Consider the following 69,745-nt stretch of genomic DNA (forward strand, 5'->3'; position numbering starts at 1 on the left):
TATCTGAGTAATAGTTTGGGGGCAAGAGAGCAAGCAGTGACTGGCCCTCTTGAGCTATGAGACAGGGTGTGCAAGGATTGGGGTGCCTAGAGTGATGGAATGGGGAAGGCAAGGCAGAGAATGTCTCAGGAAATGAAGCAGAAAAGAGTTTTGGGCTATAAAGACTAAATGTCATGTTAAGAAGTTGGATTTTGTGTCCATACTACCCAAAGCAATCTACAGAGTCAATGCAATCCCTATCAAAACACCAATGACACAAATAATCCTAAAATTTATACAGAACCACAAAAGACCCTTAGAAGCCACAACAATTTTGAGGAAGAAGAACACAGTTGAACGTTTCACAATACCTGATCTCAAACTACACTGTAAGGCTTTGTAATCAAAACAGCTTGGTATTGCCATAAAACAGACACAGAGATCGACAAAGCAGAAGAGAGAGCCCAGAAATAAACCTATACCTATATGGTCAAGTAACCTATGAGAAAGGAGGCAAGAATATACCATGGGGTAAAGGCAGTCTCTTCAATAAATGGTGTTGAAAAAACTGGACAGATACAGGCAAAAAAAAAAAAATGAAACGACAGCATCTCCTTATACCATATGCAAGAATAGACTCAAAATGGATTAAAGACTTAAATGTAAGACCTGAAACCATAAGATTCCTAGAAGAAAACAGAGGCAGTAAACTCTTGGACACCACTCTTAGTGATCTTTTTTTTTGGATATATATTCTTGGGCAAGAGAAACCGACAAACAAAAAACAAATGGGACCACATCAAAAGTTTTGCACAGCAAAAGAAACCAGCAACAAAACAAAAAGGCAACCTACTGAATTGAAGAAGTTATTTGCCAATGACACATCTTATAAGGAGTTAATAACAAAATATGTAAGAAACTTATACAGCTTAACCCCAAAAATTCCAATTAAAAAGTAGGCAGAAGCCCTGAATAGACACTTCTCCAAAGAAGACATACAGATGGTTAATAGATGAGTTTCCTCAGAAAATTCAAAAATAGAACTACCATATGACCCAGCAATCCAATTTCTGGGTACTTATTTGGAGAAATACAAAGCAGTAATTCAAAAAGATGTATGCATCCCTATGTTCACTTCCGTATTATTTACAATAGCCAAGATATGGAAGCAACCTAAGAGTCCATTGATAGGAGATTGGCTAAAGAAGATGTGGTACATATACATGATGAAATATTACTTAGCCATAAAAAAGAATGAAATGTTACCATATACAACAGTATGGATGGACCTAGAAGGAAGTAAGTCAGACAGAGTAAGCCAAATAAACTGTAATTTCACTTATATGTGGAATCTAAAAAACAAAATAAGTGGGCAGATAAAGCAGAAACACACTCATAGCTACAGAGAATAATGCAATAGTTGCCAGATGAGAGGGGAATTTGGGAAATGGGCAAAAAAGGGGAAGGAATTGAGTAGTAAAAATTGGCAGTTACAGAATAGTCACAGGGATGTAAAGTACAGCATAGGGAATATAGTCAATAATATTGTAATAACTATGCATGGTGTCAGATGGTCACTAGTTTTATTGAGGGGATCACCTTGTAATTTACACAAATGTCTAACTTCTATGCTGTGCTCTTGAAACTAATATCGCATTGAATGTCAACTAGTTGTAAAAATAAAAAAAATAAAGAAAACTTAAGCTTTAATGTCTCGGGCCAACTCAAGAATCCTCATATAGACAGAAATTATAAAGGATAATTCAATGTAACCCATGATTTTGAAAGAACAATTTATACCTGAAGAGTTCTATGATATAAACAATTTTGTATTTTAATTTTTTAAAAGTTGGATTTTAACTACTAGAAACTAGGGAGCCATGGAAGGTTTAAACCATACCTGTGTTTTGGAAAATAATTCCACCAACAAGAGTTAATAGCCTGGGGGTGGGGAGACAGTCAGAGTCAACAGGAGGAGGCCGGTCCCACAGAGGCCTGACCTAGAACAGAAGCAGTCGGGGGAGAGGAACGAGGAAGACTAAGTGGGTTGGGGCAGTCCCGTTTATGAATTGAGGAAGACGTCACAGGTCGAAAGATGAATTCGGTGGGAGCAGCTCTGATTCCCCCCAGGGGCTTATTTAGCTGGGTGTCTGAGGTGAGGGGTCACCAGCCTTCAGTGGGTAGTAGAACTGTGGTTGTGGATAGGATTGTTCAGGAGTCATGTAAATCAGAGCAATAAGAGCCTGACACAGCTACTTTGTTTTCTTTTTTTATTTTATTTTTCAATTACAGTTAACACTCAACACAATTTTATATTAGTTTCAGGAGCACAGAACAGTGGCCAGACAACCATATGACTTAGAGTGACCCCTCACCCCAATAATACAAGCACCCACCTGGCATCATACAGAGTTATTAGAGTGTTCCCTACACTGTACTTTACATTCTTATAACTATTTTGTAACCTCCAATTTGTACTTAGTAATCCCTTCATTTTTTTCGCTCCCCCTCCACCCCCTCCTCTTCTCTCTGGCAACCATCAGTCTGTTCTCTGTATCTATGAGTGTGTTTTTGTATTACCTGTTCATTTATTTTGTTCTTTAGATTCCTTATAGAAGTGAAATCATATGGTACTTGTCTTTTTCTGCCTGACTTATTTCACTCAGCATAATATCCTTTAGGTCCACCCATGTTGTCACAAACAGTAAGACTTCATTTTTATGGCTGAGTAGTATTCCATTTTGTAAATGTACCCACAGCTTTTTTATCCACTTGTCTATTGATGGGCACTTGGGCCGTTTCCGTATCTTGGTTATTGTAAATGATGCTGCAATGAACATAGGGATGCATATATCCTTTCAAATTAGTGTTCTGGATTTCTTTGGATACATACCCAGAAGTAGAAGCACTGGGTCATAACATAAGGCAGTTTCGTTATTAATTTCTGAGGTATCTCCACCCTGCTTTCGACCGTGGCTGCACCAGTCTGCATTCCCACCAACAGTGCACAAGGGTTCCCTTTTCTTCACATTCTTGCCAGAACTTGTTGTTGATTTATTGATGATAGCTGTTCTGGCAGGTATGTGGCTTTAATTTACATTTCTCTGATGATTAGAGACATTGAATATCTTTTCATATGTCTGTTGGCCCTCTGTGTTCTCTTTGGAGAAGTGTCTATTCAGGTTTTCTGACCATTTTTTTAACTGGATTTTTGTGTGTGTTGAATTGTATGAGTTCCTTATAAATTTTGTATACTGACTGGTGTATCATTGGAAAATATCTTTTCCCATTGAATAGGTTATATCTTTGTTTTGCTGATGATTTCCTTTGCTTTGCAAAAACTTTTTAGTTTAATAGTCTTATTTGTTTATTTATTTATTTTTGTTTCCCTTGCCTGAAAAGATACATCAGAAAAAAATACTACTAAGAGAAATGTCAGTGTTTACTGCCTATGTTTTCTTTTAGTTTTATGGTTTTGAGTCTTTCATTTAAGTCTTTCATCCATTTTGAGTTTATATGGTGTAAGAAGGTGGTCAGTTCATTTTTGTGCATGTATCTGTCCAATTTTCCCAACACTATTGATTGAATATGCTGTCTTTACCCCACTGTGTGTTCTCTGGCACAGATAGTCTAGGGAGAAGCCAGAGAGCGTGGGAGGGTACTGTTAGGGAGGGAGGAAGGGATCCAGATCAGGGAGTGGTTTGGAAGTGAGCCAGCTCTTCTTGCCAAGGAGTCAGGAAATAGTTTTGACCCAGGGGCTGGGGGCTTAGCATTTGGCTGAGGAGTGGGATGGGGAGAATTCCTACATCCCTTTTTTAGTTCTTATGGTTGGACAAGAAATACAATAGTAAAGTTGACACAAGTCTAGAATTCACAGAAAAAAACAATTTAACATGTACTTATGGGAGAATCACAGTATGATGGTCAGATTGTAAAATGAGGCTCAAATAAATGACTGAACCAGACACCTCTTTATACTTTTTAGACAAAGAGATGGATAAATTGAGAGAAATTTACAGGACAAAGAAAGTTAGTGCCTATTGGAAAGGAATCTAAGTAAGGTTTGGATATTCCTCAGTGAGGAATATGAACAAGGTTTAGGCTTGGGTAGTAAACTAGTAAAGGCATCACTAGGCTTGTTTATACAAGATTTCCACTCTGGATTTGTCTAACTCTTGTGATAACTTTCAGCCCTCAGTAGCAGGGAGGGCACCTACTATATGCGATATGCCTCTACTGCTTTTAACAGAACAGAGAAGTCAGTGTTCTTCTTGCACTGCAGTTTCTCAAGTAACTTGAATTCCAAATAATTAATATGCCATTGTGGGGTATCTTGGAGCAGCCTGCCCTGAGCCTCAAGAGTGTCTTTCCTTTCAGCATTGTACTCCAGAGCTTTACCCAGGGCTCAGTGAAGAGTAGCTCCTTATATCAATACATGTGTAGAGCAAAAGGAGCAGTTGGCTACCTTTTTTGTACCCATGCCCACATGATGCATAGGGTAGAGACTAGATGTGTTTCTCCTCCCACTAGAAGAGACATGACTCCCTCTGGAACAAGCTTGTGTGTGACTTCGCAGCTATGTCGTCCTAAACTCCTCTCAGCAGTGAGGGATGGACTGGAAAAAACACTATTTGAGAGGCAAACCATTGCCCTTCCTCATGTGAAGGTAGTGTCTGGCATCCCTCTGCCACCTGTTGTTGCTCAGCAGTGTCAGGCAGGCACGCCTGGGAAATGATGTGGCCAAACACCTTGAAATTTTCTGGTAGGAAAGTGACTGGTACTTAAAGGTGGCTTGGTCTGAGAGTTCTGACCCTGGTCTTTCCTTTCTCTAACAGGCTTGCACAGCCCTGGTTTGATGTGTCCTTCACGTTTGAAGTTTCCAGCCAGTAGAAACTTCAAAAGGCAACACAGAGAGTTGGTTTTTAGCCAACAGGTCAAGGCAGCATTCAGTGGCATCTGGAAGAGATTAATCTACTTGCCCAAGGACACGGGCTTAGCAAGTGGCGTGGTTAGATCTCTCTCATCTAGAGTGAATTGTAACCAAGTCCTCGGTTTATGGAGGAAATGACAGGAACACAAATATTACTCAGTCTACATAAAGTGACATGGATCAGAGCTGTCCTCCCCACGGCCTCATGGTCTCAGTAGCCATTCACAGCTTCCAAATATGTGCAAAGGTTTCTTGGATTTATGTAAATTTCCTGCCTTGAGGTTTTAAGACCTGAACATTTATTAAAACAACTAAATCACCTAGGGTTCCAGCTGGAGGGGGCCTCAGCATTATGTATTCCATCTCCTTTACTGCACAAATGAGAAACTGGAGGCCCAGGACAGAGGTGTTAGAAGTAGGGCTGGGACTCTTTCTAGCAGTACCCATCCTCCCAGGGTTTGGGGTCTGTAATGAAGTCCCTGGGGCCCTGCCCAGGCTTGGACACAGCAGCCTCTCTCAGGAGCCACCCCTCACCCTGCTGCCACATCTTGGCTGAGGCTGGGCAGCCTCATGGCAAGCAGCATGGCCTGCTGGCTCCCAGTTAAATGGCCAGCCCTTGCTCTGTTTCTGTGGTTTCTGCCAGTGCCTGGCCTCTTCCCTTCCTACAAGCCTGCTCTTCCCCCTGACAGCTGCTTCACTGAGCACTCACTCTGAGGGCTAGGCTAAGCATCCTAGGAGGTCAGTCACTCTGAGGGCTAGGCTAAGCATCCTAGGAGGTCAGTGGTCTCAGAGCCATTTTCACATGGACTCTAGATTAAGGCACAGCTTGAGTCGTGTAGCACTAGGATTTATATCTTCAAATGCTGTTCTCCGTCTTGAATTTGGACCCCGAGGAGTGGGCTAGGGAGAGGAGAGTACTGTGATGGGGGCAGGAGGATCTTGAAAAGGAGGTTCTGGGCAGCAATCTGTGGTTGGGGTTGAGCACCTCATCCCCAGCACCACACCTGTCTCTAGCTGAAATGACAGCTGCAACTACAACCGGAGCCGACTCACGCAGCCAGGACACAGCCATTCTTCAGGTGCACATGAATGGTGCACATTTGGTGCACCATTCCCCTTAACTGTCAAGGCTCCAGTTAACGTGGGTTGCAGTGTCTGATTCTGCCTTATTTTATATTTTTTTGTTCCGGTCCCCTCAGCTTTCTATTTCAGAGTGACCCTAGCTCTGGCATAGTGTTTGTCCCGCTCTCTTCCCACCTTCACTAGAGTAAAATCAAAAGGCGCCTTCCTGACAAACCCAAGCTGGCTCTGGCCCGCCCCTCGACTGCAGGCTCCTGTTGCTTCTCGGAAGTGGCCGCCCTGGGAAAGCATCCCTTACTGCCCGAGGGCGAGGGGGCGAACCCGGAGCGGGAGCCTGGGCCCGGGCCAGGGCGACGGGGGTCCCGGGGAACGCAACCCGGAAGCCAGCGGCTGGCGACAAGGCTGCTGGGGTCTCCCAAGAAGCCCGCGGGGCCCCGCCCACTGCTCCCACCCCGCAGGGAGACGCGCGTCTCCCCCGCCCACCCTCGGCGGAGAGGAGGCGGGAAAACAGAGAAAGCCTCTCCCGCCGTCCTGCCCCAGGCCCGCCACTCCCAGCTCTTCCGCACTCTTCGCGTCCTCCCGGGATCGTCTCGGAGTGGACCGCGCTGTGCAGGTAAGCTGCTGAGGAGGTGATAAAGTTGGGTTCTTCTTCCAGGAGGGAGAAGCTCGGGTGGGGATGGATCGCAGACTCTGGGGAGCTGCCGGGTTTGTTTGTTTCGTGGGCGTGAGCCGTCTTCACGGACACCTGCCACTTGGGCAGCGGAAATCGGGTTGGGATGTAAAAAAAGGAGGTAGGCGTCGGAAGGGGAGACGGGCCTCGCACCGGAGGTAGGGTGAAGCTGGTGGCTGGAAGAGCGCTTGCTGCTGCCTGGAGCTTGAGGCTCTGGTTTTTAGAAGAAGGGGAAAGGGCTGCACCACCCTACGCCCAGGGGGAATCTTCCCTTTGCTACTTGGAAGCTGTGGACACCGGAGCAGAGCGTAGGAAGGTGGCTGATGTGAGTGTGGACACGAGCAATACAAAATGGAACTTGCTGGTTTGGGGAGTGGCAGGCCTGTGGGGGAGGTAAAGAAAGGTTGGGATTCCAGGACCTGGGGATTCATGAGAACGCCTGCATCAATTTTTTTCTCCTTGTTTATCCAGAACCGATTTTTTCTAGGGGGCCCTGACCCCCTCCCTGCCCCATTCCCTCATTTCCTCCTGCCCAGCCCCTTTCCCGGCAGGGCTGACCCTGGCAGAGCCTCCCACATTGTGTCTCACTGAGCTTCGTGGAGAGTTGGAAGAGCAGCCGGCAGCCTCTGACGCTTGCTTCTGGCTCTTACAAGTGGTGGCTGGTAGAGAACACACCCAAGGGTGGGGCAGGGAGCAGCTGTGCTGGAGAAATGGTCCTGCCCAGACTCCTGCTGCCAACCTCCAGATGTGAGAGACTGAGGCAGCCAAGGCTTCTCCCCACCCATGGGGCCTCTGTCTTCATTTCCTTTGTCTCCTCGGCATGGTGCTCTGAGGCTGGGCTGGATTTCCAGGTTTGGAGATGGATTAGTGGGCAATCGGTTCTGGTGAAAGGACCCCTACTCTGGGGGCCTGGTGCTCTCATATTGTGTATGTGGGTGTGTATATCTGTTTCTGCAACTTAGCCTTTTGCCTGTGACGTGCCTGGTAGTTGCCATGGAAACTCCCTTTTAATTCTCAGCCTCCCTCCTTTTTCTGCCCATTCCTCACTTCCAGATCTCCTCCCCTCCCCCCAACATGGCTGCCTAGATACTGGTTATCCAGCTTCTCTGGGAGGGGCCCCTGCATAGCTAGCTCCCACCCAAACTTACATGGCCTCTTACCCACTTCACTCGTCCCCCCTACACGGCATATCACAAACACACCCAAACACATATATGTACATATACCATACTACACACACACCACTACTCACACGTATATCACATTGCATGCACACCAAATGCACCATACATATAACTCACTACAACACACCACTCACAATGCTACCCATATACCCTGCCATCACATTGTGCGTGCTCACACACACACAAACTGTAACCCATACCATCGCCTCCCCAACACACACACGGTACTTCTATATAGATATCAGCTGGAATACCGACATTTCCTGCCTTATCAGCTCTATACCAAAGCATATAGGGGAAGGCTGAGAAGGCTCAGAAGGAAACATTTCCCCAGGAACCCTGACAGAAAGATAGAAATGCACTTCCAGATCCCCAAGGGGAGCCCCTCTTCTCGGTGCTAGACTCAAGAGGTGGGTCCCAGACCAGAATTTAAATCTCTCCACTGTTTGCTTTATCCATGTCCTGCCCCCGAGTAAAGCCTGAGGCTCCTGGACTCGTCCTAGGAATCTTTGCTTAGAGCCAGCCTACTTACATCCCCCATAAATCAGAGCACACGCTTCCCTGCCCCACAGCCCTGTTGTATTTAGGTGGCTGCCATCTGGATGGCAGGCAGCCTGTGCCAGGCAGCCCCCAGGACTCACTGTCTAACAAATCACTCACCAGCTTCTGCCTGAATGCTCTGGAGGAAATAAATCAGTTATGGCAGCCCCAGCCCCAGGAGGTAGAGAGCCTATAGCTACAGGCTACGTGCCTGGAGCCAAAGACCCAGGCCCCAAAGGGAAGTGCATTTATTCCACAGATACTCCTGGATGCAAACTGGGTTTTGGTGAAAGCCAGAAATGGCTTAGACTGAGCTGAAGCAAACTGAAAGCCCCCAAGATTTTAAACCTCTATTTCCACATCTGTGTATTTCCATGTCTGTCAATATTGCCTTGCTTTGGGGGGGGGGAGGGGTTAGATTCCACGATTTCAAAGGCATTTCTTCTTTTAAAATTTTGTAGATTATATGATCTGAAAGAGATCCCCTTTCTCCCTAGGTGCTGAAATGTAATCATTTCATAAAACAGGGTTGCAGCTGAGCTGAGCAAGAAAGGAGCTGTTCTCTGTTTACTCCAGAGAAAGCCTCCCCTTACATTTGGCAGAACAGGAGGCACCTAAGAAACTGAGACCAAGTTTTCTTCTCTTGGGACATGGGAGCCAGCCCCTCCTAGACACTGGTCTACCTGGTGTTTCCTGCCATGATGAAACCTGGGACTGGGCAGTCTTGAAGGAAGTGTCCTCTGGAGAGGATGAGATTCAGGGCCATCCTTTGGTGGGTCTATGAAATCCTCTGGAGGGAGAGCCTTTGGCCAGCTAGGGAGTGGGACAGGGAGAGTTGGTCAGTTCTCTCTGCACCTGATGAGAAGCAGTATATTTTCAGCTCAGGCGAAAGCTTGGGGCCAATTTGGCAGCATCTTTGCTTTGAAATAGGAGGTAGGAGGGGAGAACCTGACCTGAGAAAGTATGAAGTCAGCTTGGAGTCTGCTAGAAAGATATTCGAGGGAGCACAGGGCCGAGGAAGAGGGCTGGGGCTCTGGGAGTGTGACCACTCCAGCTCAGAATATCTGGGGTGGAGGGGACTGGGGATGAGGAAGGGTCTAGTTGGAATGACAGTGACACCCCCACCTCCAACACACACATACACTGCTGACGGCTAAAGTCAGGCCTCAGAAGAGACCTGAGGCCAAGATCTTAGATGCATTCTTACATTATTTTAACAAATGTTAATTGAGTTCCTCTGATGTGCCAGGCTCTTTGCGCTTCTGGGGGCTCACAGAGCTGTGAAATGATGGTTTCTCATTCACTAGAGCCCTCTTCTTTAGATAGACCAATTGGTTTGTCATGTCTCTTCTTGTTTCCTGCCGCTTACCTGACCCCGCCTCCCACCAGGAAGGCTCTGCAAACTTTTTCCTCAACAGAAAGGCCCTGCACACTCACATGCACACACACAGTTCACACACTTTCCCTTTCAAACACGTACATGATCTAGCAGACGTAACTCACAGATGGGCATGTGCTCACAGGTTCGCACATACCCTCTCACCTCACCCAGCTGCACTCTGTCACCCAGACCATTGTGATGGACTCTTCATTTCCATTTGCTCCATTCCGGTCCATTTCCCACTGATTTGCTAATCAGGTCCAGTTACATCAGGCCTTCTGTGGCTCTCCATTGCCTCTTAGTAAGGACAGGTGCCTGGCACTGGCACTCCAGGCTCTCTGGAACCTGGCTGCAGCTACTCTCTAGGCACCTTCTCTGATGGTCATCCCATGTCTGTATTTCCTCCCTTCTGCCTGTGCTTGGGTCCTGTCTGGAATAAGCTCTGTCACTCCAGCCTGCTGACTTTGGGGTTGACAGCCTTCAGAGACACACACACTTGGGCTCTAATCTGGGTTCTTATGCTTGCTGGTTTTCTTAATACTTCTAAACCTCAATTTTCTTATTTGTCAAATGAGGGCTGAGAAGGGTAAGCTATGTAAAGTGCTTTATGTGGTGCCTAGCACATAGCAAACATTCAGTAGCTATTAGCTGCTATGATAGTAATGATAACAGTGACATTATAATCAGAATGACATCTTGTTGTTATTATATCATCCTTTAAGGCGCCTCTCAACTGCTCATCCTTTCAAATAGCTTTTCGTAATTCTTGGGAAACAGGCATGCTTTCCTATTCCCTGTACCACTGAATGCTCTGTGGCCCAGTGTACTTTCGTTTTAGCTACTTATGTCCACACCGTTACCCCTCCATCCCCACTTAACCTCTTCAGTGGCAAAGTCAGCTTAACCCCTAGACAGTGCCTGGCTTGGTGTCAGACATATGGAGAAAGCCCAATGAGCACATGTGAGCTGGACATAGGCGGGAAAAAGTCCTCACTCACCAGGAGGTGTTGAAAGCCCACTTGTCCTTCAAAGCTGTCCTCTGGCAGTCACCCATACCCAGGCACAAACCATATATTGCCAAGGTGTAGATTCCTTCATTCCTATACCCAGTTCCTTTGGTAGAGTCTAAAACTAAGAATTTGACTCCATCTTAGGTCTGGGATGCTTAAGGGGTGAAGTCAATGGAGGTAGCTGATTTATCATAGTATTTTTGGTGATTGGGGTTTGACCGAGACCTAGAGAGCAGACATGAGGAAGTGGCGGGTGGAGAGGGCACTGAGAAAGTTTTACAACTCCTTCGAAATTTTATACAGATCCTTAGGTTGTTCTGAGTTTAGACAGGATTATGACATAAAGGGATAATGATATTAAAGGCAGTCATCAACATTTATTGAGCAGCTACTATGCTAAGTTCTGGAGATTCAGAGATGCCTAGAATGTGGCTGTGCACCCAGGAAGTTCAGAGCCCGATGGGGGAGACACACACCCTAGTGGTGGCAGTATGTGGAAAGAGGTGTGGGCCTTGGTTCTGTGGGAATAGTGGAAATGAAGGCATCTGTCAGGAAGGAGGGGACAATGTGTTTCCTGAAGTAGAGATAAACAAGGTCAGGTAAATCCTCCATGCACACATACACCTACTCTCACCACCCAGAGGTAGGACAGACCCTAGATATGCAGGTCAGGACTTATCTCCATGTTACAGCAACTGCCACACAAGGCAATGGGAATATATTGCAAAGTATTTGGCAGGCTCAAACACAGAGGTCTGAGCTGTGATTTCAAGGAGGTAGACTGTTGGGCAGAGGTTGTAGAAGAGGCTGGCCAAGTTGCCAGGTTACTGTGGTATAGCTGTGGGTAGGGTAGGTGGGCCTGGCCCGTGGGCCTGGCCCCTAGGCCTCTGGCCTGGCAGTGGCTCCGATTTTCTGTTTCTGCCACTGGGATTGCTTGTCTGGCCTCTCTTGAATGGTCTTTTGTTAGCAGATGTATGGAGGAGGCGATCCCATTGCTGGCCTGACTTGCTCACACCTGCCCGACCTGTGGGCCCTGGCCTGGGGCTTCTGTGGAGTGCTGCCTGCCAGCCAGATTCTCTAGAACTGAACTGAATTCCCCTTGGGGGCAGGACCTGGGCTGCTGTGTCTGTTCCCTGACTCATTCTGGACAACTCGTGTTACTGGCCTGTGCTGGAGTTGGCCACACAGTATTGCTCTTGCTCCTGCCTCTGGGGGCTATTATGAGAAGCCCACAGGATAATGGCTGAGATGTCGGCAGTGATGGTGGGGTGGCAGAAACCAGGCCTGGGTTTGTGACTTGTAAGTTCTGTTGTTTCCTGTCTGCGGAAGGGGACTTATTTTTTATGGTCAGTTATTTTCTTCCTCTGTTTCTCTTCCTGAGAAGTCATTTCATATTAAAGGTAAAGGTGGCACCTGGTTAAAATAAAAGTCTACTACTATGTAACAAAGGAGTTTTGTCCCTCCCACTCCCCCTGGACAGCCAGGCTGGGTAGATTCTGGGCTCCAGAGAAACAGCTGTGAGTCACGGGGACCTGTGGGCCCAGAATGCCCCGCCTCAGGAAGGAAGGGTAGTAGGGCAGGCACAGCAGTGGGATGGGACCCAGTGGGAAGCGGCCACTGTGGGAGGTGTCAGACAGAGAAGATCTGGGCCAGAGGCACCTGCCCTGCTTCCGTGCTGCCTAGCAGCTATTGGGGAAGTGTGGGGAATTCAGTCAAGGGTCCAGCTGCTGTTCGTCCCTTAGCCCACTAGACTGTCACTGCCCTCTGCTCTCTCCTCAGTCTCAGGCTTTGAGTCCTGCTGGCTCATTAGCCTCTCTAGAATTTTGTAAACAGGCCAGTTATTTTAGATGAGGCTATTAAGCAGAATAATTGAGATTCAATTGTTTATTGATGGACATTTAAAATGGAAATCTAGGGAACAGGTTGCTTGCATTTTCTCTGGAGGGTAAAGATTCATCTGTGACCTGTGTTTGGACCCAAAGCACTTGTTTTCAGAGGCAGCTTTAAAAGCGTTTGCTGGCTTTGGCCTGTGTTTCTGAACCACAGAAGCATCAGGAGATGTGAACAGGGCACAGGGCTTCATACAGCTTTCCAGGAAGGTGATGGGATGAGGTTGGGGGATTGTTTTTGTTTTTAACTGAATTTAAAAATGTTAATAGCCCTTTAGAAAACAATGTTAGATTTACAAAAAACTGAACAGATGAGTAAGAGGTCCATTGTACTGCACCCCCCCTCAGTTTCCCCTATTATTAATATCTTACATAAACCTGGTACATTTGTTATGAATATTGACCTAAAAAATAAAAGGGCAAGCTTTTATTCAAGATCCAAAAGAATAACTATTTGGGAAGCACCGATTCAGGTAGAAACCCAGTGTTCCAATTAGGGGGTGAAGGCAAGGGTTTTTTTTATAAGAATGGAGGGGGAGTAACTACATGGAATAGAAGGAAGGACTTCCTTTTTTAAAGGTTTTATTTATTTATTTTTAGACGAAGAGGAAGAGAGGGAGGAGAGGGAGAGAAACATCAGTGTGTGGTTGCCTCTCACACGCCCCCTATGAGGGACCTGGCCCGCAACCCAGGCATGTGCTGTGACTGGGAATCGAACTGGTGACCCTTTGGTTCACAGGCCTGTGCTCAATCCACTGAACCACACCAGCCAGGGCAGAAGGAAGAACTTTCTATAGGTGCAGATAAGGTGGTTATTTGTTAGGCTATACCTGGTGGTGCTAATCCTAAAGAATGAGTTTAATTTTCAGTCTGGTAGTCAGGATGTCTACTTTCCTGTTTGCAAAGCTAACAGGAAAGTTAGCTTTGCAAACAGGAAAGTAGACTTTTTGGCAGACTGGGCCAATGCTACACTGGCCCGGGGGAAGGGTTGCTTTGCCCAGTCTAAACATTCTAAAGATTTGAGGAGGAATCCATGCTGGGCAGCTCATCTGGGGTGGCAGCTCCAACTCCATTTGGAAGTGTCTTTGTTTATATATTATCTTTCACACAAATAATGAACCAATATTGACATATTATTAATAACTATATGAAGTTTATTCTCATTTCCTTAGTTTTTACCTAATATCCCTTTTCTTTTTTTTAAGATTTTACTTATTTACCTTTAGAGGGGAAGGGAAGGAGAGAGGGAGAGAAATACCAATGTATGGTTGCCTCTTGTGCATCCCCTGTTGGGAACTGGCCTGCAACCCATGCATGTGCCCTGACTGGGAATTGAACCTCAGTTGTTTGGTTCGCAGGCCCGCACTCAATCCACTGAGCTCCACCAGCCAGGGCTAATATCCCTTTTCTAGTCCAGCATCCCATCTAGGCTACCACATTATACTTAGTTGTGATGTCCCCTTAAGTTCCTCTTGGCTGGGACAGTTTCTCAGACTGGCTTTAAAAAATATATATATATTTTTAATTTTACCACCATGCAGTTTTGGCTGGTCAGGTATATTGTAAGGTCCTTTAGTTGGAATTTGTCCGATGTGTTCCTCATGATTAGACTGGACTTATGGGTTTAGGGGCAAAGATCTCAAAAGTAAAGTGCAATTTTCATCACATCACATCAAGAAAACTGTTAGTGTGATTCATCACTGTGGTGTTGACAGGCCTGAGTCTTCAGTCCCTTTCAGTGTCCCTTCAGCACAATTCCAGGGCCTCGTGATGGGAGCTGTGCTCTTTCCAGTCCTTGAGACAAGCATATCGGTCTGTTAGCTCACGCTCCTCGGTTAGACCATAAACTCCGTGAGGCCGGGACTGTGCTGCTGGAGCATCCTCAGTGATGAGCCAAGTTCCTGGACAACAGTAGAACCATTAATAAATGTTGTTAATTTGGTTACTGGAAAGATGATGGTGTCGTTTTTTCCAAAATTACACCCTGTTCCAAAATGTCCCTCTTTTTTCCCACCAATTTCTCCACCTAAGTGCAGGCAGATCTCAGCTCTTTGGAAAGCAATCTGATTAAAATAACTTGGGCCAAGACATAAATGACTGTTAGGATTGGAAGTATTTACCTTTTAAAGGAAGCATTTTGTGAAATCTCTCCTTGGGAGAATATTATGAGTGTGGATATCTTTTTTGAGTGGGGGTGGTCTTTATTGCAGTTCTATACCCTGCTCTAATTCTGAGCCATACCAGCAAAAGAGGGATCTGCTTCTTGCTGCCCATTCAGAAAGGCTGCCAGCTGCCAGGCACGTGGTTCTGTTGGCATCCCCTGTAGGCCAAGTTCCAGTGGACAGGGTCGCCTACCGCAGGTCTGGAACATTGTCCGGTTCCTAGCGTAAGTGCACTGACATTCTGCTGGGCAGAGAGCAGAGGGAAGCCCAGCAGCTGCTGTAAGGTGGGCAGAGTCTGAGGAGGCAGACGAATGTGCTTGCTGGTGCTGATGCTCAGCTGGGAGGGATAGGGCAGAATTTTGAGCTGCTGGGGTCCAGCAATGGCTGATGGACAGGCTAAGCCTCCTCCCTCCTCCAGAGGGGCTCCAGGGTCCCAGTCTTACCCTAACATCAGTCATAGCAACACAGCAGAGTTGTGCAAGAAACTGAGAAAGGAAAAAAACATCATAATGCATGCTAAAGTTTAGGAAAGCTATTTAACTTTATTTGGGTTATTCTCACCCTGGTTCCTCTTCCCTGGCCTGGGTGAGAACACTCCGGTCCAAAGCGGCTAGCTGGGTCTTGAGTGAGGTCAGCATTTTCATTTCCCTTAATTCCCACGCATTGCCACACTTGCCAGGGAAGCAGCAAGAAAGAGTGGCAAAGGCATACATAGCATTTGATATCCATAGAATTAGAAGCTGATGTCAGCCATGCCATGGTTAGCTGTGGGACCTTGGGCAAGTGACATAAAACTCTGAGCTTTACCTTTTCTAATCTGTGAAATGGCAGTGACACCCCTCATCACCTGTCCTTGTGGTGTTCCTTTGAGTTCATGCTCATGATATTGTCTGGTAAGTAAAGTGTCTTCCACATATATGGTAGATGTCATCTTCACTGCCATCATCATCCCCTTCAGAGAAGAGGAACAAGGTGGGGTGTGGAACATACAGAACCCAGTTGCTCCCCCTTCCTCTTATGACAGCCACAGGTACACATGAGGATCCAGGGCTGAAGGACAAGTCCCTGTCCTGATAATATCCTGCCCTGACCTCCCCAAAATCTAAGGAGGTGGGAGGGCCAGGGCTGCCCTTGGCATAGCATCCTACTTTTGCAAAAGTCTACTTGGCCCTGCTGGTGCTTCTCTGGGCCCAGCCCTCCTAGAGAGTCACACTGAAGGGACCCCTTGTGGGAATCTCTGGATTCTCCTGCAAGGACTTTGGGTTAGGAGAAAGACTGGGCAGCATGTTGACCAGAGGGGTGGGGTGCCCAGAGCCCTCCAGGGCTGGGTCTTGGGTTTCTGCCCCTGTCCAGCAGGGTGCCTGGACAGCAGAAAATTTTCATCTTTCACTGGACAACTGCCCTGCAGGCAGGAAGGGCGGGAAATGCTGCTCCCAGGAATGGCAGCTGTCTGGTGACTTTCTTTTCTACCCTCTTCCCTAGTGCATTTCCGCCTCTCTGCTCGTTCTTGGGAGCATCACTGACCAGGGCTCCCAGGGGCATGGCGGAGGCAACCAAGACAGCCAAGGGTATAGGCCCAGCTAGGGTCTTGAGGGGAGGTCGATAGCATGGAGGCTGTTTGATGTTTTTGCCAGAGCACATTTTCTCTTCTCTCAGCAGCTCCGCCTCTCCTGGCTTTACCACCTGTGTCCCTCCCTTTCCCCTTTTCTCAGTTCCTGTTGGGGGTGCTGCCTGTCAGCCAGCCTTTGTTCCATCTCGCAGCCTCTTATGCTTGTTTTGGGGTACCTCCCTGTTCAGTTTACCTTCTTCTGGGATTTTTTCCTCTCCTGCTGTCTCCTGCCATCTCTGTTTATCTTGCTTCTGTGTCTTGGGCGGGGCGGGGGGGGGGTGCACCCTCAGTATTGGCCAGGAGCATGTGTCACCAGTCTCTGGCTGACTCAGTAAGATGAGGTTTTCTATGCCACCTGTCTGTGGCCCTGGATGATGCAGGCTGTTTGTCTTGAGGCTGGAGAAGGCCGTGGCGTGGAAGCCTTTTGAGTCTGTCAGGCCCTCTTTGTCTGTCGAGGGCCCAGGTCCTCTCAGCCCACGTCAGGAAAACGGGCCTTCCCGGGGTTAGACAACAACTAAAGGAGGAAGGAAGGGAGTCAGAGGAGGGGACTAGGGCCCTTTTCTTGCTCAGCTCTTTGTTTCTTTTTCCCATTTCCCAGCAGAAGGTAGAAATTGAAGAAGGAAGCTGAGGAAAGAGGGGGTGATGTCATTAACAATATTAACAGTTGATACTCAAAGAGCATTGCTGCTTGCTGGGCACAGTGCTCAGCAGCCCTGACATGCTGTCCCTTTTCACTGCAAATTACAGAAACAGAACTCTACCCTGTTTAGGCAAGGAAGGGATTCTCTGTTCACAGAGACAAGCAGCAGAATGGACAGAGCGGCGCTGGTTTGGGACGATGGGCAAGGAGGACACTCAGCCAGGACTTTGTTCCTGTTCCTTCTCCCAGTCCCCTCCTGTCGGCTCTTCCCTTGTCTGCTGCTGGACGACTTCTCCCCTTCCCCACATTTCACAGCTGGGCTGCTTTCAACCCTTCTCCTTGGTTCCAACTTGACAGCCCCTGGGAAACACTAAGTCACACCCACTCCTTTTAGCTGCAAGGGAGGGGCTGCGATTGGCAGCCTCTAGTAGACCTACAGGATTGGAATGTGGAAGAGCCATCTCCCCCACCAAAGGAGATAGCCCTATTAGAAGGGTTGGTTGTGGGCAGACAAAGGACAATTGTCCATGAACAAAGGCTATTTTATCTAATCCTCACAGCTCCTGAAGTGCATATTATTATTCCTATCTTGCTGTTTCAGAAAGAAAGGCTCTGAGAGGCAGAGTAACTTGCTCAAGTACACAAAGGCACCTAGCGTAGAGGCAGGGTGCAGAGTGGTTCAGAGGAAGGGCTCTGGAGCTACACTGCTTGGGCCCTAATCTAGGCCCTACCACGTTCTGGCTTTGTGACTTTAGACAAATTTCTTAACTTTCCTGGCCTCAGTTTCTCCATCTGTATAATAAGAACGATCATAAGCATAGCCGCGTCCTAGAACTGCTGTGAGGATTAAATGTACTTGACATGAATGCCTATAAATGTTAAGTATTGTTACTGTAGAGCTTTACAGTTTATGAAGAACCTTCCTGTATATGATTTCATTTGACTTTTATAATAACCTTTATAGCAGGAGCACAGACGGGGAATGGGTTAGCTAGTCTCCCATCACACCCACCCCATACTCCCACTAACTAGCCTCCCACTCCCCACCATCAGCTGCACAATTCTGTAATCACTTAAACCAAACAAACAAATTGCCTTTCTAAGTAAACAGCTCTCTATTCAACAAGGGAATATAAATTCTCTCTCCGGCTGAGCTGGCAGTCACTGTGTATTCTACTGTTTTTCTTTTGTGAATGTGTGTGAAGTTAGAGGTGTTGGGGAGCTTGTGTAAGTGTTCGCCCCGAGGCGCCCCTTCATCATGGCCCTCTTCGCAGGGCTGATTTGACTTTCTTAGGTGTCTGAGGCCTGCAGCTTCAGCCTGCTGGACCAGGGTTGGAGCAAGAAACAGAGTGGCAGTGGCTGGGTGGTAAGTCTCCTGGGGACCCTCAGTGCAGGTGGCCCTCCTGAGGGATGAGGGGCCCAGGGCATGGAACTAGGAGCTCACAGCAGGAAGACTACCCTTCCTTTACCAGCAGAGAGGCAGACTGAGCTGGGTTGAAGTTTGGAATTCATCTTTTACTCACCAGGTGACCTCTGTGTGCCTCAGTTTCTTTCTCTGTAAAATGGGTTTGATGGTAACACATACTCCATAGGCTATTTTTAAGGATCAGATGAGCATAAACATTTATTTATTTATTTATTTATTTATTTATTTAAAAATATTTTTTATTTATTTATCTTTAGAGGGGAAGGGAAGGAGAGAAGGAGAGAAATATCAATGTATGGTTGCCTCTAGTGAGTCCCCTGCTGGGAACTGGCCTGCAACCCAGGCATGTGCCCTGACTGTGAATCGAACTGTGATCGTCTGGTTCGCAGGCCCACGCTCAATCCACTGAGCTACACTAGCCAGGGCAGCATAAACATTTAAAGTACTAAAAATACTGCCTGACCTGTGTTATTTGTCATGATGATTACTGTTACCTCAAATATCCAATTCAGACTCCTAGACTGGGCCTCGTAGACTGGGCTTTCCATCTTAGAATTTTTACTTCCTCTCATTTCTTTCCATGGAGTCCATAGAAGGACTCCTATGTTTCAGGCCGACCTCTGCTCTCCATCCACACCCTCAAACTCCCAATCTCCAGCAGCTGGCTTATTCCCACTGCCAAACTCACTGTTATATGCCCTCTAGAAGACTCACCAGTCTTCCCTGCACCTTCCCTTCCACACTCCAGTCAAGGCTGATGCCCCGGAAAGTATGCAGTGTGAGTGGGACTGGGGTTTGTGTCACTGTGAGGAGCTCCAGCCCTGACCTCTTTGGGAAGTTGATGTTCTCCAGCCGTTGGATCCAGAGCCCCCACCTCGTGTGCATGGACCTGGGGTTGCACGCACACTGGCCTGCCTTGCAGCTCGATGAAGAAAGGGAGTTCCGAGCGACCTTCCACGAGGGGCCAAAGAGGAAGAATAATCCACCCTTCATTTTATAAAAATGGATGAAACTTGGTCATGGCTCTGGGTCACTGTGGCTGGGGAACATCAAGGTCAAATTGTTTAAGGGCACAAATTAGGGGGTGTGAAACCACACTGTGGTCTTTAACTATTTCCAGGCCACTGGTCATGTGGAACACGAGGTGAAGGGAGAACACACCCCATCCCTGAAAGCATCCCTGATACAAAGAAGGAGGGAGGAGAGAGGAGTGCTGGGCCCAGCCAGGAAGGACCCCAGGAAGCTGCCTGGGGAGCTCTTCTTGTCACAGAGCTGTCAAGTAGGTATGACTGTCCTTTTGTTCTTCACCTTTTTTCCTCTGGTACATAAAACCCCAAAGCAGCTAAGATGGGAAGCAGGAAAGTGATGAGCAGTTCAGAGAGGAAGGGGCAGCTGTGCGTGAGTGCGAGGACGCCTGGCTGCTGCAGCACAGATGGGGGACAGGAGGACATTGGGGATGAAGGGGTGCCAGTAAGTATCAGGAACATTTTAGCTGTTCCAGCACTCAGGGATTATGATGTCTAAATTCTCGTGAAAGTAAAACACCTTCAAAGCCACAGGTTGAGCATTATCTGCTGGTCTATACGACCATTTCCCCGAGTTCCATCGTTAGCAGGCGTAGGGGGGAGCTGGTGGTGCACTCAGACTGCACTGCTCTCATCAGGTCTGAGGCTGGGGGACCTCACACGGCTGCAGGGGCCAGTCCCTGTCTCCACACAGACCTTGCTCAGCACAATCAGATCAGACTACTGTCCCCCTATTTTCCTCCTAAACAATAAGACTAATATCTTAGAATATAAAAGATGCACCTCTCTGCCAGTAAATCGGGACAATTTTTCCATGATAATTTTGAGTCCTGGACCTTGTCTGTTTTCAGTCTTTAGCCTGGCCTCAGACTGTTCAGATCTGTGCCAAAGTAGCAGTCACCTGCCCCACAATCACGCACAGTGCAGCCGGGGTGATTGGAAAGGACTCTCTGATTATTCCTTTGTTCCCTCTTGAGAATGAGGACCTTTAAAGAGATAATTCCACCACTGGCCCCTGACATCTTCAAGCAAAGGTGGTCTTCTAATGGAGAGCCAGAGGAGCTTGTCAGGTGCTTCCCTTTTGTCCCCTTTCATTGCCCTAGTCACCTTCATTTCTGTAGGTGCCTTGCCGGGCTGCCCAAGTACTCAGGCATGTCTCAGCCTTCCCTGCTGCTCCCCCAACTCTGGCCTGCCCACCACCCAATCCCAGCACACCAGAGCAGCAGACAGGAGTTGGAGGCGTGGGTCCTGAGCCTGGCTCTGCACCTGACTAGCTGGATGGACTGACTATATCGTTTCACTGTTGGGTGGGGCTCAACCTCCTTGAATAGAAAGTAGGAGTTTTCATCTCAGTCTTTCTGACTCTGGCATTCTAAGATTCTAAATCCATCTGGTAAACCTTACATCCTGATTGTATACTGTTTGTACACAATGGAATTTTCACCAGCTTCTTTTGGCAGAGATACATCATAAGCTAAGTCATGTCCCCTGGCATAGGGTAATAGTCTAAGATAACCAGATAGCCTAAACAATGGGGCTCAGGCATTCTGTGACCCCATAAAAAGGGCGAAGAGAGTTACTTCAGGCATGTCCTCTGTGGAGTGAGGGATTTCGTCTTTCTCTGGGAATCCTGCCAGTGTCCAGGCCTTGGTGAGACCCCTAGGTGTGTTTTCAGTGGGCTGACCTGGCAGAGAGGCAAGCAGGTGGATGGCTGCAAGGGCAGGGGAGTGAGACTTTGGGGGTTGAGGGATCTTGGGGGGGGGCTGAAGGTGAGATAATGAAGTTCCACGGTAATTTGGATCCTTTGCATTTTACAGGGTGGTTGTTTCTGAGTTATTTGTCACAATAGAACTGGGTATTCTGATCTACCTCACTGCTGCTTGGAATAAAAAATAATATAGCATGTTGCTATATCATCAGCTAGTGGCTTCTTTTTCCAAGCAGCTTTTACCCAGCAATTATATGAAATTATGTGACTCAGTATGGGAAGATAATTGCCAGAGAAACTCTTCTGATTGCTTTCTCCCGCACATGCAGAGAGCAGCCACACACCAAAGGCAGGACGATCAGGGAGGAAAATTAACGTGGAAGCGCTGCTGCCGCCCGGAATGTCAGCAGTTTACCAGTGTAGAAATGAATGAGAACATGGGAAGGATAAAAAATGGAAGCGGAATTTTTTCTCATAAGATGAGATATATATATACATATATAAAGGAAGCAAAATGTCTCTGGTCCCATTTTCCAGATTGGGAGGGCGGTCTAAACGCTCTAGAGTTTGAGTAGAGTGAGGGGCTCCAGAGCCGCTCTCAGGCATCCCAGGCAGGGGTCCTGGGCCTCAGAATGAGGGCCTCCCCACAACATGCACATCGAGGGAAATGTAATGTTCCTGAACTCTCTCTCCCAGCTCCCCTTCCATCTACTTTGCTTTTCCCTCTCTCTGAAATCCCACCCTCCTGTCTTTCTTCTGAGAGCAAGATTTATCACTTCTTAACCCCGACCCTTGGCCCCCCTCTGGTCCCAGCCAGCCTCAGGAAGCCCCGCTTTCTTTTTTGGGAGAAAGGAATGTGTGGTAACTTGGAACGGCTGTGTGGGAGGGAGCAGAGGACCAGAGAAAGTTTCTTGGTGCAGCTGTGAGAGAAAGGCATTTTATGTCCCTTCAGAGGCTCTGTACTTGGCCACTTGACTCAGGGTCAATGCTAGTGGTACCAATGACATTTTAACAAATGGATGTAGGGGTCAAGGGGCACCTTGAGGAGGCCTGTGCTCTGGTTTGGCTGGTGTAGCCCAGGTCCGAGCAGCTGCTTGAAGGAGTAGGGAGTTGGTTACTTTCCATATCTGTAACAGTATTTCTTTCAACACACCATAACCTGATCAGAAATGTTTTCTTTAGAATACAAAGACAGGTCTTTATTCTTTAGCATAGCATTCAAGATCCTCCATAATCTGACTCCCAACTGTTTTATCAGAATTCTCACCTCCCCCGCCCCAACCCTCCCCACATGGTTTATTCAGCTGGGCCATTCACTGTGTTGGAAGAAATGGCCAATACCGGGCAGACCACTGTCACAGCCCCTCTCGTGTTGTGCAGCCACTACTAATGGGTGAAGGCCCTTTCTCTCGCTGGACTCCATTCAGAATTCTAAGGAAATCACTCTAGGCAGCCACTGTTGAGTGAAATGCCTGGAGGTTCCACTTGAACCAAACTTGAACTGAACGCTTTTGTTATCCCTACTTTCCATTTTCCCTTCTCACTGCCTTTCCTTGTGCTGTTTTCTCTGCCAAAATGCCCTTCCTTTTCTCTCCTCTTACCCTTTTCCTCAAAATCCCATCCTACTTTCAAGGTTCAGCTTGAAGTGTCAATTCCTTCATGGAGCTGTCCCAGGTTCCCTGTTGTGTTCCCTGCTCTTGCTTTCCTTGCCCTGAGGGACTGACTCTCTTTGCATGTCATCTCTCCTGCTTGTGAAGCACTCTTCCTATTTGCTGACATCAGAGCCCTTTGCTTCTAAACCCTGCCTTTCCATGGAAGCTGAGGCTTTATCTTGTTCTGTTGATCCCTTGCAGAATCCGGAATAGTATGGCACTTCTAGGAATTCAGAATGTGTTGTGGGGTTGACTTGAACCTGAGCATCTATGGGGTGATTGGGGTTGCGGGGAGTTGAGGGAAGGGTGCAGCAAGGACTAACAGCCTGGAACCCTTGACATGTATCTTTTCTACTCGCAGGAGGGCCCCTACTCACCTAATAGCCCCTCTCCTGGCCAGAGCTGTCGAGAAGCCACTGTGGGAAGCTTGGTCTATTGTCCTTCCCTCTGTCATCTCAGATCCATCCATTTGTTTTTCCACCTTTTTATGCATTCATTGATTGATTCTTGTATGAGCCCTGATTGGGTACTGAATGCGCACGACCTTGGCATATTGGGATGACACCTGGTTCACTGGCCAGGGCCAAGAGTGAGTCTTTTATAACAATACCGTCATGTGGGTGACAGTCCGTCCCCTTTGTCGTATTCTTTTTATTAGAAGCAAGTCCCAGCACCTGCTCCCATCAAGGAGAGGGGATTACAACCACAAACTTGAATACTAGAAGGATGGAATTATTGGGGTCACCTTACAGTCTGTGCATCACAAGGGTGAAATGAAAACATTTTCAGAAAAATAAAAACTGAGGTTATAACTAATAGATCTTCAGTAAAGAAAATTATAAATGATGTTTTTGGGGAATACTAAGACATCAGAAATAGCTTGTGTAATTTCTGTATCAGTCGAGGAAAAAAGTGAATAAGAAATATATAATTAACCAAAAAAAATAAGGGAACTACAAGAAAAAGGAAAAATAGTTGGTAGAAATTGGGCCAAATACATCATCACAATAAAGTTAAATAGAGTAAATTTGACAGTACAGATTATTGGGTTAAAATTTCTTAAATCTAGCTCTTTGCTTTTTATAAGATACACAAAATGCATAAGAACACAATAAGGCAGAAAATAGTCGAATTTGTGACAGAGAGGGTCACTGTATGATCCTGAGGCACCCAGCCCACAGGACAGTTCAGGAGTTGGTGAAAGCAGGTTTATAGTTACACGGCGACGTTCTTTAGAGTTAATAAAGCTACTGTAATAATCATAACCTGCATGTCTTCTTCCATATGAAGAACTGTAAACCTAATTTTGCCCACTTCTTATAGCAACTTTAAACTTTCTGCTAGAATATTGTAAGAAACAGGGATAAACTTACAATTCTTTCCTCATGGTGTAGTTTTTAAAGCATCTATCTCAATTTTTTGATAGGTCAAAGGAAAGAGAGAAATATATAAAAGTTTAACATAGTTAGTAATTATGATTTAATGGCACATAGGACTTTATTCCCAACAGTGAGGGAATTTACAATCATCTAACACATGGAACATAATTTTTAAAATAACTAAACCATAAAGTCTGCATGAGTTTCAAGGTGTCTGTGTCCTACAGACCATAGTCTGTGACCACCGTGCACTTAATTAGAAATCAATAACCAAAGTAAATTAAAAATCACTGCTCGTTTGGACAGTTTAAAAACACACTTCTTAACAGTGCATGGGTCAAATAAGAGATTATAATGCGAGTTTAAAGTACTAAGAACTAAATGATGATCAAAAATCCACATCTCAAAACTTCCTGTTGGAGTGAAGGTGGCACTTAGAGGGCTCTTGTCTCCAGTGCTCACATCAGCAGAAAGTGAGAGGTGAAAGGCGAATGTGCTGCGTATCCAGCGTAAGAGGATGCATATAAAGAAAGAACAAAAGAATAAACCCAAGAATGTCTTAGGGGGCCATTAAGAAAAATTTAAAGCACATTATAGAGGAATAACAAAACCAAGAGTTGGTTCTTCGGGAGCTTCATAGTTAAACCTCTGATGAGGTTGATTGGAAAAAAAGAGAGTTCCCATACATAAACAACATTAGGAATGTTAGAAAGGACATAACTACAGACTCAACAGAAATTAAAATGATAAGAAGAGAAGAAAATGCTAACAACTTTATGGCTATTTATTTGGAAGCAGAAAAGGATAAATTTCTATAAAAATTATAACTCAATGTATTTAAGAAGCAATAGAAATGTGAAGTGTCATAGCAATTAATTAAGTAATAGGCAATTCAAAATCCACAAAGAAAATAACAAGCCTGGAGGATTTTACAGGTTAATTCTAGTAAACATTCAAAGAACGTAATATCCCAATCTTCTACAAACTCTTCCAGGGAACAGCAAGAAAGGAAATACTCTGTGAGGCTGGTACTAGCATGATGCCAAAACCAGGCAAAATTAATACAATAAGATAAAACTTGCAGTCTAGTCTTACTCATGCCCATGGATGCAAAAACCCTAAAAAATATATTATCAAACCAAATCCATGAGTTTATTAAAAAGTTCATACATTGGTTACACCCCAGAAATGAAGGATGATTTAATATTAGATGATTCATACAATGTGCAGGTAATTTATTTCATTGATAGATTAAAGGGAAAATAAAACAAATATCTTGGAAAACCAGAATTAGAGGGGAACTTTTAAAACATTAGAAGAACGCTATTTAAAATCAGTAATTTCCTTTTTGTGGCTGAATAATATTCCATCTTATATGTGGAAAAATATGTATATATCTGTATCACCCTTTCTTCACTCTTACCACGCACATAAGAACTATGTGGGGTGATGGAAGCGTTAAGTAACTGCATTGTGGTGGTCATTTTACAGTGTGTGCATGTATCAAACCACGTTGTACATGGTAAACTTAGACAGTGTTGTTTGTCATTATATCTCAGTGAAGCTGGGAAAAATACAACATAAACACATGGAGAATAAAATTCAATCAGAAATAAAACCATATGTGTCAGTGTGTGTGTGTGTGTGTGCCCATTATCCGTGCTTCTATTCTACATTTCACTGGAATTCCGAGCAGTGACTAAGATAAGAAACAGAAATAAACAGTGTAAGAACTGGAAAAGAAGAAACAATACTATGTCATTTACAGATGATATGTCTACAGAGAACATCCAAAGGGATATAAAGGTAAATTGTTAGAAATAGTAAGGCAGTTTAACAAGATTGTTGGATTTAAGATCAGTATTTACAAATGTATTGCTTTTCTCTATAGCATCAAAAATTAGAAACACTTGCAGAAGACATAGCATTTAAAATATCTCTAAAAACTGTAAGGGGCCTGGGGATAAATAATAGAAGTTGTAGAAGACCTATATAAAAGCATTTATAAAACTTTACTAAAGGACATTGAAAAGCACTTACTCAAGTGAAAAGATTTATTTATAGATAGGAGATTCAAGGTCAGAAAAATGTCAGTCCCCCCCCCCAAGTTTTTCTATAGATAGATCCATTGTAATTCCAATGAAAATCCCAACGGTTTTAAATGACTTTGGCAAGCAGACTCTGAAATTTGTATATAAGTGCAAATAACCCAAAATGGTGAAGACTTCCCTAGAGGAAGAGGTGGAAGAGGAAGAGAAGAAAGAGGAGAGAAGGAAGAGGTAAGCTACTGTACCACCCCGGAAGATTTCTGTAAAGCCAAAGTAATTGAGATACTGATTATGATGCAGGTATAGCCAATTGACCAAAATTGACCAAAGAGAAACCCAGAACCTCACATCTAAATAGAAAGCTGATAAATGAAACAAGTGGCTTTGTGCTTCGTGAGGAAAGGGGAGAGGGGTTGAAGGCGGTGCTAAGACAACTGGCTGTTGTTGCGGAAAGAGGTAGAAGTTAGATCCCACCTCACACCGTGCGCAGGCATCAGTGCTGGACGGGACAAACACTTAAATGGAAGAGACAAAGCCTTACAGATTTTAGAAGAAAATTCTTTTTCTGAATCAGGGTGACAAAGAATATCTTAAACGAGCCACAAATATCATTGCATTTAATTACATTAGGATTAAATGATACTCATTAGAAGACTTTTTAAAAGGGAAAAGACAAGCCACTAATTGAGATGAGATGTATGTGGTATTTAATGACAAAAATTTAGCACTTAGAATAAGAAATGTATAGTATGTCAACCATGAGCAAAGACCACGAAAGACATTGCTGAAGAAGAAACAGGAATGACAGACAACCAAAAAAACCCCACCCAACTCCATTACTAAAATAATATCAAGTATTAGTAAGTATGTAGAGTAATAGGAACGGTCAACATTCACCTGGTGGGATGTTAAAATGAGGAAGATTGCTTAGGGAAACAATTTGAAATTATTTTGTGAAGCTGACAGCCTGCCCACTGTGCTACCCAACATTTCACCCAGGCCTGTCTCTAGAACGTATTTCTCAAATTGCTGAGAGTGACCCATTTATGGACCTAGGACATCATTCATTTTTGAGGTTAAGTGTTTTGTGACATTGATTCTGGTGTTCATGAATGTACATTTTTACTGGGTTCCAGCATAAAAGTATTTCTTACGAGAGTGGTAGTCAAGATATGAGAAGCGGTGCCCATGGAACTCTTACACCTGTGCCGTGGCCACGTGCCCAGGCGTGTTCACAACTGCATTATTTCTGATAGCACAAAACTGGGGAGGGGAGATGCCCACTGACAGGAGAAGGGACCAAGACACGATAATTTACTGGCATAAAGGAGTATTGCACAACATTGAAAATAAATGGAGTGTGGTTACAGGTTATAATATGGGTGAATGTTAGAAACATAATGTTGAACCAGATAAAACCAGTCACAGAAGACTGGAAAAAGCCCACATGATATCATAATTATAAAGTTCAAACAAGCTCCACTAAATAGTATCTTATTTAGAGATATTTTTAAAAGAATATCAGGATGAATATTCACACAGTGGAAACAGCCGTAAAAAGGAGTGAAGTACTGACATGCTACAGCATGGATGAAATTTGAAAACATTATGCTAAGTGGAAGACATCAGATGTGAAAGGCCATGTGTGCTATGATTTGTTACATGAAATGTGCAGCTCCAGAGAGACAAAGTAGACGTGGTGGTCAGGGCCCTGGTGGGGGGAGGGGCGAGAGTGGGAATCACTAATAATGGTTACAAGGTTTCTTTTGAGGATGATGAAAATATTCTGGAATTGATGGTGCTTGTATAATTTCGTGACTATACTAGAAGCCATTGAATTCAATCCTTTAAATTAATGAGTTTTATGGCATATGATTCCTTAATGTAAAACTTTTTGAAGAGGGCAATGGAGTGACTAAAAATACATATGTTCAGGATATTGTTTACCTCTGGCAGCTGAGCCAGGGACATAGGACTGAGGGAAAGCTGGGTAAGTACAGCAGTATTTGTAGGTTCTACTTGTTAAGTTATTTATGGGTGTTTATCTTATTACTAATCTTTATTGTGTGTTGTGTATATTTTTCGTGCATATAAAATTGGTAAAATTTTAAAGAAATACAATTATTAAGTGAGGTATCATTAAAAGCAAAAGTGCCTTTTGAAAAACTTCTTGAATCTCCTCCGAGTCTGAGGTCCGTTCCTTAGTTGTGACCCTGGATGTAGCTTTCCCGACCTCTGGTGGCTGGGAGGGGAAGGGCAGCTGGGTGCTGCCGGTTTGAGCCAAGGGGAGTAATAAGGCGAGATCCCTCAGAATAAGTAGGGTCCCGGCCACGGCCAGTCTCACCCCAAGGGTGAGAGCCAACGGCCTTGGACTTTCCTGGTTCGGGTTCCCCCTCAACACTTTTCCTTTTTGGCTTTCACCATACTCCTTCTGAGTATGGTGAAAGCCAAAAGAGATCTGAGGTCTTCCCCTGGGAGGGACCAAGTGGCCTTTTTATTCAGATGGCTCATCCTGGGGTGACCGACCCCAGAGACCAGGGGCTCTTGATGAGCTCATGAGCAGAAGTCTCTGGTGTCTTCTAGGCAAAGAGAGGCCAGGGTGCTGATGCTCAGAGAATTGGTCTCCACACTTCCTTTGTTTAGTCAAACCACCTTTCTGGAGGGTTGTGAACTGAAGCATATGGGAGCAGTTGGCTTGAGCACATTAAAGGTGAGAGTGGGGGGTAACTTTGGGAAGGCTGTCAGCATTTCCAGGTTTCCCAGAGCTCAGGAAACTATTGTCCTGCGCCCCACGCAGCTGGCTGGACTAGAGCCAGCATTGGTTTCTCTGCACTGTTTAACCTAATAGGAGGAAGAGCTTCCAACAATGGGTCATGGCTCTGGGGAACCAGGCCAGGAAGTCCCAGACATCTTAATAAACTGGACATGGCCCCAGAAGGGTGGCCTGGAGAGGAGGTCACCGATGAGCTAGTCTCCAAAGCCATTGGCCTTATGGCTTTGGCACTGGAGAGGCAGGTGTGGAGGAGAGGCAGGTGTGGAGGAGTGGCTGAGCTGGTTAGGAACTAGACTCTGTTGCTCACTATCGTGAGTGCCATTTAACCTGTTTAAGCTCAAGTTCTTCGCCGGCAAAGGGGGTTAGTCACACTGCCTACTAATTGTATTGGTTCAATTTTAATGGTTGAATTAATGCAAGCAGAGCACTTTGTAAGAGTCCAATGAATGTCAGCGGCTTCTGCTGTGTTGGTGGAACCTGCCCCATGTGGTGAGTGCTCAGAGGAGAGCAGAGCTGGGAGTTGGACTGGGCCCCTGGTCAGGCTGAGAGTTGGAATGGGGTTTCTCCCACCCAGGACATCATTTTTCCTCCCTCTGTCCCCAGACGCCATGGAGGTGGTGCTGATCTTTCTGTGCAGCCTGCTGGCCCCCACTGTCCTGGCCAGTGGTAAGTGCACTCTAGGACCCGGCTCTGACAGGATGGAGCCACGGCCCTTTCTCTTGGCCCTTTGGGACTCTCGGGTTGGGAATCTCGGATTCCACATGTCTGATCAGCCCCCTGCCCCTGCCTTAGCAGAGAATGTCCTGGAAGGTGGCATCTATTCACAGACCTCCATTTAGCCTGCCTACCTCTCCCCACAGGCTCCAGCAGGGTCTGCTTTTAAGCCTCAAGTATACCAGCCCCCTGTAGACTTTTGGCTACAATTTGGGGGGCCTGACCTGCACATCAGCCTTTAGCCTCTGGCCTTGTGCAGGTCACATGTTTTTCCTTACTCTCAGTTTCCTTATCAGTAATGAGGGGAAAGACCCTGCCTTTGGGGCTGACACGAGTAGGAAGGGACCGTAAATGTATGTGGCTGTGCTGTAAACACAGATTCTCACTGGGGCTCTCAGCTGTCCCCACCCTGGGCTAGCAGGCAGGCCAGCCCCTCGTGCTTCCCCAGGCTCCTCTGTGTGATAGGCCCTGCTTCCCAGGAACCCCTTTGTGGCAGTGAGGCCTGTGGGCAAGTTACGGTGTTTGGGAACCAGGATGTGGAACTGCCCTGCTCTTGACCAGGCTTGTTTCTTTTTGTAGCAGCTGAGCAGGAGAAAGAAACGGACCCTTTTCATTACGGTGAGTGATGACGAAACCCTGGGTGGGGAGGGGGAGCACAGCCCAACCAGGGGAGGGATAGGCAGACTTTCCCTGGCCCTTCCTCTTCTCCCGTCTCTCACCCTGTTCCTCTGGCAGATTATCAGACACTGAGGATCGGGGGATTGGTGTTTGCTGTGGTCCTCTTCTCTGTCGGAATCCTCCTCATCCTGAGTAAGTTTCTTTGTTTACCCTGTAAGAACAATGTCTGCTGCCAAGCAGGCAGAGAACAGTGTAGGAGCGCCTTTCCTGGAGAGGGAAGGAGCCTATCTGTAATCCCTGTTACCTCTAGGACCTAATATAGTGCTGGACACCTAATAAGCGCTCAGTGAAACAGTGAAGCATGCACAAGACAAATGCTCGATGGAACTAAGGACAGATTAGAAGACAGGGCAGAGTGGCCCTCCTGGTGCTGTGTCCAGCATGGTGTGAGTGCGGAGTCACAGGTCACAGGACACAGAGGCTGTCCTTAGTGTGCTCTGAGGGATGTGCCCCTGTGCGTGTTCTCCCCTTTAAGCCCGGTTTGCATGGAGCCTGCTGCCCTTGCACAATCAGGCAGACCGGTGCTGTAGCCATTCTAGCTGGTGTTGAACATGGGCCTCAGAAGAGTTCTTCTGCAACCTAGGATTGCTACCTACAGCTATGCAAGCTATGCGTTGCCCAGGTGTAGGGGGTGCTGTTTACCAGGTCCTACAGCCTGCACCAACTCACAGGGTAGCACTGCTGTGGCCAAGCTAGGAGCATGACCTTGAGCGGAAGCCAGGAGGATGACCTTGAATGGTTTCTTTGACTTTCAGGTCGAAGATGCAAGTGCAGCTTCAGTCAGAAGCCTCGGTAAGGATGCCATGGTTGTGGATATTTGGGGAGAGAGGAAGGGGTAGGAAGGGAGGCTTGCCATGTGTGACCCAAATGAGTGTTTTAGATTCTTGTCTCAGAAACAGGCCGTGTTCGTTGAGGGTAGGGCAGAAGTTTTGAGGATCGCCAGGTGGACTTTGATGGTTAGCGCCTCCTCCTCTCTTCTGATGAGTATGGGGGATGAGAAGTGGGTGAGAAGGTGCTGGGTCCTTGTCTGCAGGCCCTTGAGACATTTGGGGTCAGGAGAGGGGAGGCAGAAGGTATCAGGGCCTCTTTTGAGGTTCCTCCTCTCTTCAGGATCTGTGACACTGTCTCTGCTCATCGTCTTTTCATGAGGCTCTCTGAGCTGTGTAGAAACTTGGGCTCCCTTCCATTCATTGTTCTACTTCAACATCAAAGGCATGGCCCATTAGTCCACTACAGTAACCAAGGCAGCTCTAAACCTCGGAAGTCCAAAGTCTGTGGCAGGACACAACCCAAGCCCCCAGGAGCCCCTGGGTTGCCCTTCCCAGTACATAGGGCTGGGGCTGGGGCTGGGGCTGGCGCTGGAGGGCGCCTACAAGTTGTCCTGGCTCTGCCACGTTCTCCCTCACCCCGGAGCTCCGTGGACGGCCTGGAGCCTTCAGACCACTCGAGGCACCCCTGCCCCAGAAAGGAGGAGGGTGGCGCTCTCTGGGTTTGTCCTGGAAGCCTCTGATGGAAGGTCTGGTGTCTTGTCCTCTTGCAGGGCTCCAGGGGATGAGGAGGCCCAGGTGGAGAACCTCATCACTGCAAATGGTAACTGTCATGGCCCCCTGCCCATGTTCCTGCAGCTCTACTAAACAGATTACTACTCCCGATGACTGCCATGTATGGGGCACCTGCTCAGCGTTAGGCATGGTACAAAGTGTGTCACAGATCTCTGCCCCCCAATCTCATTTAGTGTGCACACAGCCCCATAAGGCAGGTATCACTATCCAGTTTTATAACTGAGGGGCTCAAAAGTTAAGTAATGTGCTAGTTCCTGTGACCAGCAAGTAGCAGGGCAACAATTTGTACACAGGTCTGTCTGACTTGAAATCCCACATGAGTCACCTCTTGCTGTATGGGTCAGGCTCCCCCAGAGTCAGGCACAGGCACAGCTGCTACAGGGGTGGCCCTCGGTGGGTGAGGGTCCATTCGCTATAATCTGTTCTGCTTTACCCTCCAGCAACAGAGCCCCAGAAAGCAGAGAACTGAAGTGCGGCCTTCAGGAGGGAAGGTAAGGTGCTGTCTGCCTGCATCTTCCTCTGCTATCATTATGGTTCTGTTACTAGGGAAGGACTGGGCGGGCTAGCTTTTGCAATGGGCACTGCTTTTGTTATGAGCAGCGCTCTAAGGAGCCTTGTATCTGAAAGGGGTGATGAGACAGATGGACACAGCCCTGTGGTCAAATAATAGGGTGTCACCCTAGCTGCCATGTAGCTGTGACTTGGGAGAGAGTTACAGTTAGTGAAATACTTCTAATATCAGGGTAGCATGAAGATACTGGCTTTTAGAGATGATTCAGCAAGTTCCTTAGGGTCACTTAAAGTTAACAATTTATTATGAAACTTTCTAACCCTACCCAAGGGTTAGAAAGTCAAGAGACTAGTACATGGCGACCTACCTTCCTCCACCTCCCCACATACCAGTGTCATCAGTTCTCAGGGGCACTGCGTGTAGTGTCCTTTTCCATTGTTCATTATAGGGACAAGGGAAAGTATAATAATAACTGTTAAATGTTCTACCAACTTCAACATAAAGCTGTCACACACAAACTCGCCTGCCAGGACGGACAGTGTTTACTTCATTCTGCAGGTGAAGAACTGAGGTCAGAGAGCATAGCCATGCAGATAATGAGTGACAGACTGGAACCTGCATCCAGGCCTTTGTAGTTTGGGGCTATTTTCACCGCAGCCCTGTGTTCCTGCCTGCCTTGCTTTGTGACATACATACCCTGGAAAATACTGAGCCCAGGGATTCACCTTCTGTCAGCTCATTTTTAGGATAAGGCATACACTTTTACCCTAAACTGTAAGTTAAAAGAAACTTCTGTGTGTGCAGTGCCTGAAGCACCAGATTTTTTCTCATTGGAATGACACAGAGTGCTTCTGTGGCATTTGAATTCTCTCCTAACTGCTTTTAGATCCTCTTACAGCTCTGTGGGTGTCAGGAGGGCAGAGCAGGGCCCATGACATCCATCTTCGTGACAGGGCTCAGGAGGCTGATTCCTGAGCTGGGGGGCTGCGGGAGCCAGCCTCGGAGTCAAGTGTCTACTCTGTGTTCAGGGTCTGGGCATGGTGTGGGAAGACTGAGGTGAGGAAGCCTGGAGCTAGCAGTTGTCTTGCCTTGTCTCTCTCTTTTTTAAAAAACTAGGACTTCCTCAGACACCTGTTCTTCTAGGTCTCCAGACTGTGAGCAACTACTGAGGGTGTCCTGGGGTAGAGACTCTGGGTTTAAGAGTTTCCTTTCCATGTTAGCCAGGTCCTGGCCCTCCAAAGGCACCTTTCCCCTGCAGCCCCCCGCTCCTATGCTCTTATCTCCTTATCTCGAACTGTTCTCCTTGCTTCACTGGGAACATGGCACTTAGAACAGGCCTCATCCTATGAGTTTCAATAGGCTAACAGCCAGGAGATGAGCAGTTGAAGATTTCCGAAAGGGGCCAGAGTGTTTTTTTAATTTAAACTCCGCCCCCCCCTCCCTGGTCTGATGTGGCTCAGTTGGTTGAGCATCATGCCGAAAAATGAAAGTTCGCTGATGCCTGGGTTGCTGGTTAGGTCCCCAGTCAGGGCATGTATGGAAGGCAGCCAATGGATGTTTCTCTCTCACACCAACATTTCTCTCCCTCTTTTTCTCCCTCCCTTTGCCTCCCTTTAAAATCTAAAATAAAATAAAATTAAACTCTCTCTCTTCAGTCTCCAGAACCTGAAGGCAGCTGCTTGAACCTTTAGATGCAAACGTCGATGCTTAAGAAGACCAGCCACTTCGGCAGCAGATCTTTCCCCAGGAGAAGTTGGGAACTTGTGTGTCCCCTGCCCGACTTCATCCCCCCCAACACTAGTCCTCATTTAGTGCCGCAACTAACGCCCACCTTCCCAGCTGCAGCCTGTGGGCTTGCCCACCTCCTGTGATGTAGTGTGTGTGTGTGTGTGTGTGTGTGTGTGTGTGTGACGACTGTGGTCTTCGTCCCTGCTTGTCTGTGGGTGACGTTGTTTAGTGAACCTGGACTCACTTTCCTGGACCGGAGCTGAGCCATGTCACCGTCAGCTCCTCCCTGTTTCTGGTGTCGCCCTCCCCCCTCCCACTTCCGGGAGTCTGCTTTTCCTCTGAGAGACCAGTCCTGTCTCTTGACTTAGGAGTGGGTACAGGGTTAGGGCCCAGGTGGGAGTCTCCACTTGTCCTGGGACTCAGGAAGGTTTACATCACCTTCATGATCATTCTTCCTGGCTTCTCTCTACCCCTTTTGCAAGAACCTTGCTTTCATATTTCACCTCTGACCTGTCTGTTCTGAGGGTCTCTTAGTAATCGGAGGTTCACAGCAAGGAGCTGGTGAGCCCAGCTACCTCTTCAAGCCAGTGATGCCCCTTCCCTAGTCATTTTTGGATTAGGACTTCTACCATGGAGCTGTCATCTTCCTACCCTATTGTAGAGTAGCCAGGGAGGCCAGGCCCAGGTCTTGTCCTCTGCCCCTGGGGAATGTGCCCCTTGCATATCTTCTCAGCAATAACCCCTTGGGCCCTGGATCCTTATCCCTTCTACCTTCCCTGCTCCCAAGGCTCTAATCTATAGCCCAGCTAGTCTGGACTCAGACTCCCATCCTTAAGTTGGGTCTCTGGCAGGTGATGCATTCTGGTGGTGCAGCATCCCAGGGAGGGGCAGCTGGGAGAGCAGGGGTCCTTTGCTTCTCAGTCCGTGCCCATTGGTCAGGCATCAGCAATAGCTGCTGAACTCTTTGCTCCTCCTATCACCAATCAGAGTGGCTAGTGCAGTGGTTCTGCTACAGGTTAGAGGCCAGGCAGGGCTCCCCACAGCAAGAGGTCAAAAGTCATAAAGAACGTGGAAAGTGTAACCAGACCCCCCTTTCATCCATCGTGTTATCCTGGAAACTAATGACACATGTGCCAGGACTGCTGTCTGTGCTGTGATCTATCCTGTCAACAACAGTAAGGAATAAAGTACAGTTTGTTTCCTAGTGGCTCTGAGGTGCATTCCTTTCCGTGAAAGAACTCAAATATTTGAGGGGCCGGAGCAACTCTGTCCGTGGTCAGAGGGAGGAAGTGAGGGCTGCAGAGATAGCTAAGTGGTGCTTATTTGTTCCAGCTGCTTTAATTCTTAGTCCCCCCCACCCCATGCTGCCTTTCCTCCCTCCCCTTCCTTTGTCCTCCTTTACCCAGATCCCCCTTCTCACCCCTCCATCCTCCTGCTCCGCCCACCTCCTCCACCAGTCAGAGGGCCTAGGACCTGTACTTCCGCGTGTCCTCAGTAGAAGGCAGTCACAGTGGCTTGACTGAGGGCTCACTAGTCTGAAATGAAAGGTTCTAACCTCCTGCTTTGGTCAATTTTGGGGCTACTACCTAAGAATTTGACAAAGGGGTTAGAGGTGGTCACTCAGGTTATGATCCAAGCCTTTTATCTTTCTACCAATCCAAATACCCCCTCCTCTGTGAAGCCCTCCTGGACTTCAGGTAGAATGAATCCCTTCTTTTCTGTGTTCTGGTCACACTGGTTCCTGCCTTTATCTTCACATTTGATACACCATACCTTGGATCCAAACTGTAGAGGCCAAATAGATAATGTCCATTTGTGAACTGGCTGTCGTGACATAGTAGCTGGGGCACAGTGCCCTGGGGCCACCTAGAGTGTCTTTCCAAAGACATTCCTGTCCAGTTTTATAAAAAGTACTGCTGGCCAAATAAACACAGCTGAGGGACAGTTCCCTTTGGAGGTCATTGCTGTGTGGTCCCCACCTCTATGGGTCTTTGTGAGACACACTTTCTAGAGGACAAGAACTATGTCTTACTCTGATGTAAGAATGCCTGGAATATCTTAAGGACTCAAAAAAAGAAAAACAAACAAAACCATTCATAGAGTCTGTCCAGATTCTGTGAGTTACTTAGAGCTGCAAGTCAGGATCCTGCAGGATTGGGGTGGGGATGGGGGTTCAGCGACTCCCTGCCCAGCCCCTCCCATGCTGACACCCATGCTGCCTGCCCTACTTCTGTGCCCACTTCTGCCCTCAGTCCACCAGGCTTTTGAAAAGACTGAGGCTTACAGCTGAGATCAAGCTCAGCATTGTCAACCCAGTGATCACTGTGGTCAAAAAAGCCTAGGCACAGGTGAGCTTGGTAAACCAGCTGATGACCACCATCCGTGGAGCACTCGTGGGTCAGGGAGTTGACAGGTCTGGCAGCAACTTCCTGGCATGACCAGATGAAGATCCGTGGGGGTCCCAGGGCCGTAAAAGACTCCCCATGTGTGCTATTAAAAGTGATACTAGAGTATAAAAATAAATGTAATGTAATCCAATATGGAGGTTCTGATTTTTTCTCATAATAACAGTTGTGTTCATAATAGAGAATGAAAGTTCTTCTATCCAGCATATTATCCCAACTTTGCCAGGCTCCAAACATCCACTTATGTCTCCTCCTGGTACTCCACCATTATCTCCAAGGTAGCTAGGATGTTCCATTTAACAGATTATCTCAGATAAATTTGTGATGGATCCAGGGTACACAGCCTGTCTCCAGGGCTTGGTGTAGCTTACCACGTGGCCCGGCTTCATTCTCCAGGGAGAGGATCATCTGGACTGGAGAGACCACATCTGGAGCCTGGCAGCTCCTCCCAGGCATACACTAGCTAGACAGCTCTGGGCTGGGGGTGGGGGCATCTTGTGGGAGGTGAGTGGTTTGGAAACGACATGAAGAACAGACAAAGAGGTTGATTGTAAAAACAGTAACTGGCGATGATAATAAAAAGCAGCTAACACTTACTGAGTACTTGCTGTGTGCGAAACACTGGCCTGAGGGCTTTACCTGTATCAGTTCATTCAGAACTCACAGCCCTATGTGGTGAGACTCGCCTGGGGTTGCACTTCTGGTGGCAAAGCCAGGGTCCAGCCTGGGCCGGTCCAGCCCCAGCCCAGTGCCACTCTGCACTGCCCAGGAAAGAAGGTAGGCCCGTCAGGTGTGCATGTGAGGGCAGCAGACCTTGGCCTCCTATGAGGGAGTCCTTAGTTGCCACAGACGTGACCCCAAACGAGTGAGTCACCATGACTGGAAGCACTTGAGCTGAAGGAAAATGGCCAGCTGGTAGGATCCTCTAGGCAAGATGAACTCTGAGAACCTTCCCAGGGCAACCTGAGTGTCCAAGCCCAAATTGGGACAGCCCCCTCTTCCCCCCTTCATCAGTGGGTGGGCCTTCTCCCTCTCTGGTCTAGCACTGTAGAGCCAGGGGAGAAGCACCCAGAATCCATGCGTGGATTGCTGCTTAAGGTGTGTCTTCTGGCTAGGGCCATGCCTGTCCATTCAGCCTTTGGGCACATGATATGTATGTGATTTGGTTGGCAGTAGACAATGTAACTTGGTTGAATAGGAAAGCTGCCCAGCAGTGCCATTTCTCAGAAGGGAATGCTCAGTCTCCTGGCCTCAAACTGACCTCAGGTGTTCTGCACATTTCACCTCCGAACAACTCCCCCCATCCTCCCGAATTCCACTCCAAAGATTTTGAAGTCTTTGCACAGAGGTGTTTGTGTTATTTAATACCACATAAAAATAGGTCAGTCTGTTTTCTGGGCCCCCAAGCTGTGGCCTCTCCACCACTCTTGTTTTTTGCAGGCTGTGGCTTGGAACCTGCCAAATTATTCCTGAAAGAGAGTCAGAGGCAGAATGCAAGCAGCAGGGAGGGTGGGGGTGAGTGACAGGGATGCCAGGCTGGAGCACAGCCCAAGGTCACCTGGCTCCGACTCCCCTTCCTCTGCAGGAAGGGCCTGCCCACCTGGGATCACTCCCAGGCAGGGGTGGCTGAGCGGAGCTGGTGTGGGATGGCTGTCCAGCTCTGTCTGGTTTACCCCACTTCATGTGAGGGGAAGAGAAGGTAGGTCAGGTGTGTTTGTCTGAGCCAGGGGAGGGGCCTTGGAAATATCTGTCTCCAGGCCACAAAGAGGAAGAATGGTCACCTCTCACCATTAGTGTGATTCACTGCGGTCACAGCTGAGCTCTAGGGGGGTGGAATCAGCCAGCTCAAGCCAACTGGCTGTTGATTTTATGGGGCCAACCCCAGCCTGATGCCTGGTTACATAATAGTGGGGCACCTGCCAAGGCAGTGGTGGCAGAGCAGGTGATGCTGCGATAGATGTTCTGAAGGTCTTGGTGTGGTAGGAGCTTTTGGGATGTGGGCCCCTGACACGGTCCAGGCTTGGACACAGTCTGGCAGAGCGGAAGGAGGCTCAGGACATCCTCATTCTCTTGTGTTGCCCTCTTCTCTCTGGCCATGTGAGGTTGGGCAGAGTCTAGCATCTGTCAGTTTCCTTCTCTGCAAAATGAAGCCCTTCCCAGTCACAGAGTAAGCTAGGCACTTAAGCCTCGGTTTCCTCACCTGTACCACTGTGCAGGCCCATCCATATATTCCGTGTTACCTCACAAGGTCAAAGTGATAGAGTGGACCTAAAAACACTTAGAAAATTCTACATGTAGAGATTATGTTATTAATATTTATACTATAATCCATTTCTTTGTCTTCTCTCTGATAGCAGGGTTCCCCTTGTCTCTGTCAGACCAGGCTTTAAGTTTGAACTTGTCCGTGCACCGCTGCAGTTTCCTCCTCTGAAATGGGCATCACAAAACCTGCATGCTTGAGTTCCTGGGAGGAGCAGAACAGATGGAGGAGGCCTAGGCTCTCGGGAACTATAGGGAACCCCAAAATGGATGGAATTGTTACTGAGTGAGGGCAGCTGGACACCAGACAGTGGAGACACAGTCATCACGAGCTGAGTCCTCAGGAAGGCCAGAATGGGTTTGGCAGTCTGTGAAACAAAGGACAGAGATAGTTATAAACCCAGATTCAAGCCTTTCGGGCCATATCAGGTCACGGAGGAAAGGAAGGAGCAGGGGTGGGGCTGCTCCTGGAGGTCTTTCTGGAGGTGGCCAACCAGCCTGCAGCTGCTTTCAGAGATAAGGAGGGATGTGGTTACTGGAACAGAAGAGCTACACCTGGAGAGAACTACAGCCTCTGCTCTAGTTTTAGCCCAGACGTGAGTTCTGAGAAAAGTCAAGAACACATTTCTCTCCAGGGTATATTCACTGTGGGAGAGGTGGGTCAAACAGGTTTGTCCTTGTCCACCAGCTGTAGAAACAGAAGAAAATGTCCCTATCTCGTGCCTGCTCAGGGAGCAGAAATACCTTGGTAACCTTGACTCAGAGTGCATTGCCCTTCGGCAGCTCCCAGGACCTGTGTGCCCCATGGTGTGGCCATCTTGAAGCCAACACCTAAGGAATGGACCCTGTAGGACCCACCTCCTGCCAGGTCTGCCTTATAAGCCCCCAGTGACCCTGGCATCTGTAGACACAGCGGGAGACAGCAGCCAGTGCTCCTTGGGGTTCAGGACCTCCCGGGCAGCACAGATGGGACCGGGGAGCCTCCCTGCGAGTGGCCACATGTGCTACACAGCTGAGGACAGACCAAGCCAGGAACTGGAGCTTCCTAGGGGCCTCTGGCCTCTTTCCAGCTGCAAGCCATCAGCAGAAAGACTGGCTGGGACCTGGAGTCCAAGGTGTGCGCTGTGTCGTGCAGCGCCTAGGCATGTGGTCTGGCAGTGCTGGTGGACATTAGAGTCTTGGGGAGGCTGGTCCGGAGGGCCTCTGCCTCGTCACTGGTTTTTGAGAACTAGGCAGACAGCTTAGCTGATGTTCTGGTGTGCTACCTCCCTACCCCACCGAGCCGAAATGACCACCCAGACTGCTGCCCTGAGACTGAAGAGTCAGGGAACAAATGGAGGCCTATTTGGGAAAGACGGGATACTGAGGCGTGGCAACTGAGGACACTGTCCTAGGGGCATGGCAGGGTTGGAAGAGGAAGTTGGAGCTACCTCTCCATACCTCTCAAAGATCTCCCTGATTTCTGGGTCTTGGGAGTGGGGCTATATGGCTCTCTTTGGCTTTCGTTTAGAACAATCAAACAAAGGGAGGGGTGGGAGGAATTTTGCTTACTCCGTGTGGCCTTTCTGGGGTGGCAGAGTAGCACTCTCCCTCCATTTGGCCCCATATCCTGGGAAAGTCTAGAAGAACTAAAAGTGTGGCCAGATGCCAGCAGGAAACAGTCGTGTAATGTGGGTGTCTGGAGATGAAAGGAAGGCTGGGGCTGCCGGGTGGGTGGTAGGCGGGTAGAGATCATGCTGAGGGTCGGGGGTGGGGGTGGGGAGGGAAGGTGCTCTGGGATCTTGCTTTAAATATCACTCTGGCAGGGGACGGAACCCAGGGAAAGGATTATGGTGAGTACCTTTGTTCCTGGAAGGCCAGCTCAGGGTGAGGATAATGAAGCCGGCACTTAATAGGTTCTTCTTTGGCTAGGCTTTTTATCTGCATCGTCTCAAGTCCTACAACAACTCTGCAAGGTAGGTGCTATCATCTCATTTTATAGATGAAAGAAGGAGCCCCAGAGAGGTGACCTTCCCAGGACCACACAGTCTGTAGGGAAGAGCCAGGATGCAAACCGCGGGTGTGTCTGGCTTCAGCATGCAAAACTTGCGGGAGGAGAGGCTCTCCTGGGCTGCTCTCCAGGGCACCATGGGCCGCAGGTTAAAGGAACCAGGGCCTCCCTAGAGGAGAGTAGGGTGTCTTTGAGAGAATATTTCTTGTCCCCACTGTTAGCCGGGACCCGATTGCCTCAGTCACCTGGGGTGTGGGAGACAAGGGAGAAGTCTGAGGAAGGACTTGGGTGTAAGTGAAATGCAAGAAATAGAACCTCCTGGACTCTTAATGCCCAGGCTTCCCCAGAAGGGGCAAACAAACACTTTTATAAACATTGTCACAGGTCTTCTGCTGAAGCCCTGGGGTGGCCGTGGGGGGTGTCATGAGGAGAGGGGCAGGGATGGAGAATGCTCCAAGGATTCTGGGGGAGCTGCCAGCAGGTGCTGGCTACACGCTTCTCTCTGTGGGAGCAAGCTAGGTCTTGCTACCTATTATAAGGCAGGTAATTTCATGGGCAGAGGTTGCACTCAAGTTCTGGGTCTGCCTGGGCCAGTGGGGAAATTATTTTACCCTTGGGACTTATTCATTCATTTAACAAAACTGGGGGTTCACCAAGTGCCTGGCCCCATTCTAGGCACTGGGAATCTGGGAATGAACATAAGAAACAAAAATTTTTGTTTTCCTGGAGCCTGAATTTCAGTCAAAAGAGGAAAACATAACTTACTAGATATAATAAGTGGTACTGAAAAAATCTAAGAAGGTATTTGAAATGTAGAGAGTGGGTGTGAATATTATAGCCTGGGGTGCCAGGAGGGTCTTCTGTATCAGTCTATGGAGAAAGACCTGAAGCAGGTTGGTCAGGAAGCTCTCTGAAGGAAGAGTGTTCACATAGAGGAAGTAGCCAGTGCAAAGGCCCCGAGGCAGAGCATGCCTGGGGGGGTCAGAGGACCACCAAGGAGGACAGCATGGTTGGAGTGCATAGAAGAGGCCATAGAAGTTGGAGACAAGGTCAGCGAGGTCACTGAGGCCAGATTAAGAAGGGCTTTATAAGGCACAGAAAGGGACTTCGGTTTAATCTCTGAACCCTAGGAGGGTTTGAGCAGAAAAGTTAGCCCTTTATAAAGTGAGGGGGTTGGGTGATAACCTTGGAGTTCCTGTCCAGTCTGTCAGTCTGTGACACAAAGTTTCCATTTCAGATTGAGCCGTGCTCCTTCACAGCATTAAGGCAGGGCAGGGAACAGAGTGTGTATATATGTGTGTGTGGGCGTGTGTGGTGGAGAGGGTTTTGGCTGAGATAGCCACATTTCGAGACCACTGATGTGTTTGGAATAGGCAACTTCTAACGTACCATCTAACCCCAAGATTTATGAACCTCTCAATGTGACCCACGTGGTGAATTTTCCACTCTGTAGCTTTGGGAAATCTGAATGAACAGGTTTCTACTTGGGAACATGTCACAAGTCCTTGTTACATGAGCTGCTCTGCCCCTGGATGGATTTGCCCCTGTCTCGTGGGGTTGTGGGGTAAGCAGCAAGCAGCCAGGAGTCAGGGCTGCCTGGCCAGGGCCCCCAGGGCAGATCTCAGCCCAGCCAGATCAAGGCCCTCCAGCTGTTCATTCCCCCACTTCCACAGAGATTTCCAGGCTGCTCTCTGTGGGCATCATTAGCCGACCCCTTGGGGAAGACGTACAGCTGAGGAGGGACAGAGGAGGGGGTTAACACTGTGGTCAGAAGCTGGGGCCAGAACCCATACCTTCCAGTCCCTGCTCTTCAGTGTCTGTGCTGGAGTGGCCAAGCGGGGAGACCCACCGAGATGCTGGTGGCGGCCTCGCTCTGGGCAGTCAGAGGCCTCAGCAGCCAGGGACCAGAGATGAGGCTGAGCCTGGGCAGGGAATCTCTGCCTTTCCAACTCCGGACTCCTGGCTGTAGCTGGGAGACGAGCCCTCCACAACTGCCCTGCGTCTAAGAGTGCTGTCTTCTGCCCATTCCCCTCTGGCACAGATCAGCAGTCTTCAGCAGCCTCGTGAGGCTACAGTGTCTCCAGGTGGGCCGCTGAGCTGTGGGTCTGACATAGCAGCCCATAGTGTCACTGGGGACTATGTGAGGAGGGCCCTGCTGAGGAAGAGCAGGGTACTGTGGGGACTAGTGCCACAGCTGCTCCTCAGCTCTGCCCTGCTGTGGAAACGACAGCAGAGGCTGCAGCTGGTGCCTCTGGGAAAGCATCCTGTCACCCTTTCACCTCCCCACCTCTGCCCAGGGCAGCTTCCAAGGGGCTGCTCTTCAATCTCAGGGGACTTCTACCTACAGGGTGAAGCCTCGGGACAGGAGACATCAGGGCAAAGGCCTACCTGGGCTGGAGGAATGAGGTGCAGCTAAATGAAGGTTCAGGGGGACACACAAATGCCCTTGAGTGTCTCCCTCAGCCACCAGGGGCTGGGCAGAGAGCAGAGGCTGTGATGCTCGGGGCTCTGGCTTCAGCTCATGCCCTCCAGGGTTCTGGTAACCTTGGCAGGCAGCCTGGGCCGCCTGGAAGGTGATGGAGGCGGCACCTGTCCCTTGGGAGAGGGGAGCCTGTGTGGAGGCTGCAGTTTGCTTTGCAGTGGCTAACAACCTCCCCCTTCCTCAGGTGCCTCCTCCCACGTGGATCCCTGGCCTCAGCCGCCCAGGCAGGCTGGCACAAAGTGAGGGCTCCCTTGCCAGCCCCTCCTCCCTGCCTTCGTCTCTTCTGTCCAGTGGGTTTGGCTGAAGTGTGGAGGGAGGGAGTGCCACTCTTTCCACCTAGGCCCTCAGCAACAGGCACCTCGCGACTCTCTCCCACCTGGACACAGCCAGCAGCTTCTGCCATGGACAGGTGGTACCTGGGTGAGTCCCCTAAGCCCGTTCCTCCCACCTTCTCATACTCTGACACAGGTGTCCACCTCATTACTTTCCAGTATAGCCGCCAGGCCCCAGAAGTGCAGGAAAGGAAGGATTTCTAAACAAGGTCAGCTCAGTGTGGAGTCCTCGGCACACTGCGGTCCACACTCTGAGCATCTCTGAGCTGCAAGAGCTGGCAGGGCAGCTTGTCCAATAGCCTCCTTTCCTGTCCATCTGTCCATCTATCTGCCATCCATCTGTCCATCTGCAGAAACTCTGAAACCAGTCTGCTGGGTTCAAATCTTGGTTTCTCCACTTCCTAGCTGTCTGACTTCTGGCAAGTTATTCCACTTCTCTGTGCCTCAGTTTCTTCATCTATAACATGAGGGTGATAACAATGCCTTCCTTATCTCATAGAGTTGTGATGATTAAATGACTTAATTTTTGTAAAGTGGTTAGAGCAGTGCCTTGCACCTGGACTTCAAAAATACAATCTCAACTTTCTTTCCTTGTTCCTTTTTTGTCTATTATTATCTATCTATCTATGTATCTATCTATCTATCCATCTATCCATCTGTCTATCTTCTCAGGTCTTTTGTATGTCTTATTATTCCTGAAAGACTCCATGGTGGCTTACAAAGACAGACAAAATACACTGAGATGCCAAGAGGCTGCATGATCGGGGACCCAGTGCCTGTGTGTGTGGAGAGTGGCAGAAGCTCCAGGAGCATAGCCTTGATGGCCAGGTTTCTAGCCCTAGCTTTGTCAGTAACTAGATGTTTCAGACAAGTCCTTCAAACTCCCTGCCCTCAGTCTTTCTGCTGCACCCAGTGGGGGTCACAACAGTACCCTGGCCACCTCAGGGTCATTTTTGGAAGCAAAGGATTAGCCCCAGTTTCTTTATATGTAGAAAGAGCAAGCCCGGATTAGTGGACAGTGTGTGCAGAGCGTGACACGTTGTCAATGGCTACTAAACCAGCTCTGCTATAAAATGCTGGTGAATATCCATCCCTTGGCTCTAAAGGCCACAGAGAGCCGAGACAGGGGGCTGTAGGCTGTGACATTCTCTTTCTATCTCACTCTCACTGGAGGGTGGGTGGCTTTTTTGTGTCCAACAGCTAGGGTTCAACAGAGAGTTAATAATGCCTATTATTTCTCCAGTGAACACAAATATCATACTAACAGTGATGCCACTCTCTGTGCCCCAGGCCCCATGCCAGCTCACAACCACCTTGTAAGGTGGGCAGCAGTCCGACTTTACGGATGAGGAGACAGAGGCACAGAGAAGAGGCACCATATACTCAGCACGTGTAGGAGCCAGGAAATGAACTCAAACCTTGACTCCTACCACTGCTAAAGGAGGATTGATAGATGGATTCAGTCCCTTTAGAATGACTAACCAACCCCCAGTGGACATGAACACTGGCCTTGGTTCTATCAAGCACCAGCTTCTTTTTTTTTAGAGGCCAATTCAATTGACTAGAACTCAGCCAGGAATCTGAGCACCTACAGACCACCCAGCACCACTGTGCCTGAGGTAAAGGAAGCCACAGTGGAGTGAGGGGTTGGCGTCAGAGATGTGGAAAAGCACCTGACTCCTACAGCCAAAGGGCTGGCTGGCAGTCTATACCTTGCCCCTCACTGGCTGTGTGACCTTGAGCCAGAGCCCTGTCCTCTCTGTAGAATGACTGCAAAGGACTCTTCGACTGTAAAATGAGGAATAAAACAAAGCTCAAGGAAATAACAGTAAGGAAAGTGCTTTGTAAAATATAAAAGCACTTTCTCCCCCTCTCTGATAAGGCTTGGCCCCTTCTTGAAGAAACCTTCAGTGCCACATTGGACACTGGAGTGCAAGCAACCAGAGAGCCACCCTGAGCAGGGTGGGCCCCCTGTGGCTGTAGATGAGAAGCGCCAAGGGTGGCAGGGGAGCTTTCCTGACTGAGGTGTGGGCTCCAGAATGCAGCTCCAGGATGAAGAAGGTAACAGAGGAAAGGCAGCAGAGGCCTAGAAGTGTGACTGCACGGAGGGCTCTGGTGGGCCATGAGTGAGAGGGGACCAGGTAGCTCAGGACCAGCCCAGGGAAGCCTTACATACCAAGTAAAACCACTGGTGGAAACAGTGGTCTCCACATTAGTTGGTGAGTTGGACAGTGGCTAGCTTTGGGGCCTCCATGGGAACCTGACGTCACCCCCTGCTTACAGCACACTCTGCACATAGTCTGACTTTCCTGCTTCCCATTGCCGCAGCCACAGCCGTGGCTTCTCCAGCTATGGAAGAACACCACAGCCAGCCATCCCTGGCCCTCCTCTTTTGGAAATTTCCTTTGTAAGGGTTTGGAAAACCAGTCAACTCCTGCCTGTCCCCGCCTGCTGGAGCACCTCCTCATGCCTCGTGCCTCAGCGGGAGCCCCTCTGTCCACACAAGGGCTTTTCTTGTGACCAGGGTAAATATTAGCTGGCACTGTTAATGTTTAATGCCCCCAGCTCGTCCCTGGCCACCCCACGGCCAGGTACTCTCTCTGAAGGCGAGGCAGCGGGAGGAAGGCAGCAGAATTGAGCCCAATCTATTGGGGAAATGGCAGGGGCATTGACGGATGATGGTGAGTATGTGTGACTGTGTACTTGGACCACCTTTGGAGGGGCGAGCTGGATCGCACTTTTCCATCTCCTGTCAGCTCTTCCTTCTAGAGTACAAAGCACTGCTCCCTAACCCTGAGCCACTTCTCTGTTTACGAATATTTGTTTTTAAAAGGGGATCCTGCCTTAACTCCAGAGAAATATAGCTTGAATGTCAGAACCACTCAACCGGGTGGCAGTCAGTTTGGGATTGCGGGGATGAGTTTCTGTCTTGACTTTCTGGCATGAGCCTGTCCTGGTTCATTGCATCTTTCTGGACTCTCTAGGCTCCCAGCAGGAGGCAGATGGCGGTCAGGCTGGGGAGGCAGCAAGCCACTCTGGTCAGCCTTCTCAGATCGACTTTGAGGGGAGAGCCCCCAAGTAAAGGGCACACTCCCTGGAGAATTCTTGTAATGGAGGGCGACTCAGGCCCTGGCAACCAACAGGGGCCTTTGCTGACTGTGGTGGGCTTTGAGCCAGATGCAGAACAGATGAGGGCTTGGGGGAAGAGGCCAGCTTATCAAAGGGCTCAAGATGAGGTGGTCAGGGAGAAGATGGTTTCCTGGTGTAGCGAGGAAGCCATGAGTCTAGTCATGGCTCTGATACTAACTCCCCAAGTGACCTTGAACAAGACCTAAACTGAGACAAACTTGAAGGCCTTCTGTGTGGGGACAGGCACCTGGATCTGCATAAGTTCCCCTTGGCCTCTGGCATTCAGGCCCAGGCTGACCCCTCCTGGCCTGTTCGCTTTTGGCTTAGGGAGCTCGCAGCCTACTGAGGCAGCTGGGCTCACCAGGCCCTGCGGCCTCCCACTGCCTAGGGCTCGGTTCAACACAGCCTGTGAGGTGCCAACTTGTGCATTCCCTTGACCTTGGGCACTGCTTCCCTAGTGCCAAGAAGGGGCTCAAACAGAGCAGGAAAGAGGGGCCACCTTCAGCAGTGGCAGAAAAGCTCTGACCAGACTGCCCTCCAGTTTCCCAAGGCCAAGTATGCTCAGTTTACAGGACTGGAGGGCAGAGCTGAGACAGCTGCTGGCTGATGAGCAGTTCCACATCAGTGGGAAAAGCCCGGGAGGCAGGGACTGGACCCAGATGACTTGGCTCTGAAAGGTATCCTTTCTTCCAACTACCTGAGAGGCAGTAAAAGGGTTAAGTACCTAGATTCTTAGCAACCTGTTTTCTGGGTTCAAGTCCCAGCTTTATTCTTTACTAGCTGTGTGAGTGTGGGTGAGTTACTGAACTCCTCTGTGCCTCCATCTTCTCATGATTACACTATAATAATATTAAAGCCTCACAGGGTTGTTATGTGGTGAAACAAGCTAACGCCTTATTAGACTTAGCCTGGCATGTGGTAAGCACTATATACTGATGTTTCTTTGGTTCTTTTTAATTTTTAAAAATATTTTATTTATTTATTTTTAGAGAGAGGAGAAGGGAGGGAAAAAGAGAAGGAGAGAAACATCCATGTGTGGCTGCCTCTTGCACACCCCCTACTGGGGACCTGGCCTGCAACCCAGGCATGTGCCCTGACTGGGAATCAAACCAGTGACCCTTAATGCTTTGCAGTCTGGCACTCAGTCCAGTGAGCCACACCAGCCTGGACTAGTGTTGCTTAAATAAATCTGCTTCCCCCAAAGGATAGCCACATAAGAAAGAAGCATCTAGAAACCTGGTTGAAGACTAGTTCTGCCTCCAACTTTCCTTGGAATTTTGGACAAGTCTCCAAACTGGGCTTTAGTTTCCTTTTCCCCCGATTCATCCATTCATCCATCTCACAAATATTTGCTAAGCCCCTTGCAGTTTGTTAGTCTTATGAGGAGAGGCTGCTGGTGAGTCTAATGGGAGATATCTTTCTTGATCTTTTCCTACTTTTGTATAAAGCAAGGAGAGGAAAAAATTGACCTCTCCCAGAGCTGCCGGAGGCCCCACAGGCAGCATGGCTCCCTGCTTTGGTTGCTTAGTATTCGGTCCCAGGTTGACTGTGTCTGAAGTAGCCTAAGGCAGATGCCTCTGCTGGCAGTGGCATTTGCAGGTCACCAGCCTCATCTTCTAGGGGTCTCTCTTCAGCAGCCTACCCTTGCCCATTTGGACCCTGTGGCAGGGGTGCTGGGGGAAGAAGGACAGAGTGCCACTGTTTCTGTGGCTAGAACACTCCACCATCTGCGACTTGCCCCTCACCTTGTCTTTGGCTCTCTCTTTAGGTGGCAGCCCCAAGGGGGATATGGACCCATTCTACTATGGTAAGCCTGATGGGCCCTCCTCCTGCCGTTCCTGAGCCTGCCTCCATGCACTCCCCATTGGTCCTCAGCCTCTCCCAGCCCTGGTGACGTGCCCCACCTTCCCCAGTTACTGTGGGGCTACTGTTAGTGTGGGCTGGGGCAGGAGTGCCTGGATAACCCATCTCACCTCCTTGCCCTCTGCTTCTTCAGACTATGAGACTGTCCGCAATGGGGGCCTGATCTTTGCTGCCCTAGCCTTTGTGGTGGGGCTCATCATCATCCTCAGTAAGTGGGGCCAGCATCATGTTGGAAGGGGGGGATGCTGGATGGGGGTACATCTCTTCTCAGAGCCTCACCCTACTTGGTCCTTGGACCACACAGATGGAGTTCCATCTTTCTCAAGTGCACCTTCTAGTGGACCCAGGAGGAGCTGCCAAGTGTAAATGGGGGTGGGGGAGTCCAGTGAGGCTACCTGATCCCCCCCCACCCCTGACCCTGGGAAGTTCCAGTGTAACTGGGGGTTGGGGAGTCAGGTAAGGGAGGGAACTAACCTCTACTGGATGCCCCGCATCCTCAGACCTGGCACTTTCTTGGCTGGAGCTACATCCAGCCCACTTACTCTTCTCAGCAACATTAGGGCATGGCCACGACTGTGACCATTTTCTAGGGGAAGTAAGACCCACACTGAGAGGTGCAGCAACTTGCCCACAGTTCCGCAGCCAATAAAAAGCAGACTTGGTTAAGCTGGACCAGGGGTGTCCACCCTGCCCCCACTCCCCACCTGCTGCTAGAAAGCAAATGTAGCTGACAGCCAGAGTCTTAGGCTCCACTGCCAGTTTACCCCTGCTCCCTGGGCCAAGGTTTGCTTGTCTGTTAAGTAGGGGTGATCTCACTTGCCTCATGAGATTAAAGCTAGCATCCAAAGGCACGGCAGCCAAGAAAACACTTCGAAGGATGCAACGTAGATATGGTGTGTTCTGGGGGACAGAAGGGTCCTTGTTCATCCCCCAGCCCCAGCGGGCACGCAGCATGGGCTCAATGAATACTTACTGACTTGTTTTGGTGCAACCAGAAGAAAAATACACAGAAATACAATGAGTGAAAAGAAAACCCAAAGTGTAGCAAGCATAGTCCTGTGTCCTGGAATTGTAACACAGCCATGGTCAATGCCACTCCATCTCAAGGCTGTTGTCTGTGGGTGTGATGGTTCCCCCAGGTTCTCCTGGAAGCTTCTGGAGGGCAGCAGTGTGTGGTGGTTGAGCAGATGGTGTGGTGGCAGACAGGCCAGAGCAGCAATAATGGACTCACTGCTATCCATCTCCAAGAGTTTTCTGACCAGCTGCTCTGTGCCCAGCACAGTGCTGAGAGCATCATGACCGCCTGGGGCTGGCCATTGTTCTCATGAGCCACTGAGGAGCCACTGCAGTCAGTGTTTACGGACCAGCCGACTGACTGGCATGGGTTCAGCCCAGCCCTGTATAAAGAGAGACACAGTCGGCTGTGGTCTCTAAGCCACACCCTAAAACCTCTGCGAGGGGTTGGCAGGGAGGAGGGAGGGAAGACTGCAAAGCTGAGTCCTCCAGGGAGGACAGGGTCTCCTTGGAAGAGAAAGGCCTGTGGAAACCAACATCTTTTCTTTCTTCAAGGCAAAAGACTCCGCTGCAGGGGCAAAAAGAAGCATCGGTAAGAGCCTGCCTCGGGTAACAGACTGAGGTGGGCGGAGACAGGGAAAGAAGGGACAGGTTGAGAATTTTGGTCTCTGAAGCCTGTTAGGGGGGCCCTACCATTAGGGATCCTAGACTTACTACCTTTCCTACTGACCTATTATTACCTGTCTTTTTTCCTTCTCCCATCTTAGGCCAGTCAGTGAAGATGAGCTGTAATGACAGGTATGTTTGGGAGGGGCAGGAGAGGGGGCAGCCAGGGAGGGCTGTGGAGAAGTAAGGGAGAGCTTGGGACTGGGCTGGGGAGAATTTTAGGCTCCTCCATTCATCAGCCAGGCAGACTGTTGCCCGTGATGGTCAACTCCTTGGCATGGCTTTGTGGCCAAGGGGGAGCTGCAGAGATGCCCCAGAGAAAGGTAAAATAAACGAGGAATGAAATGAAACCCCACCTCTGCCCCATCACTGTCCAAAACCTGCCTTTGTCCTTTCAGAGTCAGCTGTGCCATCAGGGCACTGGGGACAGTTGAAAAGCCTTTCCTGAGCTGCAGATCTTTGTCCCAGCACTGCCAGGCCTTCAGGTTGAAGGAGGCACCAAGCTTCTTGTGACCCCTAGATGGGCATCACCTCCTTGCACCCCATGTCACTTCCTCCTAATAATAAAGCTGAGTTTAGAGATGGTTCCTTCCTTAGCCTGCCTCCCCCACCCCCACCTTCTCTCCTGTAACTGCTGTGACTTGTCTGTCCAAGTTGAGTGCAATACAGCCTCTGAATAAAGCAAGTAGGCCTCTCCTTGCCCCTGAATTACCAAGAGCCCCGGACAGAGGACTCAGCCTGTTTTCCAAATGCCAGGCAGCAAGAAATCCAGGAGTCTGAATGTCACAGGTTCAAAGCCATCGGGTCTGTCGGGTGCTGCTTGGGTATCTGCCCAGGCTCTGAGTGCCACTGTTGGAACTATCCTGCTGGAAGTTGCTGCAGACAGGCCTGGGAGGCCCTAAGCGTGGCAGTTGGTGGCCATATTATGTGGTCTGCCATCTCCCCAAGTGTACCAATACGACAAGATGGGTAGTCTGGGGGGATGCAGGCCACAGTACATGCTCTCTCCCTACATGCCTCCTGACACTGGTGCTGAGCTCAGATCACCCCCTTTCTGCTCTTGGGGCCCGTGGACCTCATCTAGACCTACTCATTCATGCTGGCTTGGCTAATCCCAGGGCTGGGGCACTTGTGACCTTCCTGCAGCTCCTGTCCATCTGGCAGGCCCCTATGCAGAACAACTTCAGCCTGAGATGGTGTCAGGCTAGTCCTCCTACTCATGCCAGTGGCCCCTTGCAGTAGAGTGTGCTTCCCCAGGGCAGTTCTATCCTCTTCCCCCTCTTTAGGGAGGTGTCCAGGAGGCTGGAGGGGATTGTGGGACCGTGGTACCACCTAGTGTCCACCTTCCCCTCGTGGGAGGGGAGAAGAGGGGAGGGGAAGGGAAGGGAGGAGAGGGGAGGGGAGGGTTGGGGAGGGTGGAGCCCAAGATAGCAGCAAGTTAGCAGAGTTTACAATAAACAGGGTGTATTTGGGAAACAGAGGCAGGGTAAGCCACCATTCTGCTTGAGAACTGAGCTCTTTGTCTTAATCCACTATCCCCCAGGTCCTGAAGACCGTCAGTCCTTACAGAATGACAGAAGGCTTAAACACAGAAAATCCTTAAGAAAGAAAAATAGACAATCCTTAGCTTTCAGAATTTGCTCTGAGTGTGGGCTCATTCATTGGTGACAAATAAAATGTGACAAACCAACCCCTGGATAGAACTCAGTGTTTTTCTATGTGAGAAGAGCACACTGTCCGCAACAGTGGGAGGCATGAACAAGAGTGGAGCAGGTCCCCCCGGGGGGCCTTCAGGAGTTCCTGAAGCTTCTTGGATGTAGCAACAAGGAGAGGGGGTATTCCAGGCCTGTGGCCCACTTGGAGCAGTGGAGAGAAGAATGTTTGATATATGAGGGGAAACAAAAAATATCCTCTGGAATTTATTTATAAAAAACTGTTTGTTTATTCTTACATGTATTAATTTCAGTCACCTTCAGAGTACTCTCCATCTGATGTAGTACACCTATCGAAACATTTTTCTACTGCTCAAAACAGTTTTTGAACTCATGGCTTTTGATGCCTTTCAGTGCTTCTGCTGTTTTTTGTTTCACCTCTTCCACATCAGCAAAATGTTTCCCCTTGAGGACATTTTTTCACCTGTGGAAACAAAAAAGTCACTCAGGGTGAGATCAGGTGACTAGGGAGGGTGGGGCACGGGGGTCATGCTGGTTTTGGTCAAAAACTGCTGAACACTCAGAGCAGTGTGGGCAGGTGCACTAGTAAATCACTCATCAAGAAATGGGCAAATGTGTTGAAAGAGTCTTAAGAAAAGATTCACTGAAGCTGAACACAGCCTCTCACAACAACGCCAGCTGGTAGGTACACTGATACAGATGGATTCTTAGAATGCTCACCTGGGGGGGGGGAACCCTGTACTACAAGGGGCCTGTTTTCTAGAAGATAATTGTGGTTTTTTGGGCTCCTCCCCCCATGTACAGGCTCTGAGTCTGCCAACTCAGATAAAAAGTCCAGCTGCTCTGGAGGGAAAATGGTCCTGGGTAAGTCACTTTCCCTCTCTGCCCCTGCTACAAGCCCTCGATCCCATGAAGTGTGAGGCTTATATGGTTATCTACCCCGAGACCCTGGGGTGCTGTTCAGGGCACCACACAACCAGCATCCCCTCCAGACATGATAAATATCAGTTCTGGGGTCTCACTCAAGCTGACACTCAATGAGCTTCCAGGTGACTCTGGGGAGCAGCCAGTGCTGAGAACCACAGGTCCTGGGGGCGATCTGAGATCTGTGACCTGCCTGGTCTGGGCCCTTCTCACTTCTCCCTCCCTGTTGACGAAGGTCTCATGGACTGGGAGCGTCTGAACTTTCCTTTCACACTGACTGTTTCCACAATTCATGTACAAACTAAGTCACAAAGAACACCCAAGCCTGAGAAGTGACTGGGTAAATTTCTCTTAACCACAATAGCAACAAAACCACCATTTGTCTGAGGGTATGCAATTCCCATTACTACCACCAGAGAGAGTGTGTATCTTACCAGGAATCCTTTCAAACTTGGGTTTTCAAACCAGTCTTGCCAAGAGCTGGGGTTCCTTGTGATGAGGAGGGGCCTCTTGAATGGTCTGCCAGGAGGACTAGTTTCTGGGAAAACCCTGAGCCTTTCTCATTCCATGTGCACACCCTCAAGTGCATCTTACCCTACTCTGGGGCTGTTCTTGGCTGTGATGGTCTTGAGCCCTCACTGGTTCTGGAAAGCAGAGACCATGTGTGCTCTGCCTACCTGTCCCAATGCTCAGGTAACCATGAAGCCTCTAGCTCCACAGTTTGAGTTAATCTACATCATAAGCAGGACCTGAAAGAGCTGGGGACATTAGGCAGGGACGTGTGTGGGGTGGTGAGGGAAAGAGGTTGGCTGCCTGAATGACCAGCTGAATGACCAGCTGCAGAGATTCAGACTTAATCGATGGGGCACTGATGGTTTTTAAACCTCCCCAGGTGGACCTAGTGTGGAGTTGAAAGTCACTGACCTAGCAGGTGGGCACGGCTAAGGGTGGGATGTGAAGCGAGTGGCAGGCAAGGGGAGCAGATGCAAAGTGGAGACTCAGAGGGCCTCAGGAGAACTTGACCAGCTTCACAGTCTGGGAGAGGGGCAGGCAGCTCCACCCTGCCCAAGAAATGTCCTTACCACAGCTCCCTGTAACCCTGAAAGACTGTCTCCTGGACACCAAAGGCACTTGCTGGCTCTGGAAGGCCATGTGGTCTTCCTTTGAGCCTGCTCAACCCTGGCCTTTCCCCACAGTATCTGTGCATAGGAGGAGGGAGGCCCAAGATCCAGGGTGGGGCAGGAGTATTGCCGGTGGTGAGCCCATCAACTCCAGACCCCCCGTTCGTGGCCCGGTCTCTTCTGCCTCTGCAGTCCTCAATGGATGTGGAGTTCACACATGTGGGGTGGTGAGGGCGGAGAACGAGCCCAGGTTGGGGGTGGAGGGTGGGGGCAGAAGGTCCCCTCTCTGGCTCTGGCTGACACTCCCCGGCTGGTTAAACTGGGACAGGGCCCTTTCCTCTGTCTACCTGGTTTCCCCATGGGAAAACGAGAGGCTCGGCCTGGGTGATCCCTAGCTCCCACAGGCACCCATCTCCTTTCCAGAGGGAGGGTGCCCTTGGCACAGGCCTCCGTTTTTTCTCAACTTTGGGACACTGGGGGAGGCCCCTCAAGCCATCTCAAACCCTCCCCGGCTGAGTGGGGAGGCACCCCCAAAACGCACCCTGAGCAGTTCCACTGGTCCTACCACTGTCAGACGGAGAGGACTCCCTGTGCAGACAGGTGGCAGAAAAAGTGGGGGCTGTACTGAAGAGGCACCGGGACCCAGGAGGGTGTTGAGTCTGCCCGCAGGCCCTCTTTGCGGCCCTCCTCACTCCTGGGCAGCTGTTGGAGAGATTAATTACCTTCCTGCTGACCTGTGGCCCCAGGCAGCTAAGCTCTGAACTGCATGCAATTCAGCAGGCCCTCTGGGGCAGCAGTAACCCAGTCCTGGCCTGGCCAGGGGAGATGAGAGGCAAATGCCATGGCCACACAGCCTGTTCTGCTGTCGTGGTGAATCCTGGTTGGGCCTCAAATCCAGGGCCATGGCAGCTCTATTAAGAAGAGCCTTGGGAAGGCAGGGCTGAGCCAGGAGCTGGATTGGGCACAGTGACCTACCCTAACCCAGGATCAGTCTCCTTCCTGGGCTCTGGTGGCAGAAGGAGACTCCCAGACTGGGGACCCTTTACGTTGTTTGCAGTCGAGTGGCTGAGGGCTTGGGAAGAAATCCTATTTAAAACTGGGAACCTTGGTACCCAGGGCTTTAGCCTGACAGACACTAGAGGCATTAGGGAGATGGCAAAAAGAGACCAGGGTGAGATTCTTCCCCAGATGTGGAAGGGTCTCATGCCCTGAAACGGCCTGGAACAAGCTGCGTCAGGTGGCAGCTCCCTGACTTGGCAGCTCATCCCTGGCTTGCTGGGCTGCCGGCTTTGACCTGGGTGACCAACCACAGTCCCACCCCACCCCACCCCCCAGCCTGCAGGGTGTCAGGCACTCCTGGCTGCTGTTCCACTCGAGATCTGTAAACTTGGTTCCCTTTTCAGGAACTCTCCCTGTCACTTCCCCCAAAGGGCTTCCTTTTTATCACCGAGAATTCCTTAGGTGAGTACAGCCAGGGGAAGGATAGAAAAGGGGGACGTTCCAAGCTGGGGCAGCAGTTCATGACCCCAGAATGTCACCTGCAGCTCAGCACAACTGGTGCTCAAGAAGATGGAAAGTTAGCCTCCACTCCACATCTGCCCTCAGTCTCCGTGTGACCTTGAGAAGTCTGTATCTATGAATCTCTGGACTTGGCTTTGAGAACACAAAACAAAAATTCCAGGTGTTGGCTTCAAAGTCAAGGGGCTCAGGGAAGACCTGTGTAGGAAGCTGCTGTTAATTCCCTTGTTCCCTCCTGCCCACAAGAAGGCTGGGCTCAGGGGAAGCTTGTGGGCACATGCGCACACACACCACAGACACGTGCTGGCTTCCTCCTAGTAGTTAAAACAGAGGCATTCGCCAAGTGATGACGGCAGACAAAAAGACACACCTGACAAAACACGGGAGATGAGGCTGGCTTGGCTCACAGCCAGGAGCATACCGAATTCTCTTGTGCTCTTTGTTTCCCGAAAGGCCTATCAGTCAGTAAGAGTCATGCCAAACCCAGCCTGCACAGCGTCCTCTGCTCTGAGGTTTCACGTCCATGGATCATATGCTCTCCACAAAGCTAATAAAACCATCAGGGAGTGGCCTCAGCCCTCAGGTGCCTATCCAGAGCATGAGTGGGATGTGCCCAGCTAGAACTTGACTACTCCTGGGCAATTCCCAACCTGGGTCAGGGCCCGGAGCAGGAAAATGACCTCACAGCTCCCTGATTCTGACTGTCTCTTCCTGTCTTTCTGCCCACTGTCTGCCAGCTACAGGTGTTGCATGTAACAGTGTCCCCCTAATCCCCAGTTCTGAGCCCATTCCTTGTGCATAGTACCTGCTCGATAAGTGTTTGTTGAATGAGCACATGACTGGATAAACAGATGAATGAATGAATGAATGAATGAATGATGCATGATTACCCATATCTGGACCCACTGCCTCTTGCTCCCCAAGGGGAAAGGAGGGTTTTTGGTGCTACATTCTGCAAAGATTGGCTGGGGTCGTGGGGTGCATGCTCACTTGAGGGGTCCTTGGGGCCAGTCCAGTGCCAGCTAGCATTTCTTCCTTGGCATCATAGTTAAGATCATAGGCATGGGCCAGCTGGCTTAAATCGAGCTCTGGCTTGGCCAGTTATGGACCATGGTACTATGGGAAAGTGCTGCCCTAAGACCCAGTTTCCCCAAATGGAGAAACAGTTTTAAGTGGACGTTCCTTGTTGCTGATCAGCCCTTGATACTCAGTGGTCATTGCAATGGCTGTCTCCAAGGCTCTTTCACTGTTAACACTAAGTGTGCTCCCCTTCCCTGGACCCCTCCAGGCAACCCAGCCCTTTACCTAATGTTGTCATATTTAAAAAATTCTGTCCAGGACATTCTTCTCAGGATACTCATGGGACAGGGCCAAGAGGTAGAGGGCCCCTGAGTGGCCAGGTCCCAGGAAGAGGCTGGTACACCATAGGACCCAGGCCCAGACACTCCTTAGCACCATCTGAGTCATGGTGTGGACTTGGCCTGGTTCACCCTCAAAGGTGTCACATGCCCTGGGCCATCTGCCAGCTCAGTGGTTCCCTTGAGACCAGCGGAGGGTGGTCTATGGCTACTGTGCTGGGACCAGGGAGAGTTTGTGAAAAAGCTGTCCTGATTATAGGGTTCCCTTTTGTATGTGTTCTCTCTGTGTGTATGTGTGTGTGAGTGTGTACATATATGTGGATATGGGCATGGTGCACTAGTGCACATGAGTTACTAGTAATGTTGGAACTTGGGAAGAGTTGAGCAGACCAGGAAGCAGAGGGGAGCTGAGCAGAGAATGAGAGGGTGATCCCAGCATCTGGAGACCTGAGTAATGGTCTGGCTCCAGCCTGCCTCCCTGCAGGTCCCTCTCTGGACCTTGAATCCCTCAGCTGAGATCAGAGGACATTGTGTGTCCCCTTGATAGTTTTTAGGGGCTGACATGGACACAGCTAGGGCAGGGAGTGAGCATGGAGTGGCAAGTCCACACCATGGCTCAGGTGGTGCTAAGCAGTATCTGGGGCTGGGTCCTGTGGTTGTGCCAGCTTCTTGCTGGGATCTGGCCAGTCTGAGGGTAGACTCAGGGGCCCTCTGCCTCTTGGCCCTCCCTGAACAGTGTCCCGGAGGGCAGAGCCACTATGGAGGAGAATCTGAGCTGTGTTGTGCAGCACGGAAGCAAACACCACCCATCCCATCCCATCCTGTGGCACTAGGGGGAGGCAGATAACCAGATTCTCTGTGCAGACACCTGGGAACACAGGGGTGGCAGGGGGTGGTGAAGACTACTGGCAGTAGGAAGGCAGCAGGGAATGTCCCTCCAGGAAGCAGGGCTACGTATCAGGTACCAGGCAGAGTGTGTGTGGGGGTTGGGGGGAGGTGGGCTCTTGTGCCTCCCATACTGCCCACTCCAGGGAGTGTTGATGCTGATATTCTAGGCCACCCAGTGGGACCTGTCCAGCCACCTTGGAGCCTCACAATGAGCTGCATCACCAAACGAGGCAGAAGTGCTCATCATCCTGAGGTCCCTGGACAAACTCCTGTTACCGCTCCTAGAACTGGAGGCAATCCTTGACAGTTCGGGAAGACTCAATCTCCTCCAGATCTGATATCTTTCCTCTTCTCAAAACCATGCAGTAAAAAGAACGTGCAGTAGAGGAGATACTGGGAGGGTAGGGACACACTTGGAGTTTTAGCTTGGCTCTGCCACTGACTAGCTGGGCAGCACTGGAAAAGTCCCTTAGTGTCTGTGAGCCTCAGTTTCCCCATCATGAATGGTAATTTAAAAGATTGAATGATATCATGTGTGTAAACAAAATATGCAAGCCATAAAATGCTACAAAAATGCAAAGTGGGCTTTAATTGAGGGATTAAGCAACATCAACCAAGGTTTTCACTGTGTTGCGTGACTGTATGAGGTCTCAGTCATTCATTCAGCAAAATACCTATTGAATATTTGGATATCAAGTATGTGCCAGGCACTACATTAAGTGTTTCAACAAGCTTAAGTGGAAATTCTTTATGAAACCATAGAATATAAACTCATAGATCATCAAGTCTAGTGTTTCCCAAGTGATAATCCTAGAACCCATGCTAAGCTACTTACATCCAAATAACCTGGGAAATGTACAGTATAGATTCCTGATTCTGTGTCCTTCTGTGTCTCCCTACCCCTGTGCACATGGGTGCACCATGGTGGTTGGGCTGGGGAGCCACTGATCTAGTTCAGCCCCTCACTGAACAGTGGAATCTGAGCCCCACAGAAGCAAGACTCTCTCAGAGGCCAGAATATTACATGCTAGGGTTTTGGGAGCACCTGCACTTTTCACACTTTTCCAGAGGAGCAAGGACAGCTGGTCTTAGGTTTCCTCTTGAAGGATTGGTCTCTGAGGCTGTGCCTCAGCAGAGTACCCACAACATGGAAGTAGAAGCCTTGAGGTGGTTTGTCACTTAGTGGCTGTATAACCTTTAGCAAATCACTTTTTTCTTACAGCCTCAATTTTCTGATTTCTAAAGTGAGGATATTGATGCCAGTTTCACTGGGGTTTTCACGTGAGCATGCTTTGAAAGCTACACAGCTCCGCTTTCTAACTCCAGATAGAGCCAGACCCAAGGCTGACTTTTCTAAGGCGAAATCCCACAACCTGAGCTTTTTTTTCACTCCCCCCTAGTCCCACTGGATCCAATGTGGAGAGTAATTTTCTCAAATGAGTCGTTTCCACCTTTACTCCCAAGGTTTCCAGTGCTAGTCTCTGGCCGACACCTGCTGGCCATGGCAGGTATTGCATCCTCTTTCAGCCAACTCCACAGAGAAAACTTAACCCAACTCCTTGGACTTTCACAGCCACGCTGCCAGGCACCTGTTGTGCTCCCATGTTACTGAGGAATAAAGTGAGACATGACCTTTTCAGTTCATAAGAGGAACAGTGAATCTCTGACTCCACGTGTTTCCGCTCCATCTCCTCCATACCTCTTTCTCTTAGACTTGATGGAGTGGGAAGTCATCCCTCCTAGGCAGAGGAGAGCATCCTAAATCAGCCTGAACGAAGATTGGGTCCAGGTTGGTAAAGAAAGACTCATTATCCTGTGGCAATAACCCCATCATGCAGAAGACCACCACATCTATTTTTTTCCCATCTCCAGAGGAGCTAGACTGACGGCAGGGGCTTCAGCTACAGCAAGACACATGGAGGAGGCTCAGAGAGGCCCTTTGAGCAGGCTGTGAGGTTAGAACTTCTGGAAGTGAGCTGATTGCATCTACACCCTAAGAGCCATGGTTTTGCCATTTCAGGTGGTGCCCAGCCTGAATTCCAGCATGCGTAGAGGGAATGTACCTGGTTTAAGTTACATCTCAGTAGGGATGACATAAAGTGTATTGACTGAAAATGACTTATCTTTTAGAGATGCAAACAAAAGATCTACAGATGAAATTATATAATGCATGAGATTTGCTTCCAAAGAAATCCTTGGTGACGGGAAGTGGAAGGACAATGGGAATAGAGATTAACGAGACTGGCCATAAGTCAACAAATGTTTCATTTAGAAGATGGGTACATGGCAATTCTTTATACTATTTTCTCTACTTTTGGTGTATATGAGGTTGTCCATATCAAAAAGTCTTTAAAATGTGTCAGCAGGAAAACTACCACCTCTACCAGTGGCAATAAAAAGAGGGAATACTCTGAAAGGACAGTGCCCAGCTCAGAGCCTGAGCATCTGATGTCTACTAGCTATGTGAGTTGGACAAGTCATTTAATTTTTCTATGCCTCAGTTTCCTTCTCTGTAAAGTGGCAATAATAATTATACTGGTCTTATAGGTTTTTTTGAGAGGTAACTGATATTCTGCATCTAAAATACTCAACATAGTTCTGGGCCCATAGCAAGTACTCAGTTATAATCGCTACTATTAGGAGTTCATCGTTCCATTATAATTTGTCAAAAATAAAAATAAAAATAAAACAGCACTATTTTGGCTGATTCAGAATTTGGTTTAGCTGCAACGTTCTAACAGATAGGTTCTGGAAGACACAGTCTTGAGTAACCTCTGGTGGGGCCTATCAATATCTCAGATAGGTAGATGCATACCACAGAGCCAGACTGTCCTGAAACCCAGCAGGAAGCCCCTTCTCCTGAAGCCTGGCATGTCCTTCTCCCCTCTGCTCTGCTTATGCAGGGTCCGCAAGCCCACTCACATCCTGCTTTGGTTTTCTCTGACCGCCTCTTTCTCTGAGCTCAGGCAGCTCTCTTCACTGACTCATGGTATCTCAGATGTAAGTGAGATTTTAACATCTAACCATACCTGCCATTGTTGCTCCACTTGATAGATACTTAGAGAGGGCCTACAATGAGTCTGGTTGCTGAGGACAGAGTGATGAGCAGGGCATAGCCCACCAGTGGGTCAGGGACAGAGGACAACATCACCTGGGCCACGCATGCCACAGGATAATTTGCAAGCCTGGGGTCAGGAGCTCTGAGTGTAAACTGTGCCACTGACTCCAGGCCCTGTGGTCTGGATGTCATTTCCTTAGCCACTGTTCTCTCCTCTGTGACAAGATGCTTGTGGTGTATTCACTCTAGGCTCTTCCTGCTCTGACCTCTCAACTCAGCATTGTTCCTTTGCTGTTCCCTGCATGTCTCTTTCCCCCTGAGCCAGGTCTCCAGATCAGGGACTCTGGGGTAGAGCTTCTGGAAATTCTGGTTGCTCCTTGCCGGAAAGCTAGGCACAAACCTGCTAAAATGTGGAAAAACTGACAACGTGTGGTTTCTCTGAGTTGAGTGTGGGTGATGGCCAGTGAAAGGACAAGTTTTTAGACCAGGGAAAGTCAGACACAGATACTCAAGTACTTCACTGTGTCTGTCATGTGAAGGTTTGAGATGAGCATGCCCATTAGCATTTAGAGGCTCTGGTAAGTGAAAGAAACCTACTTATCTTTGGTTATTTCAGTATTTTTCAAACCTATTTGACCATGAGTTAGTTTTTGCCCACAACTATTTCCTTCTCATGAAACATTTGGGAAATGCAATATTAGATCCTTTTGCATTTTCAGCTGAGTTCATTTAAAATAAAGTCAAGTGTGGCAATGACACTGAGTTTCAGTGCCTTTGTGGCCTAAAATTAGGACTTCCTGCTCCTCATACCTGAGACCTCAGCTGAGGTCTGCCACCTTCACTGGGGCCAAGCTAGGACCTCAGAGGTTGTACATTATCCCTAAAGTGAATAAGTGCTACCATTGGACGCAGGCAGTTTATCTCCTAGCCTTCAATAATTGATGTGATATGTGTAACCACACTCTCTTCCGCAGTAACCCACCTCAGGACTGCAGGGCTTGGGAGGCCTGCTCGACATCAGCCACAGGAAAGAGGCCCAGCTTTGTTGGCATGTGAGCCCCTGAAACCCAATAGAGTAAGAGGTTAGATACTTCTCAAGGCAGACCTAGTTCCTGTCCTTTGAGGCTTCTCAGCCCTCATCTGGAGTGTTGGGTTCATTCTGTTTCTAAGAGAGCTGATGCTAAAGTTGAATTTGTGCAAAAAGGGAAACCAGCAGAGCGAAGGGTCTGGAAATTATGTCAGAAAAGGTGTTGGAGGAAGCAGAATATTCAGCCTGGCAAATGGAAGGTTTGGGGGCCTGTGATGTCCATCTCAAACACAGAAAAAGCAGTCATCTTGCAGAGACGGGCACACCATCTGAACTCCACACGGCTAGGGCAGACCAGGTTCAGACAAAATTGGGCAGGTTCAGGGTGGTATGGCTGTAGACCACACTGGGTTCAACAGAGAGAAAAGGGTGTGTGCATGACCACAGACAGTAAAATTGGTGTGAACTTCTGAGTGTCTTCCTTACCTCTGTAAGTATTTAACCAGAGGCTGTGTCAGCACGTGTCTGGTGGTATAGATGGAGCCCATGGGTAAAAGATGGGATGGTGAGGTGAGCTCTAAGGTGCCACTGGCCAAGATGGGCTGGTAATCCCTGCTGTCCCCACACTTCATTTACCTTCACTGTTCCAAACAGCATTCTATCACCCTTCATAGCCCCCTGGCTCTGTGACTTTGACTTCCAGCAGGGGGACTTTCCCTGATCGGAGTGGCTGCAGGGGCTTCCTGGTCTCCTGGGCTTTAAAAGGCATCTTAGTCTTTCATGCTGGTGGCCTCCATCACAGTGACAGGAGGGACGTTGTCCCACAGAGAGAATGTAGAGGGGATTAGGGCAGCACTAACCTGTCTTCCATTCCTGAGTTCCTCCAGCGTGTGGACAGGTCAGGCCCAGGTGAAATGTCCAGATTTTCTAGGAGGAGGACTTTCAACAACCATGTCAAGGCCATCACCATAGGCCTGGCCTTGACTTCCTCTTCATTCTGTGAGACTCTCTTCAGGGAGCTGTGGCATTTTTAAGTGCCTTCTGTGTGTATAGTACTGTACAAATATATAAGTTACACATTGACTTACATCTCTGAGGGCAAGGGGCTAGGTGGGGAGAGTCCCAGGCCCAAATCCAGCTAGGTTCTAGGCCCAGCTCAGTCCTCATGTGGGGCCTGAGGCAAGTTCCTGGGATGAACTCGGCTTTTGTGGAACTTGAAGCTTAGACAATTTGGAGGGACTTTTCTTAAAGGAAAACAGTACAAAATTATAAATATCAAATTAGGTACAAACATGATTATTGAGAACAATAAAAAAGTTATAACAAATCATAAATCTTGAAAAAGCTCACAAATACCACAAACATCACAAACTTTGGACAAATAACAATATTTGTGTTAACAAACTGCTGACACCCCTCTATAACTTTTTTACATTACTTTTGCTTGCAATTTTACACAGGCTAGCTTCTGGCTGCTTGCATTTTGAACTTGAGTTTTCCTCCACTACACACACCTCTGTGCAGGTCCCTCAGGACATAATCATATTGTGATACAACTTCTGGCCCTGAAACATACGCAGCAAAGCCAAGAAAGCCAGCCCAGTGGGTGGTAGTGTTCATGCACAGCCATTCCTCAGCTGGGCTGGCTGCACAGTAATGTCTGTGAACCCATAGGAAGTCCATTTCACCAATCTCAGGTGGGATGCAGCCACCACTCACTTTGGAGGATCCTGAGTCAGGTCCCCAAATGCACATCAGACCCAAGAGAGTGGAGAAGAGGAGCAGACATAATGGATTGTAGTTAATCTATAGTTTTCTACCAAATTACTGCTAATAGTTGAGCATGTGAACGCCCAACTGGGGCCCTACAGGTTCCTGAAGCTGAAACTGTACTAACTTCGTGGTGGATCTACCTCTGGGTGTATCACAAACCTCTTTCAGCTTCAGTTTCTTCATCTGTATAATAAGCAAAACAAATGCTGGCCCAAATGATCTATTTTTGGTGAGGATCAGAAATGAAAGAAAACATGAAGCCTTTGGATCCTGATGGCCTTGTGTGATGATGGCAATGATGAAGATGATGGTGATGCCAGGTGAGCAGGTATCTGCTAAGACTTGGGCTTTAGAGTCACTTACTCCTGCAGGCTCCTATGCTCTGCCAAGTGTTTACCCTTCCTGGCCAGAAACTCGAATGTGAGAACGGCAGAGCTTAAAGCTTTGGTTCTGGTTAAAGGACATGCCTATGGGAGGCATGACCCACAAAGTCGTGATCAGGTATTTGCAGCCCTCTAATAATGAGTTCATCCAGTCATTAAATCAACGTTTACTGAGTGCCCTGGGTGCAAAGATGGCCAGGCTAGGCTCTGCATGGCTGAGCTCAGCTAGGCTCTCCAAATCAGAAGAGTTAGGATTTGAATCAGATGAGTGTGTAAATAGCCACAGTGTAGTTCAAAGGGATGGGAGCCCAGGCCAAGCTGATGTGTGGGGCAGGCAGATCTCAGAGGAGGGCTTCAGGGCTGGTCTGGGAAGGCTGTGGGTGCCCGCCCAGCCCTGCTGCATGGAAAGCTTATACAGGCAGAGAAGGGGCATTGGGCACTTGAGAAAGAAAGTGAAAAACTGCAGGAAGTTTTCCAGATGGAAGATACTTAGAGAGTTTGATGAGCACATTTGTGTCTCATGGATCAGAAAGACTACAGGAGAACTTGGGAAGCCAGTGAAGTTAGGTTCCACTCGTGGAATTTTCTTCTTTCCCTCTTAGTTCACATTCCCCACACCTGCCCGCCCTCCCCCCCTCCGCCCCCCACTCTAGAGAGAATTGCAACAGTGAGCTTTAGCTCCATAGGATTCAGGCTCACGGAACCTCTCTGGCTTGGTTTCTCAGCAAGTTTCAGAGTGGTGAGCTGAGGGAGTACAGTAGGAGAGAGACCATAGTTACTGAGGGACCCCCAGCCTTCCTGACCAGCCCTCCTGAGACAGTGGCCTGAACAAGGGCAACAGGACCCTAAAGAGCTCATCTGTGGAGGAGGAGCCTCAGGGCCTTGAGCCCTTTTTTTCCAGTGGGCTTAGAACCATGATATTACAATCGAAAATGTTGAGAGGATAAAAGGTGAAATGTGCCTAGACATCCACCAAGATAAGCATATAGTGTTTTGGTTTTAAGGAGCCCTTAGGTAATTTAACAATACGTATATGTTTTTAGATAGTCCAGTCTATGAATTGCAATGATTCATCCTGTCTCTAGAAGATGGAAAATATTTTAGCTACATGTGCATGCATTTGAAGCAAAATGTCTTTGTTTTGTGTGTGTGTTTTTCTTGTGTCTGTCTGTGTTCTAGGTATCTTTGCATGAAAATTTGTATTCCTGTTTCTTAGCATGCAATAGAGAATACACACAGGTTTGTGGGGACACACACACACCTCTACGTGGGGTAAGACGTGTGTGTATCTGTTTGTACTCACCTTGTCTCCAGTGTTAGGAAACAACCTTTGTCATTATTCCAGCTCAACTCTCTCATTTTACTGGTGAGGAAACTAAGGCCCAGAAAAGTAAAGTGACTTGTCTCACCAGGTGGCTAAGGTGGCAAAGGTGAGACTAGAACCCAGAATTGCTGATTTGTAGTCTAGCACTCTTCCTAAAACATTAAAGTTAATTATAAATTGGAAAAAAAGGCAGGAAAATTCTTATTTTCTTTTCCCCTCAATCAATAAGTAAGTATGGAGAAGGTCAATCCTGAATTAGCTATATAACCCCAAATGTTAAGTTTTTAACATTGACCTGGTTTGGTATTGATTTCTTTTATGAAAACCATATCTATATAAAGTTGTTAAAGAATTTCAGAGCACATATGTAGGCTTTCTTAAACTAATCATGTGCCTTAGTGTTTGAAGAAAAGTATCCAAAATATATAAGCTTTTGTTTGAGTTAAACAATAAAAGCATCTACACTTTATCCTGATGGCTCTAGTCCTAATATAACATGACAAACTAATACCCCCAAATATCCATGATTAAACTGGACTGAAGAGGGTTCACCCCCAGGGCCTTCACACTGCTGCTTCAACTGGCACCAATGCACACACACACATACACACCAGCTGCATCATCACCCAACAATCTGATGCAACAAAATACTGAAATTAATCATTGTTTTTAGATAGGTGGTATGTCCCTACTAGAAGTAAACCCCCCAAATTTGAGGCTTTTTAAAAATAATGTTAGCCCTGGCCGGGTAGCTCAGTTGGTTGGCGCCCTGGCTGTACACCAAAAAAGATTTTGGGTTCAGGTTCAGCGCGTTTCTCTCTCTCCCTTCCTCTCCCTTTAAAATCAATAAACATATCCTCAGGTGAGGATTTTAAAAAATAGTAATGTTAGGACATGTGCATAGGTATTAATGTAGAATTTTTGGATTGTACTCAAACTGTGTTTGAGTACTCTCACTAAGTGTTTGTATTTTTCTGTGCACATGAATGCTTGCCTGCAACGGTATTTCTCACTTTGGGGTGCATGTGTTTGTGTGGGGGTGTGAGGGCTTTTATCCAATTTGAGACTGTGAAGGGATTGTCTCTTTTATCAAAACAAAAAAAGCCCCTCCCAAATGTCAGCTGTGGGAGGGGAGCATCGGGGTTCAGGGTGGACATGGGTGAAACAAACCCACTATCTACTCCAAGGTTCACTTTCCCCATGGGGTGCCATCCCTAGGATTCTTGCTGACTTTGCCAAACTAGCTCTCTCAGTAAACTCCAATTAAGAGGAGACTTCTGAACACATATAAACCAGACTGTCATCTTCAAAGATATTTCCCTTTAAAACTAAGGATGAACAAAACCTAGGAAGTGGGAAACACAAAAAACATAAGGACTATCTATTTTCATGTCCTTTCCTTGCTGGCCATCTCCCAGTGCTCTTCCAGTCTCAAGACCTGAACCTTGAGGTCACCTTCCTTCTGTTTCTGCAGCTCATGCCTGGAAGGCAACTCCTGCCAATTCCTTAGCTCTGGCCTTGTTGCAGCATGGAGCGTAACATCCCCTCAACAGAGCCACCCTGCTCCCTCCCATAGGTCAGGTCCCCTGAGCAAAGCCAGGAACATTAGTGATATATTCACCTGGGCTTGCAACATGCCAGCCCCTGGGCTTGCCTTATTTAATCCTCACAGCAGCTCTTGAGTTAGATGCTAGGGCTGTCCCCACCTTACCAGTGAGAGAACTGGAGCTTGGTACATATATATTCCCTAAGTGCTCACAGCTAGTCAGTGGCAGAGTTGGGCTAAGATCTCAGCTCTAACTCCAAAGCCACACTCTCATCATCCACGACATTATAAAGGTTCCCTGTGCTGGAGTGAGTCCCTGAGTCTGCTCTCTCCAACTGCCCATCTCCTGTTCCTACATACAAGCCTCCTATGTAGGGGACAGCCAGACTGTAGCTGCTGATGTGGTAAATGACCTCACCCTCAGGTAACGCTTGGCCCTTTACACATAGTGCTGTGATCCCTTAAAGACCCCCAAGTGTAACCAGCATAAAAGGGACACTGAGGCTGTAGGACGCACTTTAGGTAAATGGAGAAAGGAGGCTGTTCCTCTCTCCCTTCCATCATGTGGGGCATGAGCAGCTGGGCCAATACTCCTGGCTCACTCAACAGAGCCCCCTCCCAGCAGACAGCAGCCCCTTTCAGCCTGTCTGACCTAGCAGTTTATTTTAGGCATGGCCTGACCAGGTGCTCTAGGTCAACAGGCTTAATTTTAAATAACTGAATCCAACCATCTCCTTTAGAAGGGAAGGGGCATGAGGGAAGAATGAGACCAGGAGGTTGGGGGTGGTGAGGGAAGAGAGTGAAGTTGGAAGGCTGGAGACACTGTCACTGCCTGCAAGGCCTAAGGCAGGTTCAGGGCTTCCTCACTCTGGGCCTCTTTCTACACGTATAAAGCAGAGGGTTAGGTTGGGTCATCTCAAACAACTATGCGCAGTCTGTTTACAGAGGACAAAACGGCTAGTGAAAAAGCATCCACTTTAGAGTGTGACTTAGCATCATAAAGCAGAGGCAGCACAGTTTAAAGCAAGCAGCTCTGCCTTGGAGCCAGGAGAGCTGGGTTCTAGTCTTGCTTGAGATACAAATGGAGGTGACCTTGAAGAGCTAAGCCTCAATTTTCTCACCTGTTTTTGATGGGGGTGATAAAGCTTCAAATGATCTGGTGAGGATTACAGGGAACAATTGTGGGTGGGAGCCCTTTATACTTAATGTTATACAAAAAATGCACTTGGCAGTTCCTCAAAAAGTTAAAAATAGAATTACCACATGATCAAGCAATTTCACCTCTAGGTACCCAAAAGATTTGGAAGCAGGATCTCAGAGGAAGAGATATTTGTACATTCATGCTCAGAGCAACATTATTCACAACAACCAAAAAGTGGAAGTATCTATTCACAAATGAATGGTTATACAAAATGCGGTCGATACCTACAATGGAATACTACTCAACCATGAACAAGGACGAAATTCTGGTCTGTACTACAACATAAATGACCCTGGAAGGCATTATACTAGGTGAAATAAGATGCCAAAGGACAAATGTTGTATGATTCCACTTACATTATGAGGTACCTAAAATAGGCAAATTCATAGAGATGTAAAAGTAGATTAGAAGTTACCCCTGGGGAGAATGGGGAATTACTGTTTAAGGAGCACAAACTTTCTGTTTGGATGATGAAAAAGTTCTGAAAATGGATAGTGGTGATGGTGGCACAATATTATATATGTTCTAAATACCACTTGAAAATGGTTAAAGTGGTCATTTTTATGTATATTTTAACATATTAAAAAGGTAAATACGCATTTCTAAAATTTTAGTTAAAATCTCCAGGGATATCTTGGTAAAAATGGGGAATGAGGAGTCCTACTTCTCTTATCTGATCTCGGGAAAGACATTTTAGGGAAGTAAATGTTCTTCCTCTGTCAAGGAAAGCTAAACAGCCCCCTCTCTACCACCCCTCCTCCTTCACACTCCCCTCTTCTTGCACACGTCAGAGAACTGGGTCAAAAGCACGCCCGGCCAAGTGGCCAGGGCGCATCAAGGGGGCCTCCACTACCCTTTATGAGAGGAGGTTCAGTCCTGGCTTATTCTGTTCTCAGGCCTGCTGTGGATCCCTTCTCTGCATCCTGCTTGGGCCCTTATTTTAGAATTGCAATATAAGGAGGGCTTCTCAACCACAGCAGCCTTTTCACAGCTGACCTGACTCATCCAGCCTTTTTCCAGTGCCTAACCCAGTGCCTGGTACTCAGCAGGTGCTCAATGTTTATTTGGTAACTGAGAAGATACCTTCACTCGAGCCCTATTCAATTTTACACCAACTTTGTGCGGATTGGTATAAGGAAGAAACCAATTTTTGTTTGGTGAGCTGGGGTTGGGGAAGGATACAGGAGGGAAGATACAAGAGTCACAGTAGACATTGAACTATTTATTTATTTATTTATTTATGTTTCAGTTTCAAAGGAATTTAATATTATATACACAGTTAAGTGATGGAAGATACATAAGCATTAATTAGAAACTGAGTCTACAGTAAAATAGATGTGAAATTCAGTGCATGTCATTATTAACTGCTAAGGAAATCTTAGCTTTTGTCTGCCTTAAAACAATCTTTGTTTGCTGCACTACATTGCTGTGCAGTCACTGTTTTCTGTTAATTCCTCAAATCATTTGGATGGTCCTGTCTTCCATTTAGAGGTCTCCAGAAGGAAGTTACAGCAGACATTGAACTATGTGTTG

At 48.4% G+C, this 69,745-nt stretch overlaps 2 protein-coding genes across 9 annotated transcripts; both read left to right on the forward strand.

Annotated features, from left to right (window-relative positions):
• Positions 1-6,362: 6,362 nt before the first annotated feature.
• On the forward strand, positions 6,363-35,483 carry FXYD6 (FXYD domain containing ion transport regulator 6). Of its 6 annotated transcripts, XM_037057505.1 has the most exons (10): positions 6,363-6,602; positions 18,369-18,440; positions 28,248-28,302; positions 29,689-29,751; positions 30,379-30,417; positions 30,535-30,609; positions 31,233-31,269; positions 32,018-32,067; positions 32,480-32,530; positions 34,206-35,483. In XM_037057505.1, exons 4-9 carry the CDS (start codon positions 29,694-29,696, stop codon positions 32,506-32,508), a joined length of 288 nt encoding a protein of 95 aa, XP_036913400.1. In that variant the 5' UTR covers positions 6,363-6,602; positions 18,369-18,440; positions 28,248-28,302; positions 29,689-29,693; the 3' UTR covers positions 32,509-32,530; positions 34,206-35,483. The 6 variants fall into 6 exon arrangements, with proteins under 6 accessions (XP_036913400.1, XP_036913401.1, XP_036913402.1 ...); XM_037057506.1 differs by lacking the exon at positions 18,369-18,440; XM_037057502.1 differs by lacking the exon at positions 28,248-28,302 and having other exon boundaries at positions 6,516-6,602; positions 18,349-18,440.
• Positions 35,484-39,848: 4,365 nt separating this feature from the next.
• Positions 39,849-52,105, forward strand: FXYD2 (FXYD domain containing ion transport regulator 2). 3 transcript variants are annotated; one of them, XM_037057510.1, is made up of 7 exons: positions 39,849-40,198; positions 40,854-40,897; positions 48,644-48,682; positions 48,872-48,946; positions 50,308-50,344; positions 50,520-50,550; positions 50,817-51,005. In XM_037057510.1, the coding sequence occupies exons 1-6, from the start codon at positions 40,191-40,193 to the stop codon at positions 50,542-50,544; spliced, it is 228 nt and encodes a 75-aa protein (XP_036913405.1). In that variant the 5' UTR covers positions 39,849-40,190; the 3' UTR covers positions 50,545-50,550; positions 50,817-51,005. The 3 variants fall into 3 exon arrangements, with proteins under 3 accessions (XP_036913405.1, XP_036913404.1, XP_036913403.1); XM_037057509.1 differs by lacking the exons at positions 39,849-40,198; positions 40,854-40,897; positions 50,817-51,005 and adding exons at positions 43,715-43,834; positions 51,962-52,105; XM_037057508.1 differs by lacking the exons at positions 39,849-40,198; positions 40,854-40,897 and adding an exon at positions 43,715-43,834 and having other exon boundaries at positions 50,817-51,086.
• The last annotated feature ends 17,640 nt before the right edge of the window (positions 52,106-69,745 follow it).

This window comes from Sturnira hondurensis, unplaced genomic scaffold (genome assembly GCF_014824575.4).
Source record: "Sturnira hondurensis isolate 20B ecotype Veracruz unplaced genomic scaffold, ASM1482457v3 Scaffold0009719, whole genome shotgun sequence".
Classification (NCBI taxonomy): domain Eukaryota; kingdom Metazoa; phylum Chordata; class Mammalia; order Chiroptera; family Phyllostomidae; genus Sturnira; species Sturnira hondurensis.

Bases quoted from the DNA above. Each gene is read 5' to 3' on its own strand.
- FXYD2 (XM_037057510.1), top strand. The intron at 48,683-48,871 runs GTAAGCCTGATG...CTGCTTCTTCAG, and splicing joins TATGGACCCATTCTACTATG to ACTATGAGACTGTCCGCAAT. The intron at 48,947-50,307 runs GTAAGTGGGGCC...TCTTTCTTCAAG, and splicing joins GGGGCTCATCATCATCCTCA to GCAAAAGACTCCGCTGCAGG.
- FXYD6 (XM_037057505.1), top strand. From the start codon at position 29,694: ATGGAGGTGGTGCTGATCTTTCTGTGCAGCCTGCTGGCCCCCACTGTC. The intron at 30,610-31,232 runs GTAAGTTTCTTT...TTTGACTTTCAG, and splicing joins CGGAATCCTCCTCATCCTGA to GTCGAAGATGCAAGTGCAGC. The intron at 31,270-32,017 runs GTAAGGATGCCA...GTCCTCTTGCAG, and splicing joins AGCTTCAGTCAGAAGCCTCG to GGCTCCAGGGGATGAGGAGG.